Source organism: Cottoperca gobio, chromosome 4, assembly GCF_900634415.1.
Source record: "Cottoperca gobio chromosome 4, fCotGob3.1, whole genome shotgun sequence".
Taxonomy (NCBI): Eukaryota; Metazoa; Chordata; class Actinopteri; order Perciformes; family Bovichtidae; genus Cottoperca; species Cottoperca gobio.
In genome coordinates, this window is record NC_041358.1 from 18,189,985 (window position 1) to 18,262,073 (window position 72,089).

At 39.8% G+C, this 72,089-nt stretch overlaps 4 protein-coding genes across 6 annotated transcripts in view; 1 reads left to right on the forward strand and 3 right to left on the reverse strand.

The window, feature by feature from the left end:
• Positions 1-6,838: 6,838 nt before the first annotated feature.
• Positions 6,839-22,170, reverse strand: LOC115006964 (hydroxylysine kinase-like). Its single transcript, XM_029429595.1, has 5 exons — positions 22,017-22,170; positions 10,759-11,067; positions 8,934-9,076; positions 8,453-8,633; positions 6,839-7,278 (listed from the first exon to the last, which is right to left on the reverse strand). The coding sequence occupies exons 1-5, from the start codon at positions 22,168-22,170 to the stop codon at positions 6,839-6,841; spliced, it is 1,227 nt and encodes a 408-aa protein (XP_029285455.1).
• Positions 22,171-27,787: 5,617 nt separating this feature from the next.
• Positions 27,788-34,443, reverse strand: LOC115006965 (hydroxylysine kinase-like). The gene is made up of 5 exons (XM_029429597.1): positions 34,425-34,443; positions 31,815-32,123; positions 30,003-30,145; positions 29,525-29,702; positions 27,788-28,351 (listed from the first exon to the last, which is right to left on the reverse strand). The coding sequence occupies exons 1-5, from the start codon at positions 34,441-34,443 to the stop codon at positions 27,912-27,914; spliced, it is 1,089 nt and encodes a 362-aa protein (XP_029285457.1). The 3' UTR covers positions 27,788-27,911.
• A 9,160-nt stretch (positions 34,444-43,603) lies between these two features.
• hykk.2 (hydroxylysine kinase, tandem duplicate 2) lies at positions 43,604-48,404 on the reverse strand. Of its 2 annotated transcripts, none has more exons than XM_029429866.1 (5): positions 48,332-48,404; positions 47,237-47,545; positions 46,134-46,276; positions 45,089-45,269; positions 43,604-44,945 (listed from the first exon to the last, which is right to left on the reverse strand). In XM_029429866.1, exons 2-5 carry the CDS (start codon positions 47,538-47,540, stop codon positions 44,503-44,505), a joined length of 1,071 nt encoding a protein of 356 aa, XP_029285726.1. In that variant the 5' UTR covers positions 47,541-47,545; positions 48,332-48,404; the 3' UTR covers positions 43,604-44,502. The 2 variants fall into 2 exon arrangements, with proteins under 2 accessions (XP_029285726.1, XP_029285727.1); XM_029429867.1 differs by lacking the exon at positions 48,332-48,404 and adding an exon at positions 47,833-48,004.
• A 17,900-nt stretch (positions 48,405-66,304) lies between these two features.
• nmur1a (neuromedin U receptor 1a) overlaps positions 66,305-72,089 on the forward strand; it is an 8,083-nt gene continuing 2,298 nt past the window's right edge. The window contains exons 1-2 of one of the 2 annotated variants that reach the window (XM_029429908.1): positions 66,305-66,403; positions 71,317-72,089. The exon at positions 71,317-72,089 is cut by the window's right edge and continues 172 nt beyond it. In XM_029429908.1, the coding sequence (XP_029285768.1) occupies positions 71,343-72,089 (747 nt within the window). In that variant the 5' untranslated portion in view covers positions 66,305-66,403; positions 71,317-71,342. The remainder of the gene's footprint in view (positions 66,404-71,316) is intronic. The other variant, XM_029429909.1, reaches the window with a different exon arrangement.

The window sequence follows — 72,089 nt, forward strand, 5'->3', positions numbered from 1 at the left end:
GTGGTAAAATCCCCAGTCAATAAAGTACTGAATTATTTTAGAGTTCCAGTCATGGATACACACAAATGGAAACTCCATATTGCCTCCCATGTATACATTATCTAATTACCATAATTAGAGACAGTGTCATGTTTCTTACAGTGAGCAGCTTTGCAATTTTCAGTCGGCACAAAATTCCAATATCTTTGTTGTCGAGGCTGTCAATTATTTTCAAAGAGCTGTTGGCTTCTTTCAAGCAAAAATGATAATCAGGAAATTCTAGAAGTTAGTATTACTGCAACATGTTTGCTGGTACCACATGTTCAGCAAATCTTCCAGTAAAAGTTTAATTTTTCATAACATATGGAGTTGACTAGAGAGTTACAGTATGTGTCCACTATATGGCTGTGGGGCATGTGGGGGTGTTTGAAACTATCTTTAAGTGGCAGACTTTTTATACTCTGAGTTCAGCTATACATTTGCTGTGTGGGTGGATTAGGATCACAACACCATCAAGTCAGACAGTGTCAAGAATGTGACTCACAGGACAGGAAAAGTTGAGAAACGTACATACATCTCACTTACTGTATGTATTGGAAAGTATTGGATGTTTTACCTTCCTGTTGTTAGAAGAACTACAGCGACTATTGCTGAAGACAGGTTTTTTTTTTAAAACCTCTGTGGTATTTTTCCGTGTATACTCATGGTCAGTAGTGAGAGCAAGGACAGTGGTAGAAAGTAGAAAATGGGATTTTGTTTTTTACTTGTGAAGTTCTAATTCCAGTAGTTTTTATCCTACCAGCTTTTTGTCGTAGCATGTGGATTCCACTTTGTCTTTAAAATCTTTTTTTAAATGTATTAATAAATTAACACAATCATCTGCAGAATACTTAAACTATTTAATAAGTTTCTGTTCCCATAAAATGTTGGTCATATTTTATCAGTTCATCTCACAAAAACTTCTGTATTTTTTACTTACACAAGCCTGAACTGCACTTCAAAACTATCCTTGTTTTGATAATTCAGGTAATCAGTTTATCGGTGGAATCAGACCACACACGCACATGCACATGCACACGCACACGCACACACACACACAAACCTCCTACTTTGCCTGCGCAGTCACCCTGTGACTCTGTCATCTCAGTAAATCCAGTCTGTCCAATCGATTAGCCACCCCTCTCTAAGCGCCTCCCTAATGTTGGAGCTCTGAGAGGCCACTGTGCTCCCACCTGTTCTGTGCAGATATGCAGCCATGACAATTGTTACAGCGAATGCAACATGTGATAATGTGCAAACGTTTTAATGAATTCATCCTAATGGCATTCTTTTGCTCTCCCATTGGTGAGTTTTTGTAGCTCTAATGGGGAACAGTTCATGTAGAAGACTGAGGCCGGTTGTCCGTCTGTTAAGCCCAGCAACTCTGAAACAAACTGATAAGAGCGTGGTATCCACTGAGCTACCACAACAGCTTACTAAGTGAGGCCTGTGTCTCTTCCTCAGCTTTACTCCCAATTGTGAGGAGCATCTCTTTTGTTTTTTGCACGATTTTAGTGGCTGGATATTGCTGTGATCATGCCTTTGTTAGAAAGTTGTCACACTGTAGAGATGACTTTATCCTTGAAGTATGCTTTCTTTTGAACACAAACACAAATGGCAGTACTATTGAAAGAAAATAGAGCATTTCAATACATAGCAATACTGCGAAGATAAAGAAAATCATTTGTAATATATAATTATTCAGTCTTGCTTGCTTGACAATGGCATCTAAGTAAGCTAAGTTATTCAATAAATGTTAGCTAACTGCATGTACAAAGGGCTACATAATTAAGTAATGGAAACACATTTTTTGTGTAAAACCTGTTAGTTCAGGACCCTGCCAAAACGTCAACTAACATAACAGATGAGAAACATCTTTGTTAACAGAGAGAGAGAAACCCATTAGCTTTGTATCAAACCCTGACATCTTGGCCACTTCAGATTGTCTGGGCATAAAGCTAATATGCATTACACGAGAGTCTGTCAGGGATCCATGAAGTGAATTAGTCCTAACAGGTCGGCTTGGCAGCTGCGAAGGCCTGGCAAGATGGCTGAGAGCTGTGCGTCTGATGCATTTGTAGACAGAGACCAACAGTTCTTTTTAATCAATACATTAAAATTTGAGTTTGCCATATGTTTATAATTGTATTGGCCGCATTGTTTGTGTTATGAAATATACAATAATGCTCGAATGAAGTAAAGAAGACAAACTTTTATCACTTTAGTTAAATGTTTGTAGGATTTATGAGCTGCAATCAAATATTTCATGCTTAATCTGACAACAGAAACAGAAAACGATGTTAATGAGAAAAACTCAATCATAAATTTGGCTGCATAACACAGTATAAGTGATAACAGCTAAAAGATAGAATAACTGATGGTAGCGTACCGTCTCCAGCAGCCGAGACAGAGCTGGAATCGGATGCAGGTGCCACGTGGACATTATATGTAAGGGACAGAGACATGGCCACGCTTCCAAAAAACGAAGAACAGTATGCATAGTATATGCAGTGTAACACACACATAGTATCCCATTAGCAATACACTGCTCTCTTAAAACTGTGGAGTCCAGATGTTTTCACTCCAGTAATGCTTGGAAACAGCCATGGTCGAAAAGTCCAAAAACATCTGACAAATGACCCAGAGGAGTCACAGAAATATATTTAAATGGAAATCAGTAACACCGAACTCGTGGAACCAGCAGGCTTATGATTGGCGACGTGGACGGATCGAACCCCCACCACTGTTGGAGAGAGGGAGGCAAAAATACTCTTTTACTCTGTTACTTCGTTTAGAGACATTGTATGATCTGAAAAATGCTGGGATTTTTTATATTGCACAAATATAATAGGTACTGTATATATAGATATATATATATATATATTATATATATATATGTAATTTAAAAACAATGAATATGATATCCATGATAATGCCATCAAATCGTTTGCAATTAATCATTTACGTTTTATAAACTTGCCTTTCTTTTAAAAAATATATTTATAACTTTTCTGTTTGATTACATTACATGTTAGGCATTCAGATGATATTCTCACATAGTTAAGCTTCAAATAAGAAAGCAGATTATATGTCCAAAATATTTTGGATATATAATCCAATAGTACAGAGATTGTATTTCATAACTTTTATGCATTCCTTTCTTGAAAAGCGCCGCCAGAATATTTACATAAATCATATGGAAAATAAAAATCATTCGAGAGGCCCGATAAAGCGTGCAGCACAGTTTTTTTGGAAACAATAAATTTTGACTTAAAAAGCTTGCAGATCGGTGTTCTTTGGAAGGTAAGGTAGGTAAAATTATCTACTGTATTTTCAAAAGAAAAGGGTGCAGTACAGACCCAGTGCTCTGTTTTGAAATGCCAAGAGGATTAATGGCACTGATAAGTGGGGTTGGTGTATTAAGCTAAATCCTTTGAGTGTTGCCATTTCTATTTCAGCTATAATTTGTAGAACATGGATTTAAAGTATTACAAAGACAAAAAGAGAAAAGGCAGAAGAGAAAGACAGAGAGAGAGAGGAGGGACTGTGGCTTACAGTATAAAGAAAACAGTGCAAAGGTTCAGATAGATGTCTCTCTGGGCTCATTGTGCTTCAATGCCGGTGAACTACAGTGAAACAGACGGAGAACAAACGTGAACACAGGCAGACTTTCACAGACGCACACTGTGACTTTTTCTGCATGACTGGAGGTACATATCGCAAGCTGCAGCGGGGGCAGAGGGCAGATGGTGCCTTTGAGGTGGGAGGATGAAATGTAGAAAGGTAGACGAGGTGTGTGAGTGTGTGTGTGGTGTGTGTGTGTGTGTGTGTGTGTGTGTGTGTGTGCGTGTGTGTGAGTGTGTGTGGTGTGTGTGATGGTGTTGGTGTTGGGAGTGTTCAAGGCTCTGGCTGAGGTGTTCGGAGCACAGCAGAATTTGAAGGTGAAATACAACGAAACTCCTGCTACTTTGACCATTTAATTTGCAGCTGTGCATTGTTCTCTGAGCTACATCATCTTCTTTACTAAAAGTGTGGGAACTGGTATTAGATTCAGAGAGAGATCCTGTCACAGGAGCCATGGGTTTCTTTATTTATTCGGTGTTGATCGTGTAAAATAAACATCTTCCTGCTCTAACTCTTTGCTGTCCTTTTGGGCATATTTTTACACTTTTGAGGAGGTTCACAAGCTTTTCCACAAACATTTTTATAATGTTGCCACAACATACTATATGAGGTCCCTTCATACTTCTTAGGACTGAGATGATTGACTCAAATTAGGATTCAAATGTTTTTAAACCTGAAGTTAACTCTGACAGACTCAATCAGAAAAGGGGACTTTAAAACAGGATGTTGGATAAATGGGATGATGTCTCCATCTAGTGTTCATCGCTCTCTTTTTCTTTAGCATCACAGATTTATGAATGTCCACAGTTGATGTTCTAAAACAGAGAGCCGTTTATTGCTTGTTAACATTAACAAAATCCTGCAGGTGCATACATTTCATTTCAATCTTGGGGGAAACAACTTCTTAAAGTCCACATACTATATATTCTATATCTTTCTTTTTTTTAGAATTAGGAATAAGGTTGATTTTAGGCAATTTATGTTAAAGTCTGTGGTTACTAGAAACAGGAAGTAGTTCACCATCTTCCTGTCAGCAGATAGTATCGTGGAACAGTGCTGTGGAGTCCACATTTTTGTCTCCTTCTGTTATTGTCATACACACTGGAAGCCAGCAAGTGTTCAGTACATAAGATGGAAATATTCAAGTACCTCAAAGCAGTAACATAGGTGTGTGTTTCTACTTTGTGCCAATACAGTTATACAATTTGATGATCCATTAAGAGATACTCTTGGGTTTCTAATTAGCCGAGGCAAGTGTTTGTAAGTCATCTGCAATTATAAAAGTTAGACATTAATAAAAACTTCCTACATAATCCAATTTATCGGCTGTTATAAATGTTAATACATTGTAATAATTCTAGTGTCACGGTGTGATACAAGTGAGAGGACCCAATTGCAGGACACAAGACAAGAGTTTAACAAGAGAGCTTTATTATACCAAAAGTTAGTAAAAATACAAAGTAACAAATAAAACTGAAAACACAAACCAACCAGGGGTAGACACGGGGTAAACACGGGGTAGACACGGCAGGTAACAATGTAACATGAATGATGATCCGACAAGGCGCATTGGGACGGACAGGGATATATACACATACACTAAACGAGGGAACAAGACACAGCTGGGGGAGAAAGGCAAAGACACAAGGGCAGGGTGAATGGATACAGGAGGATCAAATTAACAATCACAGAGGAAGGGAAAAATACACAGACAGGAAGTACAACTAGACATGAACTTTACAAAACAAAACAGGAAACACAAAGCCAGAACCATAACATCTAGTCCACTTATAGAAACCAATTGACAACAAAGTGTCCCGCTAGAGGAGAAAGCTATTTTAGAAAGCTTAAAATCTCGTCTATTTAGATTTTGAAATCAAAATCACAACAGCAGGTACAATCGGCTCCTTAAACTAGCAAGCACACTCAAAATCAAAATCATAACTTTGAGCCCACTCACCTATTAAGCCTCATAATAGTCCTGTAATCAGTAATAATCCAAAAAAAAACACTCCTGTGTCATTGCCAAAGGTCCAAATGGTCGTTTCCGGTAAAAAGATATCCACCGTGAACATCGTCACGTAGATAAAAGCCCATGAACAGCTGTTGCAATCTGTGAAATCGATCTGTAACATTTTGTGATCATACATGGTCAAAACGTAATATTTTGAGCATTCAGTGCTGTTTAGGCGCTTCCCGAATGTAGGGTGGACTCTTAGCGTTGGATGACACTTCATTTGAGCCAATCGGAGCTTCCATGCGTTATCTATAACCATCAAGAGCCAATCAGTGTCAACTTGATAAGGAAGTATCAGCCCTCTTCTTTTGTTTACAGACTGAGCCAATAGCAACCGATTCTCCTGATGACTGGTGTATTGTGTAGCCAATGAATGGTTGAATCGTTTGATACGTCATTTCCTATGTTTTTTTTCATTTATTTTTTACAAATGTTATTTATTTTTAAAATAATATTTATTATATTCAAGTTCAGAAGAAAATACAAATAAAACACAAAAATATTTTTTAAAAATGTGTTTATGCTTCACTTACTCTGTGTCAATTACTACTAACAGGGGATATGGGTATATAATAGTTATTTAGGCAATACAATATACATTAATAAATATTATAATATCTCCAAATTGCAGAGCTTGTGTACGCCATGGTGTTACTCTTAGAAAAACCTGTCTAATATGTTACGTTTTTATCTGAAATTGTAACCTGAACTTGGTAACACTTGGTGCTATGTTTCTATTGTGTTTTCCAGCTCTCGACTACCAGCTATTCCCATCTTCAGGCATCTTTTCCAACAAAAAAATTCAGGCGGAGTGTATTTTCTTCAAATTCAGTATATTCAGACCACTATTACTAAGTGCCAGAAGCACTTGGAGTGATTCTTCACTGTTTTGAACAATAAGAGAGTTATCTTTTGAATGAGACCATAATCATGCAGCTGGTGCAAATGGTTGAAGAGCAGCTTTCAATTTACTTTGGGTATGTCGTTTGTAGGTATTTCCACACTGTAAGAGGTTAATGGTACCAAAAAGCAGTACAAAGTGTGAAATAGTGTTTGAGTCAAATATGGTAAAATTCCACAGTAAGAATGTTTTTCAAAAACTGTAAAGTAGTTAGAATTCCGATATTCTTTGTTATCTTTATTCTCTTTCATGCTCCTCCATTGACAAACAATTATTTATTAATTGACCAAGAATGTGCTGGCATCTCTGAACCATTTCCTTTCTACTTCTTTCTTGCCCAGCTCCCACAGATTAGTAATAAGCCGAGTCCCGTCTTCGGATGTAGTCAGGATATATTTCTTGTTGTCTGGGAATTTTTTGGCATTGCACCGGCCATAAACCACAGACTGGCACAACCGACCGAGTACCAGCAGGAAGAGGCAATCCCTTTCATCATCATTGAGCATCATAATGCTCTCCCAGCCTGCTAACACTGCTCCACCTACATCCAAAGGACTGGTGCTCTTCAGCATCATGTAAGCGATTGTTACTGCCACTTCAAATACATAGCAATCATTCATGAGCAGACCAAAGTCCAGCACGCCTGACACCTCATGACGCCCGTTGCCTACAGGTGTGACAATGATGTTCATGTCATTTGTGTCCCCATGTATTATTCCTGTGAAGACATCAAAGAAACAAAAGTACTGTTGGGAGGAACAGTTCATTTATTTGAGGTAATTGCATCTATTTCATGAAGGCAAGCCAAATTCCTAGCCATTGATTTCTGATATATGTTACCATAGTATAGAGGTATTTAGCTTTGTTATCTGTTAGATTTTTCCTGGTCAGTTCAACTTTAGAAACATTTAATTTATACACTTAATGATATAACTTCATTTATACATTGGAGAAGAAATTGGCTTTCCATAGACAAGAATGTTAATATTGGGAAATTCTGCCAAACCCCAAAATATATTGAATAAATATATATATATTTCTAATTATTATTATTTATTTTTTATATCTGCACATGGCAGCTACGGTATAGTTATGATATGGTAATGATGGTGGTTTTGGCGAATCAACTACGTGTAAAGGTTGGAGCTGGGCAGGTAGTGTAAAGTGAGATTTTAGTTTTATTGCAGAAAGAAAAGAAACTGTTGCCGTTTGACGTTATGAGAGTGGCAAGAGCGCTATTCTAACTAAAACGGTAAAGTTTTTGGTCTGTAAAATAAAAGGGAGCTCCCTAGAACTGAGATGAACTGCAGAGTTAGCTGATGATGTTCTGTGGGTTCATCACTTTGAGGCACCCCTTTCACATACAAGTAGTTTTTTGATCCATTGTTAATTTAACTAAATTAAGAGTCTTCAGCCATGGTAGCAGCTCTTTGAGACTGTACTTTGGAACATCATGCTTTGAGGTACATGCTAACACATTTTAGTTTAGTGTGTTACATGCTAAGTTTTGCTAATTATTACTATACACCAACAACAGCTTAGTACAATCGAAATGTCATTACTTAACCGACGTCATGAAAACATTTACATTTCGACCAAATGGTGGCTCGAGATGAAAGGTGAGTGGATCATCAAATTTAAATTATAAATCATCCAAAGGGGGACATGCACGTGTGAGAGCCACATGTCATAGTAATCCATAGTAAAAACATTTCAAAGTGGCAAACACATTTCAATCATAACCACAAATTTCAACCTGGTGGTGCTAGAGAAAAAAATGTCAAGCGATTACTAAAGTCAGTGGGCTTCATCAAGCAGAATCATAAACACAGTGAAATCGTTAACCAAAGGAATGCAGATCATAATAATTGTAAGCTTGTTATCTGTATTACCTTTTCGGAAAGAGCTGATTTTGGGCTGCACGTGTGATTTACACTGTTTAATGATTGCTTTGATCACTTCCTGCAGGGGATTTCCATCCATCACTGATAGGGAGCACTCTATGAGAGGAATTCTGGATAAACTCCAAAGTACATCATTATTTTGTAAGACATCCAGGTTTGGAGATACCAGCTGAAAAAAAAGAAATAAATGTAATACTACATATTTTTGAAGTCATATCAGACATATTATGGCCCTTTAAGTTGATATGGTTAATGTGTTCGCCAATGTTCACTCTCCCTTTAGCTCTACATCAACTCCTGACAATATAATTGATTATTAGCAGACAGAACCTGAACAATAAGGACAGATAAAATAATCTGCAATTAGTGCAACAGCTGCATGTGGAAGTGAGGGGAGACCTGCTACATAAAGCCATCTACTCCAAAATATCCATTAGTTGAAATATACATGTTTGATGTCTGAACTTACTTGTTGCAATGCCTTGTCCATGGAGGCAACCATTTTGCCGACATGGTAAAGATCTTGCATAGTGACTGGAGATTTTGCGATGGTTTTTCCAGGAAGATAGGTCATCAACCTCACACAGTAGGTCTGAGCACCATGTCCACAGTCTAATAAGGTAACGTGGGTACATAAAACAACTCATGTATGATCTTGTGTAGAAGATTTATGTAATACTGTCTAATAATGGACAAAAGGCCTTGTGTTTTCTGTAAGATAATTCACACTGGGCAGAGCTAGTGATGTTGGTTCCATTGGATCATTGCTATTAAAACGTGTGATTAATCAGGTAATCTCATTGGTAATACAGATATCATACAATTAATATAAGTATGATTATAGAACTATAAATTCCAGGTAGCTAACCTGGTAGACCAGACAGTCTATATTTTGAATCAGACCTGCAGCCCTTTGTTGTATGCAGTCCCCTCTTTCCCCTATTCCAGTCTATTTGTCCTATCTCTCTAACAAAGGTAAAATGCCAAAAATTAAAATTATTCTGAACTTCCCATTATTATAGTCCCTTTACAGTCCAGTCCTTTCTAACAGTCGCCTCCTATGCAAACTTGTTCTTCATGAATGTCTTGTCCTGATGACAATAAACTTACATTTCTGGTCTAACTGAAACTCTTTCTGCCAAAGCCCCACGACAGAATCTCACACATCGTCAAATTACAACGTAGGTGTAAATGTGTCATGTAATCAAAATGAACACCTTTGATAAACAAGGGAAACACCTGCAGGCCTCTTTCATGTCCAGACTGTTTAGATTTTGAATAGCGTTTTATTGATGATTAAAGAGCAGAACTTATGCACACCTGTAGAGCGACAGGTACCAAGGCTGTACAATGCAGAATAAAAGACTCCCGCTTACTGTTCTCTTCACTTGCAGTCAGATTTTTTTTTGCAGTAATTGTTTTACTACATTCCTACACAGATCTATTAAAGTGTCACTGGAGACATAATGAATTGAGAACTATCACCTGTAACATTTAAATATAATCTCATCCATACGATGAATTAGGTTGAACCTAATAAACTAAATGTCACCATTTCAAAACAAGTTCTTAATACTAATTTAAACTAGGATCAGTGGCAACAGTTGAATTGATCATTTGTCAACTTGTCCTTCTCTTTTTCTCTTGAATAGCCTTAAGCCATCAGTGCCCTGATTTCTAAACCAACAGGTTTGCCTCCTCTGTACTAGGACATGAAGCAGCGATACACCTCCCTTGTGCACTTTGAACAAGCCGCACATATATTTCTTAGCTCAATGTGGGCAAAGACGGATTGTTGCACTTTCCCATGGTAGAAACAAAACTAAGGAATATAACACCTACTTGTTTTTATCAATGCAGGGGGATTTTGACTCTAGTCTGTGGACATGATTATTATTGGTTTAATTCCATATATAACAACTTTATTAAGAAGAGGGTTCAGTTTCAGCTTTATTTGTTTGACAAATTGAATAAAGGAATAGGTTTTTTTTCAGGGGAAATAGGCTTATTTGAGAGTTAGATGATACAACTCTTATCTGTTGGATAAATTCAAGACTCCAGCATGCAGATGGTTAGTTTATGTGCAATAGGCATGGCATTGGATGATTCTCAGATATTAGTCTTACTTAGTCAAGTTGTTTTAGGATTGGGTCCGTATTGTGTATTCTCATGGGTAAATAACCCGAGTCATTAGTTTAACCAGCCACCTCTCGCATGAACTTGAGATTCACGCTCGTCTTGGTTTTTTATGACTCAAGCTAAGATACATTTTATGAAATTGGACTGCTTGTTACCTATTTCCTCCATACTCATGAGCTGCCCCGTGGTGTTGGGAATTACTGTCTGAGTAGGAATTCCATGCTGGCGTAGAAAGGACATGGGGAGGGTCTGAACTTCCAGGCGAATGGCATTTTTGCTGTCTTCTGAGTTCATGATCTTCAGGAGGAAATTGGTACCCTCCTTGTCCACCATAAGGAAGTTCTGGTCAATATAACTAGGCAGGGGGGAGATCTCAGTTATGGTCACTCCATACAGTTGCAGTGTCAGATCGGTTGCTTGCTTTGGGGTGAGCATTGGCCTTACTTCAACAGTTGTGGTATTATCTGCACAAAAGAGTAAAATCGCAACACAATTTACATCTGACCTGCAAATCTACCAAAATTCACATCAAAACCAGAAATCACAATTGGTTTAATTGAAATTAATAAGAGGCGTAAAAAACATTTGCAGACACAAATGCAACTCTGACAGGACGCCTACCTGTTTATACCAGGTCATTCTGCTTTGATTTAATTTGATGTAAAAGTCCTGCATTTATTTTTTGCTAAAAGGTTCAATGTGTAGAATATGTCAGAATTTAAACTTAAAACATTACAACAATTAACTAACATTATCAACAGAACGTGAAGAGGTAACAGTGTTGATGTTATATCTCTGTATTGTGTTAGAGAGATATCTACTGAAATTAGCATGCTAACTGACTAGCTGCCCTCCATCCAGTCTGTAATACCACTTGTTCCTCTAGAGGCGATACTGAGTCACTGTAGTCTGCCCTCAGTACAGAGGGAGAGGAAGTATAACGGCCTGACTCGCTTGTAGATATTACAGCCATGTTCCGTGTCTGTTTTATAGTTTGTTTATTGGATTACAGTCAAAGTGACAGAAACGAGAAAACCAACCACCCCACCTCGCTTCGTCCTCACAGCTGCCAGAAGGATGTTTGACCGAGTGTATAGCTGTCGGCAGCCCGGGAAACGCTGTGACTGCCCCCACTGGGGCTTGTTCTGGCTGCGCTCAAGTCTCTTCGGCCACTGACTGCAATTGTGCAAAAATAAAAAATGCTATTTGTGCAACTCACAAGTGCAGTGCCTGCATTTTCTGCGCAGGTTGAAAAGAGCACAGCTCCCCCCTCCCATCCTCACCACGTTCTACAGAGGCACCACAGAGAGCATACTGACCAGTTGCATCTTTACTTGGTTTGGAAGCTGCAACACCTCAGACTGGAAGTCTCTGCAGAGAGTGGTGAGGACAGCGGAGAGGATCATCGGGACGTCTCTTCCTTCCATCAGAGACACTGCTAATAAACGCTGCCTCACCAGAGCCCAGAACATTATAAAAGACCCCACTCACCCCCACCACGGCTTGTTCTCCCTGCTGCCCTCTGGCAAGAGGTTCCGCAGCATAAGGAGCAGAACAACCAGACTCTGCAACAGTTTCTTTCCCCAAACCGTCAGACTGTTGAACCCGAAATAACTTTTTCTCCTGAGCAATGTGAACTCCACTCTAAGGACTCTTAAATGTATATATTTTATAGAGTGTATATATGTTATTTATATAAAGTACATTTATATTTTAAGGACACATTTTATTTTATATTTATGCATCAGCACCACAACACTTTTAAACATTTATGACCAATTTTACAGTCACTTTTACAGTAAGCCAGGACAACGAAATGTAATTTGAATTGTACATTGTATAGCTTGAAATGACAATAAAGTTTGATTGATTTGATTGATTGATTGATTGATTGACTGAGGCTCCTTCTGACGGAGGCTTCAACTAATCAATTCAGCTTTGTATTTATATGTTGATGTGTTTTGTACACAAAAATCTGTAGAGTAAATAAATCTGACTATAAAAAGTACATATTTCCCTCTTAATTGTGGTGGAGTAGAAGTAGAATGTGTAATGAGAAGAAAATATAAAATAAAGTAAAAGTACCTCAAATGTATATAGTACTTGAGTAAATGTACTTTACCTTTGCACTACGCTATGCATTCTAGCATTCCCTGTACTTACTACCTGTTTGGGCCTGCCTGCTTTCTGCCTGCTTTCCTGGACATAAATCACTTGCCGTTGGGCTCGAAGCAATAGAGTATGTGGTTTTCATAAGCTTTTGAACAGGATTATTTTGTATCTTTGAGGAGGAACCAGTCCAAAGAGATCCTCCTCATGTTAAAGAGATAATTTAACATAAACTAGCTTGGGTCTCACCTGATAAAGGCTAAAAAAACACATGGGAAGTAGTCAAACTTTAGGTGTCAATCATATCGGAGTTTAAAGCGTAAACAAAACCAGATTCGTGTCTTCAAGTGCTGTCAGACATGTCATCAGTACATGTGAATAACTATGACTATGACTACTATGTATTATACTAAGATACTGCATTGGAAAATCTTTACAAAAGAGTTATTTGAACTGTGCCATAAATGTATGGTTCCACTGATGTACTTTTTTAATTACTGGCAGAGAGAGCTTTAATATACATTTTAATAAAAACTGTGCCACTTATGCTTTTGGCCAGATATATAATTACAGTATCAAAAAGAGAACTTAAGCTATTTTTCACGAACACAACATGTATGCTTTTAATCATTGATTTGCATTAAAGTGTCAATGTACAACAATGGCTGATTGTCATCTTCCCTCTATTTCTCAATCACTCTTACTTGTGAAAGCCAGCGACATGATAAGACAAGCTTTTCTTTACCCGTAGAACTGAGCTGTCTGTGGAGCACGGATGTTTTTCTCTTGGGAATAAGGGTCATAGTTCCTACACTTAACAGAGCAGAGGTACTGAATGACCTACACGAGGGGCATCTGGGCATTTGCCATATGAAAGCTTTAGCAAGAAGCCATGTATAGTGGCCCCATCTGGTTAGGGGTAATTGAAGCGGTAGTATAGAAGTGCAGTGCATGCTACCATGCAACTACCAGCAGTAGCCCAAGAATGAAATCTTAAAGATTGCCATCTTCTAAGCCCTGTCTGTGACATCAGACCAAAAATATATATTAAAGTCTACATGACTAAATGATTATCTGAGCTTTTAATGCACTTTATTTTTCAGTCATTTAACAGATAATATGTATGTGCACTTACCCATTGTCTTTCAGCAGATAATGTCCGAAGTGAGAGCAAGTAGAGAATTTGGATCTCCTTCTTTTAAACACATTGTACATTTGAGGAGGAGGAGCTAAAACTAGTTTGCCCTGTTGTGTTAACCTCTTAAGAGGTGGGGGAATTTACCCGAAAATACCTACAAACGACATACCCAAAGTAAATTGAAAGCTGCTCTTCAACCTTTTGGTCTCATTCAAAAGATAACTCTCTTTTTGTTCTTGAAAAACATTGAATAATTGAGTAATAGTGGTCTGAATATACTGAATTTGAAGAATATACACTCCGCCTGAAGTTTGTTGTTGAAAAAGATACCTGAAGATGGGTATAGCTGGTAGGTATGAACTGGAAAACACAATAGAAACATAGCACCAAGTGTTACCAAGTTCAGGTTACAATTTCAGATAAAAGGGATAAAAGCTTAACATATTAGACAGGTTTTTCTAAGAGTAACACCAGGCGTTCACAAGCTGTGCATTTGGAGATATTATTGATAAAAAGGCCATAAATAACTATTGGCCTTTACTATAAATAACTATTATATACCCAATATTCCCTGTCAGTAGTAATTGCACAAAGTAAGTGAAGTATATAAACAAAAAGAAATGTAATATTTTTGTATTTATTTTGTAATTAATAAATACAATTATGAAAAGATAATAACATTTGTAAAAATAAAACTAGCTCCAACAGTTCATTGGCTACACAATACGAGAGTCACCGGGAGACTGGGCTGCTGCGGGCTCTGTCTGTCAACAAAAGAAGAGATGGTTTTCAGGCCTCTCCAGACACTGCTGACATTCCTCTGCTGCACCTGCTCCTCCATCTTCTTCCTGTAGGTGTTCTTTCCCTCTCTGATCTTCCACCTTAGCTCCCTCTGAACAATCCTCAGCTCTTCCTTGTCACCTGACCTAAAGGCCCTCTTTTTGTCTTTGAGGAGAGCCTTTATCTCAGGATTCATCCAAGGTTTGTTGTTTGGGAAACATCGTACAGTTCGGGTGGGTACGACGTTATCCACATAAAAGTTTATATAGTCCGTCATACAGTCTGTAAGATTGTTAATGTCCTCTCCATGAGAGTCCATGAACACATCCCACGCAGTGGAGTCAAAACAGTCTTGCAGGGCCTCCTCAGAGTCTGCAGACCATCTCTTCACCATGCGTGTGGACACTGGCTGTCTGCATACAAGGGATTTGTACACAGCTATAGCTACAGGGACGGCTGATTACTGTCTTACATAAATAGTGGTTAAGATGTGAAATATATTGATACTGTGGAAATCATGAATTTATCATCAAACTTAGTATTACTTGCTTATTCGTAGAAACATGAATGTATCACTTGCTCAATCTTAGATGTACACTGCACTTTTATACTTTGATTGATGTACTATACACATTACTATATTGTTGTACTTTTATATCTTGATTCAAGTAACATACACATTACTATGTATGTATATTTTTGTACTTTTATACCTTGGTTAAAGTACCATACGCATTACTATGTATGATGTTATATTCTTATACTTTTGATCAGAATTATATGCATGTCCATGATTAAAAGAGTACTTACACAAAGTGATTTGAACTGTGGCACACAGGGTGCAGGGAGCTAGCTTTGTTTTGACTATAACCAGATAAGGTATGAGTAAGAAAAGATGCTCATTCTGCTATCATAGCAGGTGCTGTGTTGAACGGCAGTAACCCAGGGCATGAGACCTTGAAGATGTTATGGTAAAACTTTAACACCCTGTGTCAGGCTCAGACACGAATCAGAGATTTACTGTTCAGCATGTATACATAATGTAGTGTAAGTTCAAGCATGTATTCTTAATATAATGTACATTCAAATATGTATACTTAATGTAGTGTAAGTTCCCAATAAATGTAAACAGGTACCAAATCAGGACACCAAAAATAAAACTGTGCCAAGAGGCATGATCACGTCTACTGCACCAACAAAGGCCACCATTGGATTGTGGCCTACAACAACCAATAAAAAGAAGGGATACTCATATTTTGCTAGTGTGTATATACTGTATGTGAATGCTCATTTGGGGTCCTTTTTGTAAAACTGCGACACAGTTAACTACTTTGGTGTTCTGTGGAGCAGCGAAGCTGATTGGCCCTCATGAGTATAATTTGATGTTTTGTTGCACTTTTGATGTAAGTAAATAACTTGATATTATAACCCAAAGATTCCTGGTCCATCTCTTCTACATATTAAAACACGTAACAATACTCATATCACAAATGTTTGCATTGTGTGGTGAAGGAAAAAAGTAATCCATCTAAAAATTGTCAAGTTCCTGGCAATGCTGCGATCCAAGAAAGTTAAATTACGTAAAGATTGAATTGAATTGAGCGTAATTAACGGAAAGAGATATTTGTTAATGTGTTGATGTTGTTGGCCAGTTAATCTGGTTCTGGTTTAACCTTTACAAATAATAATTAACCAAAGAATTCAAGGTTAAGCACACAATTTATTTTGTATTTTTAAAATAACCTGCATACATTTGAACAGGCTCAGTGAGAGTTATCTCCACTTTTAAAAACTCTTTTGAAAACAAAACGACAGAACAACACAAAACTAGAAGGCAGGAATCTGTGGCAAGCCGAACTCATCCACCAAAATGCCATTTTGAAAACAAAAAAAAAGAAAAAGAAAACAACTAAATGACTGCATTACATGACAAGTGTTATTACTCTTTTAGTTAAGTTAAAGTTAAGTTAAAGCCTTTTATTGTCATTATACAAAACGAGATTCAGAGTTCAACTCTGTCTCAGTGTGCAAAAAATACAAAGACATACATAACATTAAAAACACGGCAGTAGGACAGACAACATAAGCAATCATACGGGGGAATAAATAGTTAAACATATTTATATAAAAATAGTTTATACTTTTTAAAAGTGCAATCAGAGTGTGTATATGTATGAATATGGTTATGGTTATTGCATTAGGTGTGGTGGTGAAGCAGCCTGACGGCCCAGGGGTAGAAACAGTTTTTTAGTCTGTTTGTCCGTGATTTGAAGCTCCTGTATCTTCTCCCAGAAGGCAGGAGAGAGAACAGTCTGTGACATGGGTGAGAGCTGTCCTTTATTATATTGTTTGCTCTGCTGAGGCAGAGGGAGGTGGAGATGTGTTCCAGAGAGGGCAGGGAGCAGTCAACGGCACGCTCTCGATGGTCGCCCGGTAGAAGGACACCAACAGCTTCTTGTTCAGTCTGTTACTCCGTAGCACCCTCAGGAAGTGTAGTCGCTGCTGGGCCTTCTAGATGCCTCATGTTAAGCAATACGGATTCAGTCAGAGGGTATCAGAGTTGCTTGTAAGCAGTGTACAAGACCAGTGTTTCCCCTACATTCATTCTGCAGCGGCAGAATTATGAGCGCTGCTGCTAAAGTTTCACGCGATCATTAATATCCTCGGATGCAGTGTTTCACCGAGTGCGGGACGCATTCACACCATAGGCTACATAGGCTGTGGCAGTGGGGGCCACAGGGATACTGTATACATTTTTTTTTAAAAACATGACGGCCAGCGGTGAACAGTTGAACCAGAATACACTTTTGGAGAAACACAAACCGGTATCACACTGCGGAGGACAATCACTTAACGGGGGATCAACGGGCCATTTACTTTAAGTGACACAACCGCAAGACAACCCTGCGCAGCTGCGCTCATCACCCCAACGCCTGATGTGATGTGAAGGCAGACTCCTCCACACAGACATGGAGAGGAGCAGAGGAGAGAAAAGGTAAAGTGAAGACACTTTGCCGGTACCAGTTAGAAACAGGTTTAGTATTAAGGAACGACACGCTAACGTGGGGACGGATTTGGTGTTTTGGCTTATTTAAAGCTATTGTTCTGCACTTAAATTAGTATACCTACTTGAAGCTAATGTAGGCCTACTTACAAGATTATTGTTGTTAATTTTCTAGATGTCTGATGTTGAAAAATGTTACCTCATAGGCTTTTGGCCAGAAGGTCAATTACAGCAGGCATTGCATCCTCAATTGGAGGCTGGAGTTTACGAGGACCATTTTCTTATGGTGAAATTAAGTTTTTAAAATTTCCAAAAGACATCTGAAGTAATTTAATATTCTAATTTATAATCCAAACTTCTCTTAAATTCCACAGAGCCTGTGGATCCATATTGTACTTCACACAGTCCCAATTTTCACTTAAAATACTCGATATGTACGCAATACCTACTTTGTAAATCAGGAGGTTACTGACCTACCTACATCTAATTACAGTATATATAGACATAATACACAAAGTGCCTGTCCGATTTGATCTAATTCCAATTTCTGTTAAAATAAATATGCCCCTCAAATCTACAAATTGCATTTTAGACCTTATTCCTAAAGTATTGTTAGTGTCTTGTATGCTTTATACGATCAAAACCTCATTATCATCTTGCGCATTCTTGCCTTTAAAGACACTACTACACGACACATATCCTAAAGTAGCCAAACCTCATCCCAGAAGCCCTTAAAATAGACCTTATTATAGATCTCTCTTTTTCCCAAAAACATTTGTCTCCGTGACAATGATGGGCTGCATTGAAATATTTTAAATAGACCCTTTAGACCAAGGGTCACTAACAGGCGGACCGCAGTCCGAGTCCGGACCCAGACGCCAACCTATCCGGACCCTGACCTATTGATCGTGTTCATGTGACGTCACGCTTACCCGGAACCCGGAATTCAGCCATGTTGGATGTTATATACAACCAAGACGGCGGCCACTCACGTGTGAGTTGCTGCAACGCTTCGTAATTTTCTTTGTATTTAACCGTCTAAGATTGAAAGAAAATGCCAACCTTGTGCGCAGTGTATAATTGTGGTAATAACGCTACTCGTGACCCAGAGAAATGGTTCTTTAGATTTCCTACAATCATCAAAAACAACGATCCACAAAAGAGGGATGAATTACTGTCTACCGAACGCTGAAAACTGTGGTTTAGCAACCTAAATAGTAAGGATTTAACAGAAGAAAAGCACAATTCACCCATGTGTGTGGCGACCACTTTATATCTGGTAAGAGTTCATGCTAAAGCTATGTTTACATTTACGTTAGCGAGGATAATATCGGCGCTCTTCTCACTCACAAACCACGGCTTGAGCGGTGTATCTCGAGCTCTTTGAGAGTGATTTACACGGGCATGGACGAGCACCCTGTCATCTTTCACTGGTTTGGTAAGAAGACTACCAACCCAGCCAGAAACAAAGAAATGATAAGCATCTAAGGCTTAGATGCTTATGATTTCTGAATGAAGGCATACAAGAGCTTAGATTCTAAGCTCTTGTATGCCTTCATTTGTGCGTTGGTTGCCCACAACGTTTGTAGCACAAGATAGTTCACAATATCCGGATATTCAATCGGCGGTAATGACTCTAAATCCTCAATATAATCCGACGGCTTTAGCGTGTACGGGTCAAGGTCGCAAATTTGGACTTTTTCTCTGAATCTTGCCTTTGCAGAGGACTCCAGATAGTCAGAATACTTTGAAGAAGTCGGAGTTGTATTGTTGTAGTTGTTCGCTTTAGACACCATTTTTTATTTGTATATCATCCAACATGGCGTCGCACGCATACGGTGCTTCTACTTTTTCGTTCTTACGGCACTGGTTTAGCGGTTCAGGAAACTCAGAGACCAATTGCATGCGAGTTAAGCCATCCCACGCGATGCTACTCAGCCAATCAAATCTGTGCATTCCAGGCGGCAAACATTGCAACAGATGAGAGGCGAGAGGCAAGTGACAGACGGAAAGCGATTAGACGAGTTAGCGATACAGGGAGAGAAGACGGAGAAAGGGAGAGAAACACAGACGAAGAGACGAGTGAGCGGCAGATAGGGAGAGCAAAATAACTACTCATGGCGCTCTCCAAGAAGAGAGAAGTCAACAGAGCTTTCAACCCAAGATGGACTCATTCATGTTCATCCTTCCCACTGGGAGCACAAAACCAGCGTCTCATATGCTCAGAGACAATGATGCTTATTAAAAGTGATGATATGAAACGCCACTATGAGACAAAGCACAACGTTTTTGACCAAACATACCCACTCAAGTCTGAACTGAGGTCACAGTTCAGACTAAAACAAAGTATAGTTTGTTTCACCATTGTCATATTACAGTTATTAATCGTAAATAGCCACACATGGAAATAGAGGTCATTCTCATTCCATTGCATCCAACAAAAAGCACATGCAAGCCATATGAAGATCTTTACAACACCACTAGATGGTGCTAATGGAAACATGGAAAATTATTTTGTCCACTGGGACCATTAAAACCTAAACATAAAATGAAAATTTTACTTTGTTAAGTTTGGGGAATGATTGTTTTCATGGTTACAGGAAAACCAACACTACTTTTTGATTTTGGACTAAACATAAATGGTATGAACAAACGTCAGTCAGCTTAACATCCACTGCACTCAGCAATAAGAGCATAGATGTTGGAAATAAAATGAAATGCGTACAAACTTCCAATCTCAAAGATCTCTGTTTTGTTCACCTATGGCTATACATGGTAATTGCAAGTGAGCTTTTGTATCTCACTTCCCAAAGATCGCCGCTTGGGATCTGTCTTGGTAAATGTCATAATGCTGCAAACGCAAAGACTTTCATTAGTGTGCTCAATCTGCCTCACTCAGCAAAAGGTAGACATTTAACATTTTAATAAAGGCTCTTTAAAAAGATGCGTTTTGATAAGTGATTTAAAAAATGTCATTGTTTTTTCATATATATACCGTGGAGCCACTTGCCACATTCTGCTTTAGGTAGCCTCATAACTCATGTCGAGGTCAAGATTCACAGGCCATCACTTCTCCACAAACACCAAAAACAGTTTTTTCTTCTGCCTGAACACTTTATTTGCGAAAGGAGCAAGGAGGAGTGAGATTGTATGAAGAAATCTCAGTGTGATCACGTTCAACTCTTTGCCAACAAAAGACAAAAGAGATGGTTTCTCCATTAGATTTCCCAGTTTATGAGCTATGAAGAAATAAAGGAGGCAAAAAGAATCACAAATGGGCTGCTTGAATCAAAAAGACCATGGTGTGATAAATAAGTTAAAAAAGCTGTGTCTTGACATTTGCTGTAAACTACCACCTCGCTGTGACTTAGACGTGTTTTGTACAAAGGACTTGTACAGATTGTAGAGACTGTCGAGATGAATGAATAATCTTGAGACGTTTATGAAACTCTGAGCACTTAGTGAAGATAGACAGTGTACTGGCAGCTCAAACATTTAAAGAGCTTTATGTTCTTGAAGTTTACGTCTGAGCCTCAAACTGCAGTGATATTGCCAGGCAGTCTTGCAATCTTCATATACTGTATATACTAATTTCACATGAAATAATGTCATCTCACTCTGTGTTGAAAATGTGAATAAAACTGCAAGGATAGATTGCTAGTGAATCCAGAGGTCAATTTCATAGCACTCCTTTCAATAAACATCACAGACATTAATGAACATATGCAGTATTAAGGGCTGCGCAAGAGGAGAAAACCCCAAAAGTAAGGACTTCTATAAGAATCAGAATCATTTTAATTGCCATGTAGGTTTCCACCTACAAGGAATTTGCTCTGGTAACGTTGGTGCATAATTATAAAAAATGTACAATTAACAATTAATATTGTAATATATACAACATATAAACAGTAGGAGTAATGTACAACACACAACACAAGGACAGCCGGCTGAGCAGTATGTTAATGTAATGTGTAGAGGGGGGGAGGGAGAGACAGTGTCAGTGGGGGGTCTCTGGCCTTTTTGATGAGGCCAACTGCAAAGGGGAAGAAGCTGTTCATATGACGTGAGGTTTTGGTCTTGATGGATCGCAGCCTCCTGCCTGATGGAAGTAACTGAAAAAAGTATTTGTCAAGGGTGGGAGGGGTCTGCTGCAATCTTACCTGCACCTGGAGACATACAAGTCCTGGAGGGATGGCAGATTGCAGCTGATCACCTTCTCCGCAGAACGAATGACATGCTGCAGTCTGACCTTGTCCCGGTCAGTGGCAGCAGCGTACCAGATGGTGATGGAGGATGTGAGGATGGACTCGATGATGGCAGAGTAGAAGTGCACCATCATCGTCTTTGGCAGGTTGAATTTCCTCAGTTGCCGCAGGAAGTACATCCTCTGCTGTGCTTTTTAACACCAGCTCCCACTTCAGGTCCTGGGCGAATGATGGTGCCCAGGAAGCGTAAGGACTCCACTGTGTCGACAGGGGAGTCACACAGGGTGATTGGGGCAGGTGTGGCTGGGCTCTTCCTGAAGTCCACTATCATCTCCACTGTCTTTAGAGCATTTAGCTCCAAGTGGTTCACACTGCACCAGGTCACCAGTTGGTCAATCTTCCACCTGTAGGCCTACTCATCGCCGCCAGAGATGAGTCCGATGAGGGTGGTGTCATCCGCAAACTTCAGGAGCTTGACGGACCGGTGACTGGAGGTGCAGCTGTTGGTGTACAGGGAGAAGAGCAGAGGAGAAAGAACGCAGCCTTGGAGGGATCCGGTGCTGATGTCCGGAAGTCAGAGACATGTTTCCCCAGCTTCACTTCAGACAGGAAGTCTGTGATCCACGTGCAGGTGGAGTCAGGCACACTCAGCTGGGAGAGCTTGTCTTGTAACAGAGCTGGGATGATGGTGTTGAAGGCAGAGCTGAAGTCCACAAACAGGATCCTGGCGTAGGTTCCTGCGGAGTCCAGGTGCTAGAGAATGAAGTGGAGTGCCATGTTGACAGTATCGTCTACAGACCTGTTGGCTTTGAAGGCAAACTGCAGGGGGTCCAGGAGTGGGTCTGTGATGGTTTTGAGGTGAGATAGGACAAGGCGCTCAAATGACTTCATTACCACAGAGGTCAGGGCGACGGGTCTGTAGTCATTTAGTCCTGTGATCTTTGTTTTTTTGGGGACGGGGATAATGGTGGAGGCCTTGAAGCATGCTGGGATGATGTCTCCATCTAGTGTTTATCGCTCTCTTTTTCTTTAGCATCACAGATTTCTGAATGTCCACAACATACTATATGAGGTCCCTTCATACTTCTTAGGACTGAGATGATTGACTCAAATTAGGATTCAAATGTTTTTAAACCTGAAGTTAACTCTGACAGACTCAATCAGAAAAGGGGACTTTAAAACAGGATGTTGGATAAATGGGATGATGTCTCCATCTAGTGTTCATCGCTCTGAGAGAGAGCCGTTTATTGCTTGTTAACATTAACAAAATCCTGCGGTGCATACATTTCATTTCAATCTTGGGGGAAACAACTTCTTAAAGTCTACATACTATATATTCTATATCTTTCTTTTTTTTAGAATTAGGAATAAGGTTGATTTTAGGCAATTTATGTTAAAGTCTGTGGTTACTAGAAACTAGAGCCAGGCCCAGAGGGAGGGCCCGACAGCGAGCGCCTGGTGGCCGGGTTTGCCACGGAGCCCGGTCGGGCACAGCCCGAAGAAGCTACGTGGTGCCTCCCATCCATCCATCCTGTGGGCCCACCACTCATGGGAAAAACCGCTGGGGTCGGGTGCGCTGTCACATGGGTGGCAGTGATGGTCAGGGACCTCGACGGACCAGACCCGGGCAGCAGAGGCTGGCTCTGGGGACGTGGAACGTCACCTCTCTGTGGGGGAAGGAGCCTGAACTAGTGCGGGAGGTGGATCGCTACCAGTTGGATCTGGTGGGGCTTACCTCCACGCACAGTCTTGGCTCTGGAACCGTACTCCTGGATAGGGGTTGGACTCTATTCTTCTCCAGAGTTGCCCAAGGTGTGAGGCGTCGGGCCGGGGTGGGGATACTCACTAGCCCCCGGCTGAGCGCCGCTACGTTGGAGTTTATCCCGGTGGACGAGAGGGTCGCCTCCCTACGCCTTCGGGTTTAGGGGGGGAAAACTCTGACTGTTGTTTGTGCCTATGCCCCAAACCAGCTGCTCTGAGTATTCGGCCTTCTTGGAGACCCTGAATGGAGCCCTGCAGGGGGCTCCAGTAGGGGACTCCGTAGTCTTGCTGGGAGACTTCAACGCACACGTGGGAAACGATGGAGACACCTGGAGAGGCGTGATTGGGAGGAAGGGCCTCCCTGATCTAAACCCGAACGGTCGTTTGTTGGTTGGACTTCTGTGCTAGCCATGGAATGGCCATAACAAACACCATGTTTGAACATAAGGATGCTCATAAGTGCACGTGGTACCAGAGCACCCTAGGCCAAAGGTCAATGATCGATTTCGTAATCGTATCATCTGACCTGAGGCCGCATGTTTTGGACACTCGGGTGAAGAGAGGGGCGGAGCTGTCGACTGATCACCATCTGGTGGTGAGTTGGATCAAGGGGTGGGGGAAGACTCTGGACAGACCTGGTAAACCCAAACGGGTAGTGCGGGTGAACTGGGAACGTCTGGAGGAAGCCCCTGTCCTGGGGATCTTTAACTCACATCTCCGGCGGAGCTTTTCAGCAATCCCTGTGGAGGTTGGGGGCATTGAACCTGAGTGGGCGATGTTCAAAACCTCTATTGCTGAAGCTGCGGTGATGAGCTGTGGTCTCAAGGTCTTAGGTGCCTCAAGAGGCGGTAACCCTCGAACACCGTGGTGGACCCCGGTGGTCAGGGAAGCCGTCCGACTGAAGAAGGAGTCCTTTCGGGTTATGTTATCCGGGAGGACTCCGGAAACAGTTGCAGGGTATCGAAGGACTAGAAGGGCAGCAGCTTCTGCCGTGTCAGAGGCAAAGCAGCGGGTGTGGGAGAAGTTTGGAGAAGCTATGGAGAAGGACTTTCGGTCGGCACCAAGGTGCTTCTGGAAAACCATCCGGCACCTCAGGAGGGGGAAGCGAGGAACCATCCAAGCTGTGTACAGCAAGGGTGGGACCCTGCTGACTTCAACTGAGAAGGTTATCGGCCGGTGGAAGGAGCACTTTGAGGAACTCCTGAATCCGACTAACACGCCCTCTATGGTTGAGGCAGAGCTGGAAGCTGATGGGGGATCATCGTCAATTTCCCTGATGGAAGTCACTGAGGTAGTCAAACAACTCCACAGTGGCAAAGCCGCAGGGGTTGATGAGATCCGTCCAGAAATGCTGAAGGCTTTGAGTGTTGAGGGGCTGTCTTGGTTGACACGCCTCGTCAACATTGCGTGGAAGTCTGGGATAGTGCCTAGGGGTTGGCAGACCGGGGTGGTGGTTCCCCTATTTAAAAAGGGGGACCAGAGAGTGTGTGCCAACTACAGGGGTATCACACTTCTCAGCCTCCCTGGTAAAGTCTACTCCAAGGTACTGGAAAGGAGGGTTCGGCCAGTAGTCGAACCTCTGATTGAAGAGGAACAATGCGGATTCCGTCCTGGTCGTGGAACAACGGACCAACTCTTCACTCTCGCAAGGATCCTGGAGGGGGCCTGGGAGTACGCCCATCCGGTCTACATGTGTTTTGTGGATCTGGAGAAGGCGTATGACCGGGTCCCCCGGGTGATACTGTGGGAGGTGCTGCGGGAGTATGGGGTGAGGGGGTCACTTTTGAGGGCCATCCAATCCCTGTACGCCCAAAGCGAGAGTTGTGTCCGGATACTCGGCAGTAAGTCGGACTCGTTTCCCGTGAATGTTGGCCTCTGCCAGGGCTGCGCTTTATCACCAATCCTGTTCGTGATTTTCATGGATAGGATATCGAGGCGTAGTCGTGGAGGAGAGGGGTTGCAGTTCGGTGACCTGAGGATCTCATCGCTGCTCTTTGCAGATGATGTGGTCCTTATGGCATCATCGGTCTGTGACCTTCAACAGTCACTGGATCGGTTTGCAGCCGAGTGTGAAGCGGTTGGGATGAGGATCAGCACCTCCAAATCTGAGGCCATGGCTCTCAGCAGGAAACCGGTGGATTGCCTACTCCGGGTAGGGAATGAGCCATTACCCCAAGTGAAGGAGTTCAAGTACCTCGGGGTCTTGTTCACGAGTGAGGGGACAATGGAGCGAGAGATTGGCCGGAGAATCGGAGCAGCGGGGGCGGTATTACAGTCACTTTACCGCACCGTTGTGACAAAAAGAGAGCTGAGCCAGAAGGCAAAGCTCTCAATCTACCGGTCGATCTTCGTTCCTACCCTCACCTATGCTCATGAAGGCTGGGTCATGACCGAAAGAACGAGATCACGGGTACAAGCGGCCGAAATGGGTTTTCTCAGACGGGTGGCTGGCGTCTCCCTTAGAGATAGGGTGAGAAGCTCAGCCATCCGTGAGAGACTCGGAGTAGAGCCGCTGCTCCTTTACGATGAAAGGAGCCAGTTGAGGTGGTTCGGGCATCTAGTAAGGATGCCACCTGGGCGCCTCCCTAGGGAGGTGTTCCAGGCACGTCCAGCTGGGAGGAGACCCCGGGGAAGACCCAGGACTCGGTGGAGAGATTATATCTCCTCACTGGCCTGGGAACGCCTCAGGATCCCCCAGTCGGAGCTGGAGGATGTGGCCCGGAGAAGGGAAGATTGGGGTTCCTTACTGGAGCTGCTGCCCCCGCGACCCGATCCCGGATAAACGGTAGACGATGGATGGATGGATGGACACTGGAAGCCAGCAAGTGTTCAGTACATAAGATGGAAATATTCAAGTACCTCAAAGCAGTAACATAGTTGTGTGTTTTTACTTTGTGCCAATACAGTTATACAATTTGATGATCCATTAAGAGATACTCTTGGGTTTCTAATTAGCCGAGGCAAGTGTTTGTAAGTCATCTGCAATTATAAAAGTTAGACATTAATAAAAACTTCCTACATAATCCAATTTATCGGCTGTTATAAATGTTAATACATTGTTAATATAATTCTAGTGTCACGGTGTGGTACAAGTGAGAGGACCCAATTGCAGGACACAAGACAAGAGTTTAACAAGAGAGCTTTATTATACCGAAAGTTAGTAAAAATACAAAGTAACAAATAAAACTGAAAACAGGTAACAATGTAACATGAATGATGATCCGACAAGGCACATTGGGACGGACAGGGATATATACACAGACACTAAACGAGGGAACAAGACACAGCTGGGGGAGAAAGGCAAAGACACAAGGGCAGGGTGAATGGATACAGGAGGATCAAATTAACAATCACAGAGGGAGGGAAAAATACAATCAGTAATAATCCAAAAAAAACACTCCGGTGTCATTGCCAAAGGTCCAAACGATCGTTTACAGTAAAAAGATATCCACCGTGAATATCGTCACGTAGATAAAAGCCCATGAACAGCTGTTGCAATCTGTGAAATCGATCTGTAACATTTTGTGATCATACATGGTCAAAACGTAATATTTTGAGCATTCAGTGCTGTTTAGGCACTTCCCGAATGTAGGGTGGACTCTTAGCGTTGGATTGACACTTCATTTGAGCCAATCGGAGCTTCCATGCGTTATCTATAACCATCAAGAGCCAATCAGTGTCAACTTGATAAGGAAGTATCAGCCCTCTTCTTTTGTTTACAGACTGAGCCAATAGCAACCGATTCTCTTGATGACTGGTGTATTGTGTAGCCAATGAATGGTTGAATCGTTTGATACGTCATTTCCTATGTTTTTTTTCATTTATTTTTTACAAATGTTATTTATTTTTAAAATAATATTTATTATATTCAAGTTCAGAAGAAGTTCGACTACCAGCTATTCCCATCTTCAGGCATCTTTTCCAACAAAGAAATTCAGGCGGAGTGTATTTTCTTCAAATTCAGTATATTCAGACCACTATTACTAAGTGCCAGAAGCACTTGGAGTGATTCTTCACTGTTTTGAACAATAAGAGAGTTATCTTTTGAATGAGACCATAATCATGCAGCTGGTGCAAATGGTTGAAGAGCAGCTTTCAATTTACTTTGGGTATGTCGTTTGTAGGTATTTCCACACTGTAAGAGGTTAATGGTACTAAAAAGCAGTACAAAGTGTGAAATATTGTTTGAGTCAAATATGGTAAAATTCCACAGTAAGAATGTTTTTCAAAAACTGTAAAGAAGTTAGAATTCCGATATTCTTTGTTATCTTTATTCTCTTTCATGCTCCTCCATTGACAAACAATTATTTATTAATTGACCGAGAATGTGCTGGCATCTGTGAACCATTTCCTTTCTACTTCTTTCTTGCCCAGCTCCCACAGTTTAGTAATAAGCCGAGTCCCATCTTCGGATGAAGTCAGGATATATTTCTTGTTGTCTGGGTATTTTTTGGCATTGCACCGGCCATAAACCACAGACTGGCACAACCAACCGAGTACCAGCAGGAAGAGGCAATCCCTTTCATCATCATTGAGCATCATAATGCTCTCCCAGCCTGCCAACACTGCTCCACCTACATCCAAAGGACTGGTGCTCTTCAGCATCATGTAAGCGATTGTTACTGCCACTTCAAATACATAGCAATCATTCATGAGCAGACCAAAGTCCAGCACGCCTGACACCTCATGACGCCCGTTGCCTACAGGTGTGACAATGATGTTCATGTCATTTGTGTCCCCATGTATTATTCCTGTGAAGACATCAAAGAAACAAAAGTACTGTTGGGGAGGAACAGTTCATTTATTTGAGGTAATTGCATCTATTTCATGAAGGCAAGCCAAATTCCAGCCATTGATTTCTGATATATGTTACCATAGTATAGAGGTATTTAGCTTTGTTATCTGTTAGATTTTTCCTGGTCAGTTCAACTTTAGAAACATTTAATTTATACACTTAATGATATAACTTCATTTATACATCGGAGAAGAAATTGGCTTTCCATAGACAAGAATGTTAATATTGGGAAATTCTGCCAAACCCCAAAATATATTGAATAAATATATATATATTTCTAATTATTATTATTTATTTTTTATATCTGCACATGGCAGCTACGGTATAGTTATGATATGGTAATGATGGTGGTTTTGGCGAATCAACTACGTGTAAAGGTTGGAGCTGGGCAGGTAGTGTAAAGTGAGTTTTTAGTTTTATTGCAGAAAGAAAAGAAACTGTTACCGTTTGACGTTATGAGAGTGGCAAGAGCGCTATTCTAACTAAAACGGTAAAGTTTTTGGTCTGTAAAATAAAAGGGAGCTCCCTAGAACTGAGATGAACTGCAGAGTTAGCTGATGATGTTCTGTGGGTTCATCACTTTGAGGCACCCCTTTCACATACAAGTTTTTGATCCATTGTTAATTTAACTAAATTAAGAGTCTTCAGCCATGGTAGCAGCTCTTTGAGACTGTACTTTGGAACATCATGCTTTGAGGTACATGCTAACACATTTTAGTTTAGTGTGTTACATGCTAACTTTTGCTAATTATTACTATACACCAACACCAACAGCTTAGTACAATCGAAATGTCATTACTTAACCGACGTCATGAAAACATTTACATTTCGACCAGATGGTGGCTCGAGATGAAAGGTGAGTGGATCATCAAATTTAAATTATAAATCATCCAAAGGGGGACATGCACGTGTGAGAGCCACATGTCATAGTAATCCATAGTAAAAACATTTCAAAGTGGCAAACACATTTCAATCATAACCACAAATTTCAACCTGGTGGTGCTAGAGAAAAAAATGTCAAGCGATTACCAAAGTCAGTGGGCTTCATCAAGCAGAATCATAAACACAGTGAAATCGTTAACCAAAGGAATGCAGATCATAATAATTGTAAGCTTGTTATCTGTATTACCTTTTCGGAAAGAGCTGATTTTGGGCTGCACGTGTGATTTACACTGTTTAATGATTGCTTTGATCACTTTCTGCAGGGGATTTCCATCCATCACTGATAGGGAGCACTCTATGAGAGGAATTCTGGATAAACTCCAAAGTGCATCATTTTGTAAGACATCCAGGTTTGGAGATACCAGCTGAAAAAAAAGAAATAAATGTAATACTACATATTTTTGAAGTCATATCAGACATATTATGGCCCTTTAAGTTGATATGGTTAATGTGTTCGCCAATGTTCACTCTCCCTTTAGCTCTACATCAACTCCTGACAATATAATTGGTTATTAGCAGACAGAACCTGAACAATAAGGACAGATAAAATAATCTGCAATTAGTGCAACAGCTGCATGTGGAAGTGAGGGGAGACCTGCTACATAAAGCCATCTACTCCAAAATATCCATTAGTTGAAATATACATGTTTGATGTTTGAACTTACTTGTTGCAATGCCTTGTCCATGGAGGCAACCATTTTGCCGACATGGTAAAGATCTTGTATAGTGACTGGAGATTTTGCGATGGTTTTTCCAGGAAGATAGGTCATCAACCTCACACAGTAGGTCTGAGCACCATGTCCACAGTCTAATAAGGTAACGTGGGTACACAAAACAACTCATGTATGATCTTGTGTAGAAGATTCATGTAATACTGTCTAATAATGGACAAAAGGCCTTGTGTTTTCTGTAAGATAATTCACATTGGGCAGAGCTAGTGATGTTGGTTCCATTAGATCATTGCTATTAAAACGTGTGATTAATCAGGTAATCTCATTGGTAATACAGATATCATACAATTAATATAAGTATGATTATAGAACTATAAATTCCAGGTAGCTAACCTGGTAGACCAGACAGTCTATATTTTGAATCAGACCTGCAGCCCTTTGTTGTATGCAGTCCCCTCTTTCCCCTATTCCAGTCTATTTGTCCTATCTCTCTAACAAAGGTAAAATGCCAAAAATAAAAATTATTCTGAACTTCCCATTATTATAGTCCCTTTATAGTCCAGTCCTTTCTAACAGTCGCCTCCTATGCAAACTTGTTCTTCATGAATGTCTTGTCCTGATGACAATAAACTTACATTTCTGGTCTAACTGAAACTCTTTCTGCCAAAGCCCCACGACAGAATCTCACACATCGTCAAATTACAACGTAGGTGTAAATGTGTCATGTAATCAAAATGAACACCTTTGATAAACAAGGAAAACACCTGCAGGCCTCTTTCATGTCCAGACTGTTTAGATTTTGAATAGCGTTTTATTGATGATTAAAGAGCAGAACTTATGCACACCTGTAGTGCGACAGGTACCAAGGGTGTACAATGCAGAATAAAAGACTCCCGCTCACTGTTCTCTTCACTTGCAGTCAGATTTTTTTTTGCAGTAATTTTTTTACTACATTCCTACACAGACCTATTAAAGTGTCACTGGAGACATAATGAATTGAGAATTATCACCTGTAACATTTAAATATAATCTCATCCATACGATGAATTAGGTTGAACCTAATAAACTAAATGTCACCATTTCAAAACAAGTTCTTAATACTAATTTAAACTAGGATCAGTGGCAACAGTTGAATTGATCATTTGTCAACTTGTCCTTCTCTTTTTCCCTTGAATAGCCTTAAGCCATCAGTGCCCTGATTTCTAAACCAACAGGTTTGCCTCCTCTGTACTAGGACATGAAGCAGCGATACACCTCCCTTGTGCACTTTGAACAAGCCGCACATATATTTCTTAGCTCAATGTGGGCAAAGACGGATTGTTGCACTTTCCCATGGTAGAAACAAAACTAAGGAATCTAACACCTACTTGTTTTTATCAATGCAGGGGGATTTTGACTCTAGTCTGTGGACATGATTATTATTGGTTTAATTCCATATATAACAACTTTATTAAGAAGAGGGTTCAGTTTCAGCTTTATTTGTTTGACAAATTGAATAAAGGAATAGGTTTTTTTTCAGGGGAAATAGGCTTATTTGAGAGTTAGATGATACAACTCTTATCTGTTGGATAAATTCAAGACTCCAGCATGCAGATGGTTAGTTTATGTGCAATAGGCATGGCATTGGATGATTCTCAGATATTAGTCTTACTTAGTCAAGTTGTTTTAGGATTGGGTCCGTATTGTGTATTCTCATACAGTCATTAGTTTAACCAGCCACCTCCCGCATTAACTTGAGATTCACGCTCGTCTTGGTTTTTTATGACTCAAGCTAAGATACATTTTATGAAATTGGACTGCTGTTACCTATTTCCTCCATACTCATGAGCTGCCCCGTGGTGTTGGGAATTACTGTCTGAGTAGGAATTCCATGCTGGCGTAGAAAGGACATGGAGAGGGTCTGAACTTCCAGGCGGATGGCATTTTTGCTGTCTTCTGAGTTCATGATCTTCAGGAGGAAATTGGTACCCTCCTTGTCCACCATAAGGAAGTTCTGGTCAATATAACTAGGCAGGGGGGAGATCTCAGTTATGGTCACTCCATACAGTTGCAGTGTCAGATCGGTTGCTTGCTTTGGGGTGAGCATTGGCCTTGCTTCAACAGTTGTGGCATTATCTGCACAAAAGAGTAAAATCGCAACACAATTTTACATCTGACCTGCAAATCTACCAAAATTCACATCAAAACCAGAAATCACAATTGGTTTAATTGAAATTAAAAAGAGGCGTAAAAAACATTTGCAGACACAAATGCAACTCTGACAGGACGCCTACCTGTTTATACCAGGTCATTCTGCTTTGATTTAATTTGATGTAAAAGTCCTGCATTTATTTTTTGCTTAAAGGTTCAATGTGTAGAATATCTCAGAATTTAAACTTAAAACATTACAACAATTAACTAACATGATCAACAGAACGTGAAGAGGTAACAGTGTTGACGTTATATCTCTGTATTGTGTTAGAGAGATATCTACTGAAATTAGCATGCTAACTGACTAGCTGCGCTCCATCCAGTCTGTAATACCACTTGTTCCTCTAGAGGCGATACTGAGTCACTGTAGTCTGCCCTCAGTACAGAGGGAGAGGAAGTATAACGGCCTGACTCGCTTGTAGATATTACAGCCATGTTCCGTGTCTTTTTTAAAGTTTGTTTATTGGATTATAGTCAAAGTGGCAGAAACGAGAAAACCAACCACCCCACCTCGCTTCGTTCTCACAGCTGCCAGAAGGATGTTTGACCGAGTGTATAGTTTTCGGCAGCCCGATGCTATTTGTGCAACTCTCAAACAGTCTGACCTGGTCCCTTCACACCTCCTCACTGGTGAAAAAGGCACAGCAGTGCCTGCACTTTCTGCGCAGGTTGAAAAGAGCACAGCTCCCCCCTCCCATCCTCACCACGTTCTACAGAGGCACCATAGAGAGCATACTGACCAGTTGCATCTCTACCTGGTCTGGAAGCTGCAACACCTCAGACTGAAAGTCTCTGCAGAGAGTGGTGAGGACAGCGGAGAGGATCATCGGGACGTCTCTTCCTTCCATCAGAGACACTGCTAATAAACGCTGCCTCACCAGAGCCCAGAACATTATAAAAGACCCCACTCACCCCCACCACGGCCTGTTCTCCCTGCTGCCCTCTGGCAAGAGGTTCCGCAGCACAAGGAGCAGAACAACCAGATTCTGCAACAGTTTCTTTCCCCAAACCGTCAGACTGTTGAACCCGAAATAACTTTTTCTCCTGAGCAATGTGAAGGACTCTTAAATGTATATATTTTATAGAGTGTATATATGTTATTTATATAAACTACATTTAGATTTTAAGTACACATTTAATTTTATATTTATGCATCAGCACCACGACACTTTTAAATATTTATGACCAATTTTACAGTCACTTTTACAGTAAGCCAGGACGACGAAATTTAATTTGAATTGTACATTGTATAGCTTGAAATGACAATAAAGTTTGATTGATTTGATTGATTAATTGATTGATTGATTGACTGAGGCTCCTTCTGACGGAGGCTTCAACTAATCAATTCAGAGTTGCATTTATATGTTGATGTGTTTTGTACACAAAAATCTGTAGAGTAAATAAATCTGACTATAAAAAGCACATATTTCCCTCTTAATTGTGGTGGAGTAGAAATAGAATGTGTAATGAGAAGAAAATATAAAATAAAGTAAAAGTACCTCAAATGTATATAGTACTTGAGTAAATGTACTTTACCTTTGCACTACGCTATGCATTCTAGCATTCCCTGTACTTACTACCTGTTTGGGCCTGCCTGCTTTCTGCCTGCTTTCCTGGACATAAATCACTTGCCGTTGGGCTCGAAGCAATAGAGAATGTGGATTTCATAAGCTTTTGAACAGGATCATTTTGTATCTTTGAGGAGGAACCAGTCCAAAGAGATCCTCCTCATGTTAAAGGGATAATTTAACATAAACTAGCTTGGGTCTCACCTGATAAAGGCTAAAAAACACATGGGAAGTAGTCAAACTTTAGGTGTTAATCATATCGGAGCTTAAAGCGTAAACAAAACCAGATTCGTTTCTTCAAGTGCCGTCAGACATGTCATCAGTACAGGTGAATAACTATGACTATGACTACTATGTATTATACTAAGATACTGTATTGGAAAATCTTTACAAAAGAGTTATTTGAACTGTGCCATAAATGTATGGTTCCACTGATGTACTTTTTTAATTACTGGCAGAGAGAGCTTTAATATACATTTTAATAAAAACTGTGCCACATATGCTTTTGGCCAGAGATATAATTACAGTATCAAAAAGAGAACTTAAGCTATTTTTCACGAACACAACAGGTATGCTTTTAATCATTGATTTGCATTAAAGTGTCAATGTACAACAATGGCTGATTGTCATCTTCCCTCTATTTTTCAATCACTCTTACTTGTGAAAGCCAGCGACATGATAAGACAAGCTTTTCTTTACCCGTAGAACTGAGCTGTCTGTGGAGCACGGATGTTTTTCTCTTGGGAATAAGGGTCATAGTTCCTACACTTAACAGAGCAGAGGTACTGAATGACCTACACGAGGGGCATCTGGGCATTTGCCATATGAAAGCTTTAGCAAGAAGCCATGTATAGTGGCCCCATCTGGTTAGGGGTATTGAAGCGGTAGTATAGAAGTGCAGTGCATGCTACCATGCAACTACCAGCAGTAGCCCAAAAATGAAATCTTAAGGATTGCCATCTTCTAAGCCCTGTCTGTGACATCAGACCAAAAATATATATTAAATGTTAAAGTCTACATGACTAAATGATTATCTGAGCTTTTAATGCACTTTATTTTTCAGTTATTTAACAGATAATACGTATGTGCACTTACCCATTGTCTTTCAGCAGATAATGTCCGAAGTGAGAGCAAGTAGAGAATGTGGATCTCCTTCTTTTAAACACTTTGTACATTTGAGGAGGGGGAGCTAAAACTAGTTTGCCCTGTTGTGTTAACCTCTTAAGAGGTGGGGGAATTTACCTGAAAATACCTACAAACGACATACCTAAAAGTAAATTGAAAGCTGCTCTTCAACCTTTTGGTCTCATTCAAAAGATAACTCTCTTTTTGTTCTTGCAAAATATTGAATAATTGAGTAATAGTGGTCTGAATATACTGAATTTGAAGAATATACACTCATGGGTATAGCTGGTAGGTATGAACTGGAAAACACAATAGAAACATAGCACCAAGTGTTACCAAGTTCAGGTTACAATTTCAGATAAAAGGGATAAAAACTTAACATATTAGACACGTTTTTCTAAGAGTAACACCAGGCGTTCACAAGCTGTGCATTTGGCGATATTATTGATAAAAAGGCCATAAATAACTATTGGCCTTTACTATAAATAACTATTATATACCAATATTCCCTGTCAGTGGTAATTTCACAAAGTAAGTGAAGTATAAACAAAAAGAAATGTAATATTTTTGTATTTATTTTGTAATTAATAAATACAATTATGAAAAGACAATAACATTTGTAAAAAGAAAACTAGCTCCAGCAGTTCATTGGCTACAAAATACGAGAGTCACCGGGAGACTGGGCTGCTGCGGGCTCTGTCTGTCAACAAAAGAAGAGGGCTGGCACTTCCTTATCAAGTTGACACTCATTGGCTATTGATGGCTGTAGATAACGCATGAAAGCTCCGATTGGCTCAAATTAAGTGTCAATCGAAAGGTCAGAGTTCGGCATCCAGTTAGCAAATATCAAAATAGCGCTAATAGCTTGCTACATGCCATTTTTAGTATCATTGCGAAAATAAACACATCGATCAGCTGATTTCAAAGATTGCAACGGCTGTTCATGGGCTTTTATCAATGTGACAATGTTCAAGATGGATATATTTTTACTGGAAACGATCGTTTGGACATCTGCAATGACACAAGTGGTTTTTTTGGATTATTACTGATTACAGGATTATGATGAGACTTCATAGGTGAGTTGGCTCAAAGTTATGGGTTTGATTGTGAGTGTGCTTGCTTGTGTGAGATGCCTACTGTACTTGCTGTTGTGATTTTGATCTCAAAACAGTTTTTCTCACTAAATAGACGCGACTCTAAGCTTTCGAACGACATGTGGCTGTTACGGCCACGGCCTTAGTTATCTGCAGGGATTACTTTGTGGATGCATGCACCTTGTTTTCCCTATTTAAGTATGCAGATTTGGATGTGTGACCACCGCCCCTTGATTGGCTGCGGCGACACCTCCTCCTCTCACCTTGATGACGACCGAGCTGTGATTGGTGTGCACCTGTTCCGGTGGATACAAATGCCAGGCCAGCTCGACAGTCGGGGCTGCTGGTGTTGTCAGCCAGATGCCTCGTACTTGTGTGGATACTAGATTCCGTGTATCGTATATTGTTGGCTGAAATTCTGTGTACTGTATCCTAGGTGTTGGAACTAGGTTTATCTTTGGCGTCACTTGATTAGAAGTGCAGCGTTTTCTGTTAGACGTTAGGGTGCCCCGGCGCTGTTTTGTTGTGTTCTTTTGTTATTAAGTTTTCACCCCGAGCTTTGTTTTAGAAATGTTTAGGTTGGGGGTTATTTGTATTAGTTGGCTTTGACGCCTCATGCTCTTATGTTAAGAAACCTCCTTTTGTTCTATTTGTGGTGTCGTTAAAAGCAATTGGTTGCCAATTATCCATATTCTATTAATAAATATACTTTATTTACCATCAACATCTGGTTATATGTTACTCCCTTTTCCCTTGCCGAGCCGGGTCGTAACAGTGGCGTTAACAGCTCCATCATGGCTGACTGTAGGGAACAAAGGGCAAGATACAGCCTCTCTGAAAATGGATGAAAACTGTTGTTAAGTGGTTAAAAGCATAATTTGACAGCAGTGTTCAATAAACAAACTTTATTGGTCCCACCTGATAAAGGTGAGACCAATAATGAAACACCTTTAAGTTTAAAGGTGGGATCTCCCTAGAAGAAACCTCACAATTAAAGGGGGAATAATGGCAGAAACCTCAGGGAGAGCAACTGAGAAGGGATCCCTCTCCCAGGACGGACAGATGTGCAATAGATGTATTGTGTTGAGAATAAACAACGTAGTCAAATTAAAACATGATGTGATCCAGGAGGATGTCAAAAAAGCTTCCCGGTGCCTCTAAAAATAATATTAACGTAGGTGCATAACTAGGGGCTGGTCCAAGGCAAGCCTGAGCCAGCCCTAACTAGAAACTTTGTCAAAGAGCAAAGCCTTTGGCCTGCTCTCAAATGTGAAGAGGGTGTCTGCCTGCCAAACACAAACTGTGCAGCTCCTTCAGTGACAGGCTGCCTCACCCACGGTGTCTCACGGAAAGAAACCATAGGTCCTTTCTCCCTTCAGCGGTCAGACTGTACAATCACCACGGCCCCTGGTAGACCGCCACACGAAGAACAGACTATTCCACCACTGTTGTGGAATTATCACTACAATGAGCAATATTCACTTTTTATAACTTCTGCAATTATCACTGCCATGTGCAATATTCACTTTTACAACTTTTTATCAACAACTCTTTTACTCTATTTTATTCTATTTAAATGTGTACTCGCCACTTTACTTCCTTGTTCTTTTGCTGTAACAAGGTAAATTTCCCCATTGTCGGACAAATAAAGGATTTCTGATTCTGATTCTGATGACCTGATTCTGTCCAACTTTCTGATCAGATTCAGAAATCCTTTATTAGTCCCACGGCGGGGAAATTTACCTTGTTACAGCAAAAGAACAAGAAAGTAAAGTGGCTATTACACAATTAAATATAATAAAATACAGTAACAATAGTATAAGTACGGAGTCATTGATAAAAAGTTTTAAGAGTGAATATTGCACATGGCATTGATAATTGCACACAGTGGTGGAATATACTTTTCTTGGTGTGGCGGTCTACCAGGGGCCGTGGTGATTGTACAGTCTGACCACTGCAGGAAGAAAGGACCTACGGTTTCTCTCCGTGAGACACCGCGGGTGAAGCAGCCTGTCACTGAAGGAGCGGCACAATGCGAACAAAGTGTCCTAGAGGGGGGGGGACATGTTGTCCAATAGAGAGGACAGCTTGGCCGTCATTCTCCTGTCTCCCACCACCTCCACAGTGTCCAGAGAACTCCACAGGACAGAGCTGGCCTTCTTAACCAGTCTGTTCAGTCTCTTCCTGTCAGCAGTCGAGATGCTGCTGCCCCAGCAGACCACTCCATAGAAAATAGCCGATGCCACCAGAGTCAAAGAAGGTCTTAAGGAATATCGCCTGCACTCCAAAAGACCTCAGTCTCCTCAGCAGATAAAGTCTGCTATGTCCCTTCTTAAACAGAGCAGCTCCCTGGTCTTCCCTGCATTGAGCAGGAGGTGGTTCCTCTGGCACCAGAGGGCAAAGTCCTCTGTCAGGTCTTCATCAGCTGCGATGTCAGCGCCACCGGTCTGTACCTGTTGAAGTCCTTGGGGTGGGGTTTTTGGCACGGGTACCACACAAGATGTTTTTCACAGTTGTGGTACCCTCCCTTGCTTCAGGCTCAGGTTGAACAGTAGCTCCACAATCCTGCAGCCTTTCTTGCCTTACACCTTCTGAGCTCACTCCTCACCTGGTTGGCTGTGAGGGACAAAGTGTAGGTAGTGGGTGGAGAAGCAGGAGACAGAGTGGCCGTGTGAAGTAACTGACAGTTGGGGGTTGAGGGAGGGGGCAGGATGGAGATGACAGGGTCGTACACCGGTGATAAGAACAATGGAGGTTGCAGCACGGGTGAATGAGAAAATATTCCCACTTTAGGTCCCCCTTGGGCTGAGAGTCTGGCTCCTTGTACCCAGAGATGGTTTTCAGGCCTCTCCAGATACTGCTGACATTCCTCTGCTGCACCTGCTCCTCCATCTTCTTCCTGTAGGTGTTCTTTCCCTCTCTGATCTTCCACCTTAGCTCCCTCTGAACAATCCTCAGCTCTTCCTTGTCACCTGACCTAAAGGCCCCCTTTTTGTCTTTTAGGAGAGCCTTTATCTCAGGATTCATCCAAGGTTTGTTGTTTGGGAAACATCGTACAGTTCGGGTGGGTACGACGTTATCCACACAAAAGTTTATATAGTCTGTGATACAGTCTGTAAGACTGTTAATGTCCTCTCCATGAGAGTCCATGAACACATCCCACGCAGTGGAGTCAAAACAGTCTTGCAGGGCCTCCTCAGAGTCTGCAGACCATCTCTTCACCATGCGTGTGGACACTGGCTGTCTGCATACAAGGGATTTGTACACAGCTATAGCTACAGGGACGGCTGATTACTGTCTTACATAAATAGTGGCTAAGATGTGAAATATATTGATACTGTGGAAATCATGAATGTATCGCTCAATCTTAGATGTACACTGCACTTTTATACTTTGATTGATGTACTATACACATTACTATATTGTTGTACTTTTATATCTTGATTCAAGTAACATACACATTACTATGTATGTATATTTTTGTACTTTTATACCTTGGTTAAAGTATCATACGCATTACTATGTATGATGTTATATTCTTATACTTTTGATCAGAATTATATGCATGTCCATGATTAAAAAGAGTACTTACACAAAGTGATTTGAACTGTGGCACACAGGGTGCAGGGAGCTAGCTTTGTTTTGACTATAACCAGATAAGGTATGAGTAAGAAAAGATGCCCATTCTGCTATCATAGCAGGTGTTGTGTTGAACAGCAGTAACCCAAGGCATGAGACCTTGAAGATGTTATGGTAAAACTTTAACACCCTGTGTCAGGCTCAGACACGAATTAGAGATTTACTGTTCAGCATGTATACATAATGTAGTGTAAGTTCAAGCATGTATTCTTAATGTAGTGTACATTCAAATATGTATACTTAATGTAGTGTAAGTTCCCAATAAATGTGAACAGGTACCAAATCAGGACACCAAAAATAAAACTGTGCCAAGAGGCATGATCACGCCTACTGCACCAACAAAGGCCACCATTGGATGGTGGCCTACAACAACCAATAAAAAGAAGGGATACTCATATTTTGCTAGTGTGTATATACTGTATGTGAATGCTCATTTGGGGCCTTTTTGTAAAACTGCGACACAGTTAACTACTTTGGTGTTCTGTGGAGCAGCGAAGCTGATTGGCCCTCATGAGTATAATTTGATGTTTTGTTGCACTTTTGATGTAAATAAATAACTTGATATTATAACCCAAAGATTCCTGGTCCATCTCTTCTACATATTAAAACACGTAACAATACTCATATCACAAATGTTTGCATTGTGTGGTGAAGGAAAAAAGTAATCCATCTAAAAGTTGTCAAGTTCCTGGCAATGCTGCGATCCAAGAAATTTAAATTACGTAAAGATTGAATTGAATTGAGCGTAATTAACGGAAAGAGGTATTTGTTAATGTGTTGATGTTGTTGGCCAGTTAATCTGGTTCTGGTTTAATCTTTACAAATAATAATTAACCAAAGAATTCAAGGTTAAGCACACAATTTATTTTGTATTTTTAAAATAACCTGCAGACATTTGAACAGGCTCAGTGAGAGTTATCGCCACTTTTAAAAACTCTTTTGAAAACAAAACGACAGAACAACACAAAACTAGAAGGCAGGAATCTGTGGAAAGCCGAACTCATCCACCAAAATGCCATTTTGAAAACAAAAAAAAAGAATGATAAGAAAACACCTAAATGACTGCATTACATGTCAAGTGTTATTACTCTTTTAGTTAAGTTAAAGTTAAGTTAAAGCCTTTTATTGTCATTATACAAAACGAGATTCAGAGTTCAACTCTGTCTCAGTGTGCAAAAAATACAAAGACATACATAACATTAAAAACACGGCAGTAGGTCAGACAATATAAGCAATCATACGGGGGAATAAATAGTTAAAAATATTTATATAAAAATAGTTTATACTTTTTTAAAAGTGCAATCAGAGTGTGTATATGTATGAATATGGTTATGTGTAGTCGCTGCTGGGCCTTCTAGATGCCTCATGTTAAGCAATACGGATTCAGTCAGAGGGTATCAGAGTTGCTTGTAAGCAGTGTACAAGACCAGTGTTTCCCCTACATTCATTCTGCAGCGGCAGAATTATGAGAGCTGCTGCTAAAGTTTCACGCGATCATTACACGCGACGCATTCACACCATAGGCTACATAGGCTGTGGCAGTGGGGGCCACAGGGATACTGTAAAAATTAAAAAAAAAAAACATGACGGCCAGCGGTGAACAGTTGAACCAGAATACACTTTTGGAGAAACACAAACCGGCATCACACTGCGGAGGACAATCACTTAACGGGGGATCAACGGGCCATTTACTTTAAGTGACACAACCGCAAGACAACCCTGCGCAGCTGCGCTCATCACCCCAACGCCTGATGTGATGTGAAGGCAGACTCCTCCACACAGACATGGAGAGGAGCAGAGGAGAGAAAAGGTAAAGTGAAGACACTTTGCCGGTACCAGTTAGAAACAGGTTTAGTATTAAAGAACGACACGCTAACGTGGGGACGGATTTGGTGTTTTGGCTTATTTGAAGCTATTGTTCTGCACTTAAATTATTATACCTACTTGAAGCTAATGTAGGCCTACTTACAAGATTATTGTTGTTCATTTTCTAGATGTCTGAAACCCAGAAATAACACTAATGATTATTGCAGAATTTGAATTTGAAGGTACAAGCAGCTCTGAGGGAACATTCATTAGCAGGTTGTTGGGCAGTGAATGAATGAGTCAGGATCCTGGTGGATTGATCATATTGGGCTATTTTCCGGTGGTTAAAGTTAAGTCGTTACCGACGTACACCCTGATCACAATAACACAGTTGTACATATTCATGCCTGGAAGCTTCCCAGTACAACCACAGAGTGATCTGATGGCCACTGAGCAGTTGGGATTAAGGGTCTTGCTCAAGGGCACCTCAATGGTGAAAATGAGGGAGGAGCAAATGCTGCTTTTCACCTTCCCCCCCAGATTTATCCTGCCCGTCTGGGAGATTAAACCAACGACCCTCTGTTCACAAACTTGCATCAAAAACATTTAGGCCACTGGCCCAAAATATAATAAAAATGAATATACATTTTATTAAAAATGTTACCTCATATGCTTTTGGCCAGAAGGTCAATTACAGCAGGCATTGCATCCTCAATTGGAGGCTGGAGTTTATGAGGACCAGATGAGGGCAGTATTACACCAGATGTTATCCACAGCTGTAAAACTCTGTGATTTATAATATACTTGTAAGAAATATGCTGTGGGGCTGTGTATCTAATCAAATCTATTTGAATGTAGTGTATGAGGGTAGTTGGGAAGAGGCCCATTTTCCAGGCAGGCAGTGACACAGAGCTGCCCAGACTTACACATAATTTACTTGGAATGTGAGCTACAACTGGAACGTAGTAGAGACTTAGTTTGATAAACCTCATAAGACACCAGCAAACAATGAATTGACAAAGGTTCAATGTGTTATGGTTTCCAACTGCATCTGCAGCTTTAAGAGATTTCTGTATTTGTTTAGAGTTTTACTCTGTTTTCTTTGAATTATTCTACTATAATGCTCTTTATTAAATCTGCACTTGTCTTAAAACCGACACAAGTTAAGCAATACACTGACTCAAGAGTAATAACTCCAAAAGACACATTTCACAATGCAGGTCAAGGACTATACAAATGAATGATCTATTGAACAACTGCAGAGGGGCCTGTTAGCCAGTAGAAGAACAGATAAAGATAACAATGTTATAGTGAGTTTGCCTCCTCAGGACAGGACTTGAGTTATTCATGAATTAGATTGTTGTACAACGGAACATTTAAAATGGGTGACACAGTAGTGATCTACAGCAGTTATACACCCGACATGCCCTCATACTGGCTTCTGATTTCCTCTATATATTTATGGCACACTGCTTGTTAAAGGCTTGTGAACGTGGCGGACGGACGCTACACCGTCATCTACCGACGAAACGCGATAGAGGGTGCACCAAACACAACGCCAACCACGCCGAAGAAACCCACGGGTGCATTTCCCCGTGGTGGACTGGTGAGCGTTTGGGTATGGGTTTTAAAAACACCCCCCTTTCCGGAGGCTATGCCACCTGCCCTTTTAAATGTATGTGTTGTCTTAAAATTTCAACATACAACACATTAAAGCAAAAGCAAATATAGAGATATTGGGATGACACCAGCCATGATGCAAAACTGGGCACCCTTTCTTGGACCACACTCGAACTCGGCATTCATTGCGATCTTAACTACACACCTGTAAAGTTACGTGACTGCATCTTGCATTGTGGTGACACTTTTGCAGTGACAAAATCTGGCCACAAACAAAACAGACATAAATACCTGGCAAAGTACTCCAAACCACTTCTGTGGTAGACACCACTACAGAAGGTCTGCAGCACCACATTTTGCCATGATGACACACAAGGTGAAAACAATACCAGCGGCTGGTAATAACTGCTAATGTTCCGATTAGCAATTTTCGAAAAAGAAAAGAAAATACCAACAGGAACAGAAATATATACATATACATCCCTTTCAATGGTTTCTCATACACTCATACACACTATTAGTACACATATTGAAAGAAATATGACACTTGAAGGAGTTTTTATTTTTATTGAGACAATTGGAGCAGTATAAACTTATTAAATGGTTAACATTAATCAGAATGTTGAGGTATTTCCCACTGCAAATTAATTTTCTAGTGGCTACAAAAGGATGTTGTGTTTTTGTTTTGGTTGACGGAATATTTATTTCTAAATTCCTTAATATTTGAGAACTCTATAATGTATGGAGCATAAGTTTACACACTCAGAATGTGGATACTGAAATAAAATGGCAGACAGTAAGTAGCACAGTCTATAGTAAATGGGGAGGGATTTTGGACACAAACATCATCAGCACCAAAATGTGTTTGTGTACGTGTAATGCATGAGTGCAGACAATTAGGTTGATGTGCTTTTAACAAACCATTTGTGGCTTTGTCAAACAGCCGATGTCCATCCAAGTGGCTTGTTAATGTACAGAAGAGCACCGAGGTACACAAGTCCAGTGGACTGTATGAACCATCATGATATCAGGCACTTATTAAACATGAGTTTCTTTAATGTAATGACAGGTCACTTATGGTTCCAATAATGACTCTTTGTGATGAGGATCAGTTACTCACAGCCCTTTTCCCAAAATGATTTCTTACCCTTTCACTGATAGTTATTGTGTTGACGATTATGGCTTTTACAGTACCATAGCGTCACCATAGTGTATCAATACTTTGACTTGCATACCGTTTTTTGCTTTTTGCTTACCCATCTCTGATTCAGACACACTGCACTATTCATACTACACTATGTCTGAATCTCAAGAGTAAAATGTTTTTACTGTGAAAACACAATTTATTGTTTTTAACTGGTAATCTTAAAAGCATACTTGCTTTGTACCAAAGGCTCAGTTAAATCAACCTATTGTGGTTGAAATGTGTGAATGGCTTTCCTTATATATTTCTCACTTTCTGTCACTGAGTTGAACAGCACTCTGAAACCACACCTTCTCCACCTGCTCCTTTCCGAGCTCCCAGAGTTGTTGGAGAATGGTGACGCCCCTCTTGGATGAAATCATCAGATATTCTGCATTTTCCGGATGCAAGATCACAGAGTGACGAGCAAAAACCAACGACTGGCAGAAGCGGCACAGCACCAGCACGTAGAAACAATCTTTCTCCGTCTCGTTGAGGGGAAGGACACTTTCCCAGCCGGCGAGGACAGGTCCACCCACCTCTACGGGTTTAGGATGCTCCGTCATCAAATACATGACAGCAATGGCTAGCTCATGGATGTAGTAGCCATTGTTCATGTCCCCAAAGTCAAGGATGCCAGAAATCCTGTGGCCTTCATTCTCATCAGGTTGTACGAGCACATTGAGGTCATTGAAGTCGCCATGGTTAATGCCTTTACAAAGGAAGTAAACCAGAAACATAACTACTCATGTTTTCAGTGACACATACAGTCTCGGATGACAGTATGCACGGTGCCAACGAGCTGTGTCGAGGGAGGTGAGCAAAAGAGTGTTTAAAAAGTTAAGTCATACTCACACTTCCGGAAATTGGAGCGTTTAGGGACCACAGAGGTCTTGTACTGATGAATGACAGACTTCACAAGCTTCTCAAGAGGATCTCCATCCAATACTTTGATGTATGCTTCCAGGTGGGACACATTTGACAGACTCCATAGGAAATTCTCTCTCTGCAGCATGGCGAGATGAGGGTGTTCCATCTGGAAAAGAACATGATAATACTGAGAAGCAGAAGGCAGGAAGAAAAAAGTAAAAGAAATAAGTAAAAGTAAAATAAGTATACTCAGCAAAGCTAACTGAGCAGTGAAGGGTTAGTACGTTATCATCATCAGGGTTCCTACAGCTAAAGGAAAGTTAGATTTAGGACTAATTAAGACTTTTTAAATGCCACTTGTAATGAATTTCTAGACCAACTTTACAATAGCCAAAACAGTTCCTGCACTCATATAAATTGCCTGGTACCGGTATTAGCCATGACGCAAAATCTTGGTCGAATAGCCAATTTTCATTGTACGTATACTTCCTTCCTTATATAGTGCTTATGCTCCGAGCGTCCCGGCCCCAATCAAAATATTGGTGGTGTTGGTTCCGCTATCCTGATCTAACGTTAATGCGAGACACATTCTGTAAATTATTTAAAGAAAATAGAAGTTACCAATTATTTTAAGATTGTAAATTGCAATGGCAAAACAAAGAGATAGTAACAAGGCCTTATTTTTAATAAGTTTAATTAATTTAATGTCTTCTAAGACCTTTTAAGGAGCCGCATATTTCAATACATTATCTGAATTAGATTCTAAAATAATGCAAACGTGGGTCACAACGAAGAAGCATAACAGTGTGGTTAGTAAATTCATGATTTAAGAACTCAAATTCAAAACAACATCTGGAGTGGTAAATATTGTAATTTAAGAACATTTCCTAAAACAATCTTCAAGTTGTGTCTTGAGACAAAGACTTTCACAGTGCAACACTTTGTTGTCATAACAATTCAGGAATTCAGATTTGATGGTATTACAACATAATGCAAATTACTTAACAGTTTCACAGTTTTACCATTATACCTCTTGTAGGATTATGTCCATTCTGGCCGCCATCTTGCCGGTTTCATACAGTAACTGTGGCGTTAAAGGAACCTTGGAAATAGTGGTTCCAGGCAAATAAGTAAGCAGTCGCACCAGGTACTTCTGAAAGCCATAGCCACAATCTGCCAAAGGTAAAGACAGGAATAGTGTTACAGCCATTGCCCTCACTCTTAGCCCTCATAAAGCATGACCTGTACCTTCTGACATTGCTAGAGTGTGTAGTATTACAAGTTTTTTTTCTGATTGTTTATCTTAAAATGTATAGAATGTTTTTGCAAAACTCTACATATTAAACACAAAACCTTACACCAAAAAAATAAACTATTATCACTAAGGACATGAATCTGCCACGACCTCCTATATTGCATAAGACGACGCAATAAATGTGATATTTTGCTTTGAGGCGGGCCGTGTTGGTGTACTTATCTAACTGGTCGAGTTTCTACAGTGTAGCTCAACTATTCTCTCTCTCTCTGAAACAGCATCTACACAAGGACCAATTTTAAATACTCAGCATCTACACATGTGCTCACAATCATATATACTGATGATGTATAATATGGAGAATCCGGAACATCTCTAACTAAATTAAGATCTTCTACAAACAAGAATTTACCCTTCAAGGATCAGTGAATATTGTCAGAGTAATGTATAGGAGTGTGGAAGAAATGCATCAAATGAATGTGGGAAAGAAGTCCTACAAAAATGCCAAAGGTTACAGAAGTGTCATAAAATGTGTCTGCACTAATGTCTACTGAGCTGCTTCTACTACAAACCTTCTCGACCCAAGCCTACAGCTGCTTCAACTGAATATACACATTCACATACGTCCTGGATTGTTCTTATTTATAAGGTAACTCCAACACATCTAAAAAGGCTTTTGCAATGCAACCTGCGTGTTATTTTCTAAGTGATTCATGAATGTCGACTGAATAAGACTGAATACATTTACTGTATACCTGATTGAAAGAAACTGACTGCAAAGCTGTTGTGAAAAACACAGTACCAGATGCTGTTTAACTAGCCTATATGGATGCAATGACATTATTCCTCAGGTCTGATCTGTGTGACTGATCTCATACCTATTTCTTCCAGGCTCATGAGCTGTCCTGAGATGGTAGGCAGGGCTGTTTGGGAAGGAAGTCCATTCTGGTGCAGAAAGGACATTGCATGCGTCTGCACCTCAATCAGGGAGAGGTTCTTACTGTCTTCTGAGTTCATTATCTTCAGGACGTACTCGCCACCCTCGATGGCCGCCACATAGAAGTTCTGGTCATCGTAGCTTGGCAGAGAGCGAATTTCTGATGCCGTCAGCCTAAAGAGTCTCTTCACCATCTCAACCACCTGAGACTGGCTAAAGTTGGGTTTGGCGTGTTTCACTGACATTATTGCTGAATGAAAACAACACGCAATCACAAAAATTATGCAGACATTTACAAAACCAAAGCATAACAGTAACCTTGTAAATTTATAAAAATGTTCAATACAAATTTTAGTCTGAAACTTCCAAAAGGTGTACTACAGCAAGCTGCAGGCGTCTTTAGAAATTAAATTAAATATTTTTGTAATTAGTTCTTAGTTGTTCCCCTTTGTAATAGTGCTATTTATTTTTGATAAACAGTTGATTAAATAACACTTTGAATGTTCCATGACTTTGTATCGAATAAAAATGACATACATTTGTAAAGTCCGTCTTTTCCAATGTGATCATTTGCAGGGTTTTTTTGGCTCTAATTATGTTTTTGGCAACAGACACAAAAAACTAGATAATGACATCTTAGTCTCTGGAAACATGTGATCTATCTGTGATATATCTAATATACACTAAACTAAACTTGGTTTCAGCAGCACAACTTCCAAAAAGTTCGAGTTTCATTCAAAAATAACTACCGCACCACTCCGCATGCACTACTGACAATTGTTCTAGCATTAATTACAGCGTTTTCTATGTGTTTAGACTTGCCAGTATTAATGGCAGTCACGTAGATTAAAAAAGAAAAAAAGGTTGCCTTAAACTGCAGAGCACACACATATCACTGCGGCCAGGTGTCTTTAATAAATCAAGTAACAGTGTGCGTATTCAACACACTGCATGAGATAACGATATGCTAGCTACATGAAATATCTGTCATACCAAGTAATAATAACAGACATTATTCACATTTTAGTAAACTTACCATATGGTGTGTAAAAACACCAATGGGTGATAGTAGCACGTTACGTGGGGTGTGTCTCCTTCTCTTATTATCGTAATACAGAACTAAAGAACTGTAAAAAGATCTACATCCGGTGGGATTTTTCAAAATATAATAACCCCAGGTATGTATAAAACTGAAGACTGTCGGTTTTGGCAGTGACACATAATACAATTATGGTAGGCGGGATGAATCTGACTCATAATTATTAGTTCGTTTGTTTGGTGGCGTACAAAATGTATAACTGTTTTTCCAGTACCAGTATCAAGTCAGGAAAATAGACTTCCGGTGTCTTATTTTGATGGTATGGCAGCTGGAAGCAGAAGAAGAGCACCGGTCGAAGTAGCTCATGGTAAAAATATTGTCATAGAAGAATCCAAATAAAAAGTAACTTCCGTTTGAAATTTCAACATAAAACATAACATAAACATAAAACTGGCAAATTTGTTATTTTGGTATAATGTTTGAATTCAATAAATCAACATTATTTATCATAGTAACCAACATTTTTTTCTATACCTTTTTTTCTTATGGTGAAATTAAGTTTTTAAAATTTCCAAAAGACATCTGAAGTAATTTAATATTCTAATTTCTAATCCAAACTTCTCTTAAATTCCACAGAGCCTGTGGATCCATATTGTACTTCACACAGTCCCAATTTTCACTTAAAATACTCGATATGTAAGCAATACCTACTTTGTAAATCAGGAGGTTACTGACCTACCTACATCTAACTACAGTATATATAGACATAATACACAAAGTGCCTGTCCGATTTGATCTAATTCCAATTTCTGTTAAAATAAATATGCCCCTCAAATCTACAAATTGCATTTTAGACCTTATTCCTAAAGTATTGTTAGTGTCTTGTATGCTTCATACGATCAAAACCTCATTATCATCTTGCGCAGTCTTGCCTTTAAAGACACTACTACACGACACATATCCTAAAGTAGCCAAACCTCATCCCAGAAGCCCTTAAAATAGACCTTATTATAGATCTCTCTTTTTCCCAAAAACATTTGTCTCCGTGACAATGATGGGCTGCATTGAAATATTTTAAATAGACCCTTTAGACCAGGGGTCACTAACAGACCTATCCGGACCCTGACCTATTGATCGTGTGCATGTGACGTCACGCTTATTTCCCAACCCGGAATTCAGCCATGTTGGATGTTATATACAACCAAGACGGCGGCCGCTCACGTGTGAGTTGCTGCAACGCTTCATCATTTTCTTTGTATTTAACCGTCTAAGATTGAAAGAAAATGCCAACCTTGTGCGCAGTGTATAATTGTGGTAATAACGCTACTCGTGACCCAGAGAAATGGTTCTTTAGATTTCCTACAATCATCAAAAACAACGATCCACAAAAGAGGGATGAATTACTGTCTACCGAACGCCGTAAACTGTGGTTTAGCAACCTAAATAGTAAGGATTTAACAGAAGAAAAGCACAATTCACCCGTGTGTGTGGCGACCACTTTATATCTGGTAAGAGTTCATGCTAAAGCTATGTTTACATTTACGTTAGCGAGGATAATATCGCCGCTCTTCTCACTCACAAACCACGGCTTGAGCGGTGTATCTCGAGCTCTTTGAGAGTGATTTACACGGGCATGGACGAGCACCCTGTCATCTTTCACTGGTTTGGTAAGAAGACTACCAACCCAGCCAGAAACAAAGAAATTATAAGCATCTAAGCTCTTGTATGCCTTCATTTGTGCGTTGGTTGCCCACGACGTTTGTAGCACAAGATAGTTCACAATATCCGAATATTCAATCGGCGGTAATGACTCTAAATCCTCAATATAATCCGACGGCTTTAGCGTGTACGGGTCAAGGTCGCAAATTTGGACTTTTTCTCTGAATCTTGCCTTTGCAGAGGACTCCAGAGAGTCAAAATACTTTGAAGAAGTCGGAGTTGTATTGTTGTAGTTGTTCGCTTTTTTTTATTTGTATATCATTCAACATGGCGTCGCACGCATACGTTACACAGTTTTGTCACGTGATTGCACACGAAGAATAGTCAATACATTATTAAGGGATTTTCAATTCCACAGGTTTACTCCCTTTGCTACCCATTCCTGGTAATCTTTGTATTTACGTACAGTGGATGTGCTAGTCTGGGTTAAACTGTTCAATTGTTAAGATGAGTTGAGACTGATTTATTCTAACATTGGTTGAGACTGTTAAATCAAGATGTGAAACAGTTCAAGAAAAAGGGAAATTCAAGCTGCTGCTACACTTTATAACATTTTTCTAAAATTAAGCACTTTATTTTAAGATGCACAATTTTTCAAAAGCTATTTTATTTATTTTCTCAATTTTATTTTTAAATGCAACCCGATCTACAGTATTATTATATTATATATATATATATTAATATTATATTGTATAGTTCAACGTTAAGTGTCGAAATGTTTTTAAATTGTATTTTCTTTATTAGATTTGACAGTCAGTTGTTGATGACGTGCAGACGTTGATACAGCTACTAGGCTACTTCAGTATATATCACACTAATTCATAACGCAAGTTAGAGATTAGATGCTCCGGACCTTTGCTCGTGGAAATTTTCCCTAACTGGACCTTTTAGTTGAATACCCCTGCCTTAGACCCATACGATGTAGCCCGCCTGCTATTTGTGCCTGCCTGGTCAATATCATTATCTAACAAACACATTAAAGAATTTGTGAAAAACCTCTATAATGGAAAAGCTGTGATATAGAAATTATGTAACTTTAATTCACAATAATATTGGTGAGAGATGCTGTCTTTCCTTATTTTTTTAACTCATACTTCGAAAATATTGCATTGATAATTACATTTGAAAAGAATCATATACATTAGGTTATCTATAAGAGCTCTATATGGATTTCAGAGCATATCTATGGACCTGTTCAGATGCATCTCGCGTCATCCGATCATAAGTGGAGTGAAGTACAGATAAATGGTAAATGGACTGCATTTATATAGCGCTTTTTCTATTCTTATAGCAACCACTCAAAATGCTTGGTTTATACATCAAAATCTAAATTTATGTTGGAGGCTAAAACAAAGTATAGTTTGTTTCACCATCGTCATATCACAGTTATTAATCGTAAATAGCCACACATAGATATAGAGGTCATTCTCATTCCATTGCATCCAACAAAAACCACATGCAAAGCCATATGAAGATCTTTACAACACCACTAGATGGTGCTAATGGAAACATGGAAAATTATTTTGTCCACTGGGACCATTAAAACCTAAACATAAAATGAAAGTTTTACTTTGTTAAGTTTGGGGAATGATTGTTTTCATGGTTACAGGAAAACCAACACTACTTTTTGATTTGGGACTAAACATAAATGGTATGAACAAACGTCAGTCAGCTTAACATCCACTGCACTCAGCAATAACAGCATAGACGTTGGAAATAAAATTAAATGCGTACAAACTTCCAATCTCAAAGATCTCTGTTTTGTTCACCTATGGCTATACATGGTAATTGCAAGTGAGCTTTTGTATCTCACTTCCCAAAGATCGCTGCTTGTGATCTGTCTTGGTAAATGTCATAATGCTGCAAACGCAAAGACTTTCATTACTGTGCTCAATCTGCCTCACTCAGCAAAAGGTAGACATTTAACATTTTAATAAAGGCTCTTTAAAAAGATGCGTTTTATAAGTGATTTAAAAAATGTCATTGGTTTTTCATATATATACCGTGGAGCCACTTGCCACATTCTGCTTTAGGTAGCCTCATAATTCATGTCCAGGTCAAGATTCACAGGCCATCACTTCTCCACAAACACCAAAAACAGTTTTTTCTTCTGCCTGAACACTTTATTTGCGAAAGGAGCAAGGAGGAGTGAGATTGTATGAAGAAATCTCAGTGTGATCACGTTCAACTCTTTGCCAACAAAAGACTCAGAAGAGATGGTTTCTCCATTAGATTTCCCAGTTTATGAGCTATGAAGAAATAAAGAAGGCAAAAAGAATCACAAATGGGCTGCTTGAATCAAAAAGACCATTGTGTGATAAATAAGTTAAAGGTTCTGTGGGATCCCTTCCGAGACCCGGCAGTTGTGATGCTGTGGAAATTGGTCCAAGCTGTGTCTTGACATTTGCTGTAAACTACCACCTCGCTGTGACTTAGACGTGTTTTGTACAAAGGACTTGTACAGATTGTAGAGACTGTCAAGATAAATGAATAATCTTGAGACGTTTATGAAACTCTGAGCACTTAGCGAAGATAGACAGTGTACTGGCAGCTCAAACATTTAAAGAGCTTTATGTTCTTGAAGTTCACGTCTGAGCCTCAAACTGCAGTGATATTGCCAGGAAGTCTTGCAATCTTCATATACTGTATATACTAATTTCACATGAAATAATGTCATCTCACTCTGTGTTGAAAATGTGAATAAAACTGCAAGGATAGATTGCTAGTGAATCCAGAGGTCAATTTCATAACACTCCTTTCAATAAACATCACAGACATTAATGAACATATGCAGTATTAAGGGCTGCGCAAGAGGAGAAAACCCCAAAAGTAAGGACTTCTATAAGAATCAGAATCAGAATCATTTTAATTGCCATGTAGGTTTCCACCTACAAGGAATTTGCTCTGGTAACGTTGGTGCATAATTATAAAAAATGTACAATTAACAATTAATATTGTAATATATACAACATATAAACAGTAGGAGTAATGTACAACACACAACACAAGGACAGCCGGCTGAGCAGTATGTTAATGTAACGTGTAGAGGGGGGGAGGGAGTAACGTTACGTAACGTCTAACGTAACGTAACGTCTGCATATCTTATGAAGCACACGGTCAGGTACGTCCGGTAATTTTGAACATGCTCAAAACATCAGCGTTCAACAACCTAACACAGTGAGCTCTTAAAGAATACTACTTATACCTTACTTACCTTATATCAATGTACACCAGCGTGTTGCCGATATTTTGTATACGCCATATTTTTGTATATCTTATGCATTCGTTGGGCATTCGTCTGATACATTTTGTATTAGGAAGTGATGCGCTATCAATAGGTTAGACATGCGCATCCGTATATGTTAATTTTTCCGATCCGATGAAAAGTTCGACGTATTTGGACTCTGACAAATTTTCGTATGCGCCGGCATACGTTTCTCTCATACGAATATGTGTGACAGAGCCTTTACAGACATTTCTTTTGGGGGTAAATGTTTTTTGGGCAGCAGGGGGGAGCCCAAGCCAAGGACTATACCAAGAGCCCCTGTGTGTGTTTATTGGTACAATCAGCCAGTATATAGTATATTTCCCTAAGGTGCAAGAGGACATGGCTGTAGGGGAACCTGTGTGTCAGATGCTTGCAAGCAATGCATCTTGGTACATGTAGGCACTGCCAGCACGGCTACGCGTGCAGGAAAACTCTTGGTCAAGGGAACACGCACTGAGGAACAGTTTACAGTCTACATTTACCATCCACACTAATTGGACATCCACATAAAAGGTGGCACATTTTCCCTTTAAGTGTTATGGCACACAACATGATCTTCATCATCCCCAATGTCACTAGTGTGACAATACCAAAAACCATATTAGTCCAGTGTATTTGTGTCTTAAGCCGTTTTATGGTCTGGCCACATTGCGTGTAATAACCCTGAGCTCAGGGTTAAGTATAATGACACGAAGAAGAGGTGTGGACACATTGGTAGCCGCTTGTTATATTTATGAATAAATTGCAATCTTTCTTTGAATCTATTATTGCAGCTTTACATCTAAATGTGATTATTTTTATAGAAAGGAAAACATTACAAGCATTTCACCTTCCTCGTACACAACAGGACCTCTCAGGGGAAAAGAGGTAAACATTTAAATGCATTGGGTTTGTTGCCTCCATCTGCCATCCTGTTCATATTTATGATATGGCCTTTAGCTTGTCCAGTCATCACACAATCTGCCCTTGCTTTTTTTATGACTTGTTTTTATGAAATGTCCCATGAGCAACACGTGAAACAGACACTGTTGACTGTCAGCATTAATACTGCATATGAATATCCTTCAATAATCAAGGATAGTAAACAACATGGTTCACGGTACATAACTGCCAGAATAGGCGTTGAAACATACCATGCCTATTTCATATAATAGCAGCCAACTATTTGTCAAAAAAAAGGTGTTTATTTGACTTTTCCCTTACTTTTCCCTCACATATTTGCAAAAGGTTTGGCATTTGACCCTCTGCATTTCTTATAAACATAATTAAATTCCTAACACAGGGGTAAGTTAATGGCACTGGCAAAAAACCTTTGAAACTTTTACGTGAAGTCACATTAAAGTTGTGTTATTCTAGCCCATGCAGAACACAGGAACAATTGTGTCCATCTGTTGATTTTGAGATGATTTTGGATATTGAATATACCCTGTGAGGCTTTAGATGTACTATGGATCTTTTTCTATGAGTGCGTCACCGTTTTTGTTTAGCTCATGCACGCTGGTGACACGATACACTGTGCTGCCAATGGTTTCGCACTATTCCACTGATCAACAGATAGTGGTAACATGCTGCAATGCACCAAAAACATCAGTTAAGAAGAAGACTGCAATGTAATAAACATGAATGTTAACAATGCTAGATTTAAAATATTGAGAGAATCAGTTTGGCAAACGTTTTATGAGGAAGGAAATGCATTCAACAAGTTTGTTAGACCTTATGGATACACCTTTAAGATCCTTTAACAAAGTCATAATCCTCATAATTTGTGCTATAGTGTGTATGAGTGTGTGGTTGTATTTTGTTATTTGTTGGATCTTGGATCAGCTGATTGGCTCTGAATGGAAATGGCTGTAGCTAAATACATTGGTAGACAATCAGCTCCTCCTGAGTGACATTAGTCAGTCTATATAAGCCAAGGTGCCCTGCTGATCCTCCAACTGAGCCCTTTTTTAGCCTACTTTGTGAATAGACCATGCTGATAGCGGCAAGGCTAATCTTGTCCAGATTAACATTCAATGTTCATATGTATCATCTACAGAGAATAAAGCCTACTCACTCATCCTCAGACTTTTCCTCTGCTGCCACCAGCATGTTGACATTTTAGTTTATTTTGTGAAACGTCACAGCTATTTGATGGATTGCTATAAAATGTGGTACAAATTTCCATGATACACAGAGGATGAAACCTAATGACTTTCCCCTGATTTTTTTATTTTAGCAATCATCAGCACAACATTTCATTGTCCAATGCTTTGGATTATGACCAAACATCTGCAAAACTAATAACATTTCCATCAGCTGTACTTTGTGTTTAGTGCTCATTGGTGAATATTGGCACGCTAACAATGCTAAACTAAGATGGTGAACGTGATAAACCTTAAACCTCAGCATGCTGATGTTAGCATTTAGCTTAAAGCATGTGCTGTAGATGCTTAGTCTTGTTAGTTATCCAAGGGAGTGTGTGTAACTTGTTTTTGGGGGGTAATTTGTGTTACACTAGTTGGAGTTTTGTTTGTTTGTTGATATGTCCATCTTATTGCTCCATTATTTGAAGAACTGTAATAAAAAAAAAGAATCATTGTCTATCAATAATCACTTTCTGTGGCTTTACATTCAGATTTAGGAAACAAACATTTTAGGTTGTGCCCTAGTTATAAACAGTGCATCCCGCTTGGTGGTAATTTGAGAAATATGCAAATGTTGCTATTTGCCACCCAACTCATGTTATTTGTGTAAACTCTGTAACTCTGTAAATATGCTCTCATGCATTGACAGAAGCTGAAGACCTTTGAATACCCATGTTCAACTTACAAATAGTGGCACAGAGCAAAAATGACCAGGTGCATGTAATATTCTCTGGGTCACATCCTCGTGTTTTTTCCATCAGTTATGAAAATACAACTACTAATAAAGTAATTTGTTACAATTTGATAATACTGTCACTTCTCATCATTACTTATAGGAAAATAACTGCTTATTAGGTCTCAGCCTGTTCGTTAGATGTTTAATGTTTTTCAGCCAATTGCTTCGGAAATGGGTTCATTACTCGAAGCTTCAGTTACAGTGACCTCTACTAAGTGCAAGGCTACAGCGGATTTGCCTTAAAAATTATTTGATGCACACACACACACACACACACACACACACACACACACACACACACACACACACACACACACACACACACACACTAAGACTGAATATCATGTTCTATTTACAAATAAAGATTAATGAAATTGTGTATTGCGTTATTGAGGAGAGTGCTGGGAAAATATGGCATAGGTTGGGTGTGCTTGTGTAACTCTGGCAGGGGGTGATTATGTGGGATGGGGAACACTCAAAGATTTTTATTGAGGAACATTATTCATTCAACAGTTTTTAGATTGAGCCGGTTTCTTTTTTTGCTTACAACTTCTCCACATTTGGAAAATACTCGCTCACAAGGAACAGATGATGCTGGGGTGCATAAAAATTGTTTCGCTAGTTGAAACAGATGAGGGTACACATGGTTGATGGTTCAGCCAGTAAGCCAGTGGATCTTCTGATCTTGCCAGCGGTGGATCAGTCATGTACCGCTACACCTCCACTGTAGCATCCGCTGTGGCATTCCTTGCCCTCCTTGCTTCAGAATTATCTCTGTCCAGAGTTTCCCAAAGGTTAATACCTGAAAGACAAACATGACTGTAATCATCAGTACTACACGGTTTTAATTTGTAACATTACCTGTGGATGATGGATTTTCACCATTTGCTGGTGCTGGTGGAGCTGATGTGGAGGCTGTTCTTCTGTAGGTGTGTATCTTATCAATTGTGAGTATTGTTTCTGTCAGTCGTTTTAATGATGCCACCATGTTCTTCAGAGCCCGTCTGGATAGAAGAGTGTATGTGGGATCAAGCAATGCCACAAACTCCTTGAAGCCACAGTCATCCACGATGGAAAATGGCTGTGAGTCTTTCATCACCATATTCACAAGCGCCTCATCCAGCTCTCGCTTCCGGTCCACTACGACGAATAAATAAAGACAAAGAAAGAAAACGAATAAAAGAAAATAAGCTTTTATGTGAAATTGCATTTAAATGAAGCAGGCTATGAGTCATGGAATACAGTTATATCATATTATATTAGTGTGTCTAGTTAATAATAATAATAATAATAATAATAATAATAATAATAATAATAATAATAATAATAATAATATAATATATATATATATATATTATTATTATTATTATTATTATTATTATTATTATTATTATTGTTGCTCTCCCTGAGGTTATTTCCATTTTTCCCCTTTTAATTATGGTGTTTCTTTTAGGAAGTGTTTCCTTGTGGGGTTCCGAGGGTCTAAGGACACAGGGTGTCGTAACCTGTACAGTCTGTAAAGCACACTGAGACAAATGTATAATTTGTGATATTGGGCTATACAAATAAATTTGATTTGATTTGATTTGATTATTAATAATAATAATAATAATAATAATAATAATAATAATAATAATAATAATAATAATAATAATAATAATAATAATAATAATAATAATAATAATAATAATAATAATATAAATATACCCACTTCTTTTTCCCTGGTTAACAGCAGCAGCTCCATGCTTGGCAGTGAAGTGTCTAATCATGGAGGAAGTATTCCCATGACTTCATTAGATATACTTCAGTTCAGTTGAACACGTCAAGCACCGGACCTGTAGAGAACGCCATTTGTAAATAAAAATGCAATTTCAATCTATAAAGCTATAGCCTAATGGCTACACTAATCATATACATCATTTTACTACGTCACATATTAAATAGCCAGCATACATACCTTATCTGGAGCGATCAGATTAGGGCCTATTCATTCTTCATCTGGACTGATGACATTGACATTATGTGTCAAGTCAAATGTTCCCGATCTGCACTTATTCCGAGAAATTAAATCAGCCCTTTCATAAGAAATGATTTGGAACTAAGATATTTGTGTCCATACTGAGTGAATAACCAATGTTTTACTTGAGTAGCACTTTCCTATCCACACTGACGCCTATAAAGTTTCCTCATATTCTTATTTTATAGGCTTTTCCTGCTTTTGTGCAGCATTAAAATACCACCCGCTGATACGGTAATGTTGTGTCATACCAACAGTTATTTACCGAGCTGTGATATTGTATATTGTGACAATACATTAGCAACCACTGCCAATCCTTTCTAAAAGACAGCTGCAGATAATGGGCACCAATTATCGTGTTTTATAAATTGTTTCCAATATGCACATTGTAGGTATCGCAGCAATTCTGAAAGGCATATTCTCATATTATCTAGCTGGTTTCATTAAATCATATAGAAAATTATGTATTTTAACACTGGTGTGATGTATGTTTTAGTAAAGACGGATAGTATTATACCTCAGAAAACATTATCCTTCGCTTCCTCTCATCCACACAAGTATTTCACAGCAACACCAGTCATTTCAGTAATAATTTTTTATAAATATTTCTCATTAGCAGACAACAATTCCCTGATATTTACGTCACACACCCTTCTCTCATATAGTCTACAGCTCTAACACTGCATCCCTCTGATAAAAATATGACTTCCTCATGCCACTGCATGTCCACATATAGTTGTCTTGTACTATATTGTTATCCTCAAAAAAAAAATGTAATTAATTAATAATCCATTTTCACAGCAGACATTTAGAAAAATAAATTGGGAAATCCTGTTACTTAATCACAAGTATATTATCTATCCAAATAAAAAATACATCGCTCTTGATAACAGGTTACTTCTATTATTCTCCCAACCAAATTTTCAACCAGAAACAAGATCATTTACTTGTTAGTTACTTGTGAATGAGGAAATCATAGAGCACCACATAGCTGATGACATCTCTTTTAGTCTGTGGGTCTGTTGTTTAGTTTTATTATTTTAGCCATTTATAAGTATTTTCTTATCGGTGGACATGTAGATTTAGGACATTTTAATTAAAATATTTACTGAAAGTCTAATTTCTATGTATAAAAGTGAAAAAAAATTATATTTCCTGTTGGTTTTGTCTTCATGAAAGTTTTGAAATATTGTAGTAAGAAACCCTCCAGTTATAAAAGTGCAAGCGAGATTAATCTCCATTTAATCATCGCCGTTTGATGAAACAATTTTCAGAAATAATGGATTTCACTGAGCGCACAAGCTATCAAACTGTCACAATGATAACTTAACCCACACAGACACCACGCAACCAAAAATAACAGTGTGTTACCCTCTTAGTGCTGCACTATGAGTGACTCTAGTATATAAATTGAAAACTTGAATGTCAGGATTAAAATGCATTTGTTGCTGCCAGTTAGTGATTAGCAGTCAGCAGCAGCATTGCTGGTTCTGACGATGGCATATCAACTTCATGTTCCTGCGTGATCAGGAAACACTTTACTTTACAGCTCCATTCTAGCGTTCTGCCATTATTCTATTATCTAGTGTGGCAGGAGACGCTACTGTAAGTCCGTGGGGACATGGCATGGGAACCGGAGGATCGCTGGTCTAAATCGTTATATTTTTACTATGTTGCTTATTCTGTACACACATCATCTATTGCACGTCTGTCCGGTCCTGGGAGAGGCATCCCTCCCCCTTCAATTGTGGGATTTATTTTAGGGATTTTGTTCTAGTGAGGTGTGAGGGGCTAAGGACAGAGGGTGTTGTATGCTGTACAGTGTCTGTAAAGCCCACTGAGACAAATGTGATATTGGGCTATATAAATAAATTGGATTTGATTTGAAGTCCCCATATTGGTCAAGTATGGAGCGTGAAATTGTATCTGGAGAGGTGTCAGTTTGCCTCCGGGGTACAGCCGAGGTGGCCTTGAGCAAGGCACAGAATATCTGAAATGTGTTTGGTGTTTCTAGGAGGGTTATGCAAAGAGATGCATTTCAACTATGTGTGTAAAATTGTAAAAAAGTATAAAGAATAAAGCATCTTATTTCTTTCACTTTATTAACACTTTACCATGTAATTTCTGTATCTCTATTTTGTGTTATACTCTTATTTTAGTAGAATACACCTCTGATAATACTTTCTATTTTTATCTGTATTGCTTTCTTTGTGTTGCTGCAACAACCAAATTTGCCCGCTGTTGATCAATAAAGGTTTATATCATTGTATCTTATCTCATCTTAGATCTAGCTAAAATGTAACATCATAAAAACAGTGTTAAGAAAATGAAACAAAATTTCACAAGATATCTTGCTTTGCAGACTTCACATGAAGAGAGTAAGTGATATATAAAGTAGGCCTACACAATACTGTTTCCCGGTATGAAGCCTTGTGAAACTCTATAATAAGGTCAGTGTGATCACTTATTAACATTCATTAGCCAGGTCTGAAAACATCTGTTCGGCAGAGATGTATCATTAATGAAAAACAGAAATGCTATCTGCCTACTATTAAATTATTCACTCTTGGTTCATGAAAAATTCCAGGTAATAAAATGACTTACCAATGTCAAACTGATCACTGAATAGGCAATCATGAATAGATGTAAAGAAGTCTGTCTCATACACAGTTCAGTGAACTGGGAGCTCTCTCATGAAATCATCTTGCCTCAGGCTTCTTTGTTTTGATTATTGAGACTGGAGGCAATTGTTCTGTCTTAATTAACAATATGGATTGTAAAATGAAAGAAATCCCTGTCCCAAAGAAGTGCAGTAATATTTTCAAAAAACATCCTTGACAAATCATAAAATATTGATTCAACAATAAGGAGCTGTCTTCAGGGGCTCTGAATATAGTTAATTATCAATCACAAGAGTGTTTTAATAACCTGAACTATCAAAAAGGCAATAAACTGATTTAACTGTTTGTTTTTGTTTTTGGGTGTTGAGGAGCTGTCTTGGTTGACATGCCTCGTCAACATTGCGTGGCAGTCTGGGACAGTGCCTAGGGGGTGGCAGACCGGGGTGGTGGTTCCCCTATTCAAAAAGGGGGACCAGAGAGTGTGTGCCAACTACAGGGGTATCACACTTCTCAGCCTCCCTGGTAAAGTCTACTCCAAGGTACTGGAAAGGAGGGTTCGGCCGGTAATCGAACTTCTGATTGAAGAGGAACAATGTGGATTCTGTCCTGGTCGTAGAACAACGGACCAACTCTTCATTCTCACAAAGGATCCTGGAGGGGGCCTGGGAGTACGCACATCCGGTCTACATGTGTTTTGTGGATCTGGAGAAGGCGTATGACCGGGTTCCCCGGGTGATACTGTGGGAGGTGCTGCGAGAGTATGGGGTGAGGGGTCACTTCTGAGGGCCATCCAATCCCTGTACGCCCAAAGCGAGAGTTGTGTTCGGATACTTGGCAGTAAATCGGACTCGTTCCCAGTGAATGTTGGCCTCCGCCAGGGCTGCGCTTTATCACCAATCCTGTTTGTGATATTCATGGACAGGATATCGAGGCGTAGTCGTGGAGGAGAGGGGTTGTAGTTCGGTGGCCTGAGAATCTCATCGCTGCTCTTTACAATCAATTTTCAATCTGTCAATCCTTTCCGTGTCCGGGCCGGGTGAGGTTTCCTGTGTTCAGTCAAATTAAGCTGCAGGCTCCATTCCTGGTTGTGCCCTTCCGTCAATTCCTTTAAGTTTCAGCTTTATATAATATATTTTCTAAAGATGTATCACATTTTGAGAAAAAATAATAACCTTGTTTGCCATTCTAAATACAGGCAGATGGAAGAAAAAAACTATTTATTTCATCTCTGTGCATTCAGAGATAAGGTGGGTCCAGCGAACTGCTACAATCATTTGTTTGACTGGAAAAGTTTAATTTTAATGTATGTATAGACTTCGATGCATACACACATCCAAGTAATGTAATTCAGCATCCTAAAGCCCCATCCTTGGTTGTAATTATTATTTTGTTTATGTGTTGTATCAGGAAGATACATCTTTACTGGAGGCCGAGAGATTAAATTGATATAGATTGCTCGTCTGACTCAGTTCACAGAGGTTGTGCACATCAGAGGGAGATCAATTATCTTACTCGTCAATGATGCAAAGTTAGGGCCTTGGGCAAACCCCAATGTCTTATCTCCAGGAAGAGCACCTGCTCTTGACCACCGATGGATGCTGCTGCCTGCTACCAACAACACTAGCGACACTGAGCCAATCCACAAGGCACTGAGACCTGGCCTGGGCCATGTGTAAGTCCAATGACAGTCGACTTTATGGGATTGCCACTTCTGTGGTTTTGCTCTTAGCAAACATACCAGCAAATCAATCACTGGTGGAGAAACTCCACATGTTTGCTCTCTGGCTCAGTGAGAGATGGTTCAATGCTGGAATTTAAAGCCTCTGGCCCAAACTCATCCATCATTACTCATCATTACGGAGACACTGGTCCAATCCATCTTTTCAGAAGGATGGTATGGTACTGAGTTAATCTACCGCTCTGCGTTTCGTTAAATCTTTCTACAAGGCCATCTGTCTGGGAATGATAAACACCAGTTTTGTTTACTGGATCTTCCATAGTGGAGAGTAAGGAACATAAGGGCACTCTGCCAACACCCCAACCAATTTCCTCTCCCTCACAGGAAAATAGCACCAGCCAGCTGTGTGTCACCAGTGAGCACAGCACATATACAGTTGCCCACCTGTTGCAACTGTGACTTCCTCTTTATGGCCCATTACCCTCTAAAAGCCTAAAATAAGAGAGTATGTGAGGCTAACTCTGCTCTTGATTATATGCTTGCTGCTTATAGCCCATGCATAGTTAATATGGAAGGTTACCAGAGGATATGTGTGCACATAACCTCCAACAATGTCCCTGGTTGAAAAGGACATTAATGAATCATTGACTGAATATAGACAGAATCTGTCAAAGCCAAAGTCCATTTCTGATTGAGGGAGAGTGGGTTCACCTGCCCCACCTCTATAACTGGAATATCTTCTTTTTGTGCCCATTTCCTGTGGCTATCGATTCTTTGGGTGATGTGGATGAATTGGTGAAGAAGAGGCCGGTTTCGTCCAGCAGCTGCTGACCAATGCTGCCCAGTAGTGGGCTTTCTGCAGCAAGATTTTATTTGGGTCGCCAAATAAATTAGCAGAATTTCTTTCAATCTTTTATTTAAGACTTCTTTAAGATATCTGCAGTACACCTTTGAGCCAAAAGTGGGAGATTGTTGGTATTTCTACCACACTCCGCCATAATAATTAACAGATTCTGCAGCCTCCTACTGTCCGTCAGGGAAGCCAGCATGATAATAAACGTGAAAGGCCATCCCTGCTACTGGCCACCCGCTGATGACTTCACAGATGTAAAGGGTCGAGGGATCAGGTGAACAGCCTCCTACTAAGAAGACAAAATAAGGGGTAGGGCCATACAAAGACCATTTTTTTAAATATTGTTGTGTCCATTCAACTCAACTCAACTTCACTTTATTGTCAATTCTGCCATATGTACAGGACATATAGAGGATCACAATTCAATTTATCTCAGTGTATTCAAGTTAAAAAAAAAATAAAAATACAATTAACCACGAGTTAACAAATAAACCATTACATTTATTTAAAGAAAGGCTTCTTCATAGAAGGGTGAAATTAGATGACAAAGCCCAGCCAGCCTCCTAAGTGGTATTTTACCTAGTAGCCATTGAGAAACAGCCCCACATTTTTTGCAGAAAAAGTAATCTTGTTTGCTGCATGGTTAGCACAGTCATTGACGAAATGTCAACGGAAGGATTAAAAGGCATTCCTCCGAATATTTACACTGTTTCCCGAAGAATTAATAATATTTCAGACAACATTGAGGAGCAGCCTTTCAAGACTCAAGGCAGCAGGGGATTTTTCAATCCAGCTTGAAGAGAGCACAGATGGGCAACGTTGTTTTACATAAGGTATGTGTGGGAAAAGGAATTTGTGGAAACCTTGTTATGTTGCTTGACTATTTTTACTGGTACAACAGGTGAAATGTTTATGTATTGAATAACAATTGTAAAGGCAAGTGACAGGGCAGCAAATATGACATCCAGAAACAGCTGAGTTGTAAGGTCGGGAGGTAACTTACAACTTATCGTTATCTGCATTGTGAACTTTATTTAAGGCAATACTAAAACGCAAGCATCCCCACCTATTACCACCTATATATGCACAGTTAGATATTTGCGGTAATATTCGAAATGCGTAAATAGCACATAATGGACAGGAATAATAAAAGTTATCTGACCACTCTCACCCTGCCCACTTCCAGGTGATGCACTCCAGGAGGTGCTATAGGTCCCTTACACGACAAATCATCTAATTTGAATTTATTTTCCCCCACTGCAATAAGAAACACTTTTCACTAACCATGACTGATGTACAGTACTTCACATAAAACCCATGTATCAATCTTGTAAATACTGTCAATGGATTTTGCCTTGTGGTAATATGTTAACAATGTCTGTGTGTTAGTCATGTGTCTGACGTGATGTTGATATCTGTGAGCTTACCCAAGCTGTACCAAAAGCAAATTCCATCAACCTTTTGCGTGTGGTCATAAATAAATAGATAAATAAATAAATAAATAATAATAAATAAATGGTCAGGGACATTAATTAATTTATAAATTTATTTATAAATTTGCTTTTCTCACGATTTATGGATAAGGCCTATTGTGAATTGGCTCGCGCAGTTTGTCATATAAAAAAAATGGGTCCCCAGAAAATAAGTTTGGGAAACACAGCTCAAGAGCCACATAATGGTGACGGCTGCCATCTCCTGCGGCTGCCTGCACTGATAAGACTCCCTGTCTTGCTAGGGTAACAGAAGCCCACTGGACACAAAGAAAGAGATGCATATGCTAGGAGATAGTTAACGGCGACAAATTTGGATGCAGCGGCTAGAAGCCCCCAAGAACTTTGCTACATTTTCGACTTAATTGTTGTCTTTTCATCTTTATTGCTGGAGTCCGTATGGCACATCACAGAGATACAATCATCAACATCGGAGAAGGAAGCGTGGTGATTGTATTAAGTGCAGCAGACTTTGAGGCGATTGCCGCCCACGGCATCTTTCGATCACCCAGCCAGTGAGCCTGACTTGTCGAACCAAACACTACCGAGGGCAGAGTGACCGCCCAGTAGGATGGGGAAGAGATCCTAGAGCAAGACTTTGGTGAGACGAGAAGAGAGGGACTGTGATTGCATCAATGATGCTTGATGCTCAAACATCAAAGTTAATGGACAATGTTTCCCATGATTTTTATGTTAACGATGCTGAGCATATTATCTGCACATAAAATTCACCATTGGTTTTTTTTTGGTTTATATTCCTCCTGTAGCAAATTCAAAGAAATGCACTTCAGGAATGTACAACTACTACTGTTTGTGTTATGTTCTGTTTTGTCATGTTTTTTTGTGTGTAGCATAAATGGACAACAACTGCATTTGGTTGTGCAACCCTGTGTTGCAAGCCTGTGTTGTACCCCTGTGTTGCACAAACATGAATCCTTAGGTAAGCCAGCCTCGTGTGGAGGAGACTCACAGACATGAGCACAAATTGCCAATTGACTGCAGAACTGTGGTGCAGTTTCTTTCTTTCCCTCCACAGAAAGAAAACCAAAACAACCCCCAGCTGTCACACAATGGTTAAAAGAAAACTCCTACCACTGTATGGTGCAAGTAGATCGTGTTAAATAATAACAATAGACTACACGTAGTTCAGACAGGATTATTTGAAGCTCAATACTATTGAATGAGGTTTATTTTTTTCTGTTTATAGCTGTAAAAGAGTGTTGTCCCAGTGTGAAAGGCACACTGAGCTCTAAAAGCTCTTGTCATTACCATATTGAAATTATAATAATTGTACTAGTTGGTGTGGACAGAATTATAAATGTAGGGTTGAATGTGTTGTATAGAGAGGGTGGAGGTGAGGGGGATTGACAGAGAGAGAGAGAGAGAGCGTGTGTGTGTGTGTGTGTGTGTTTATTGTACCGTGTATGTGTGATATCGGGACTGAGGCTTGAGAGAGCGACAGACCAGGAGGAGAGGAGACTGAGAGAGCAGCACATTGTTCACAATCAAGACACTTATCTGTGTTTACATAAGGGAACAACAACAACGGAACACATTAGAGGTAAGACGATTTACGCTCTTTGGGAAGCTATTTATCATGAGGGATAAGTCACTGTGGTGTAAATCCACATTCTCTGATAAAAATCACTTCTTTATTCAGTGCCTCATAGAAATATAGAGGATCCTGGTGGATATCATCAACCAATATATTATTTTGTAATTCACCTTTTTTTTCACTTTCATTTTCAATGCTGGCTATTTTAACAATGTATTTTTTTTAAATAAATGTCACATATAAAATAACAGATAACATTCTTGTATTATTATAAGCTAATATAACAAAATGAAAATGCACTGGCTCTCCGAACAGCTATGATCTACTGTATGTGAATACTGAGATTCATTTACCAAAGTGGTGTCTGTGTGATAAAGCCACTGCCATGTTTAGCATAACAGGATTGTGGGGAAAAGGTTGTTGAAGTAAAACACCTGAAATGTCATTAGATGGCAGAATCTACATTGCAAAAAAATATCTCTGTTAAAAATCAAAAAAATATTTTATACTGCCTTTTTTAAATGCAAATTTGACCAATGTCCTTATGGGTCATTCAGTCAAAAATCATACAATGCAAATGAGATATCCAGAGTTTAAACACAAATAGGACCTTTGTAGTACGTCATCACTCTCCTCAGCTCTAATTCCTCCTTCTGCTTTTCACTTTGTAATAAAACCAAATATGAATAAATTAGTTATAACTGTACTTATAAAATAAAATGACAGTGACCAAAAAACACATAATTTGAGTCATAATTGTGATGAGGGAGCATAAAAATCATAAAGTCATAAAAAGTGCAGCGTGCTCATACAGAATAGAGTCACAGAGATGGCCTGTCTCGTTAGTGCATCAAGATGAGGGATCAAAATGGCTCTGGTGTTTTTAAAGGGATAGTTTAATAATCCCAATGCTGCAATCTGAGCGTCTGATAAATTCCACATTCAGTTTTTGAACAATTCATAGAGACTACACTTGACTACACAAGTGGGCAACAGTAGGCACAGTCATGCATTAATTTACTTAAACATATTTAGTCCCACAAAGCAATTCTTGACTCTTACAGGAAGCAGTGTCACGTTGACTTCAATGCAGAAGATTGTTATTTTTCTCTTTTCACTTTTCTCATGGCACATGATTTAGATATGTGATGTGGATTAGCCATGGCATCATTCTGAAGAAAATGGAAATGTAGGAGCCAAAATGTGTATGTTGGGCAAGTCTACCTGTTGAGATGTACGACTGGCAAAGACGTGAACCAACATACCATTGAACCTTTTGCCAGATGACATCCTTGGCTCCCAGGGAAAATATGTCTTGCTTTCTAGGCAAGGTGATGGATATTTTTCTTATAATCTGATGTGAAAGGGTTTAACAGTTCAATTGGTATTGGATTAATACCAATTCTTTTACGGATGGTGCTAGGTTCTGTAGTTTCAACGAGCTGAATACTCCAGGCAGGACTCACAAAGACAGAGAGTTCTGCATTTTACTGCATCCACTGCAAGTAATAGTCAACAACTGTTTACCTGTAAAAAGATGTTTAGTAAATGTATTTGTATTGTATGTTTACAGCAGTAAAAGGACAGTGCATGTAATTATTTGATACACAGAGGATTTGGCTTTACCAGTGACTGCTGTACAGTCTGGCCTTACATTCAACAGAAGATACATTTCCCACTGGAGATTAATAAGGTATAATACATCACAACCTTGGATATTTCCATCTGTGACCAACAGGTGATCAAATGCATCAGTTTGAAATCCTTTGGTTGACAGCCACTTTCTTTAATCAGTTTTGGTACAGTGTGTGGTGACTTTGTTTCACTCTATTTGGGTGAAAACAAGTCATGACTAATGTTGGCACGGAAATTATTTAACTTTAATCTTTTTTTCGTAAATTATGCTTTAGATGATTCTTCGAAAATAAACAACTGAGGGCATATCTAATAATGTTATAATGTAGCACTTTGCTGTACAGACATTTAAAACAAAATTGTAAGATGTGTTTAGCATAAAAAATACTGCAAAAAAAAATGTAGATTAGACATACATGACTTGCAGAATGCTCATGAGGAAGATAGTGTTTATGTGTCATCCATAAATAAATGCCATTGCTGATTCTGTATCCTTCTGGACTGACATTCATTACAGTAGTAGATCTTTTTTTACATGCATTTTGCACCCTACACCCCAAGCTTGTCTCTGAGCTTTCCATCTGCAGAAGATGCAAATTTAGATGTATACATATTTTTAATTCAGTCTCCTTGGGCTGTAGTAGGAAGTGGCTGCACTCTAAAACCACAGGGAGATGGTGTATTGTATGCAATTAGTTTCAATGCAGTGCATGTGCTGCCACTGACAACATGATTTACCACTGTTTAAAACTCTTTTTGACATGACACAAAATGCATTCTGGTGAATACGGTAACTCTGGCAGAAATAGAAAAGACTTGACTCAAATATAAATGTATGGAAAAATCATCGTTGCGTTTTCCTGCTCAACAGTCAGTCATTAAACTGGAAGGAAAGTGTTTTCCTGTCTCAATACCCAGCTCTCACTTGGAAAAATGTAAATATCGTCAGAAATTTACCAGTTCCTTTTTCTCTCCTACATCAGCTCAAGTCTGACAGAAGCCAAATAAGTTCCTATGTAAGCATAATTAAATGTCCTGAATTTTTAATCCAATAATCTATTGAAAATGGAAACAGTAGAGTAATGATTGAATTATCCACATGACAGATGTCACACACACACACACACGATGTCTCCCTCAGTGCGTTCCAGTCGCTGTAGGGCAGACATCTCAGTCTCTACCTGCATGCTGGTCTGGGTGTGCGCTGGGTCCATGATGGTCAGATCGTTCTGTCAGGACAGACAGACGAGGACCCAGGAGCGCAATTTCAAGATCAAGGATTTATTGAAACAAACACACACACACAAAAGGGCCGAATGAGGCACGGCAGTAGTACAGTTCAGGGATATTCAAAACTCGTAGTCGTAAGGCAAGTCGGGTTTACTGGGGCTGGAGATCAGAGTAGTAGTAACAGATCAGGAGTCAGAGTGGCAGGCAGGCAGGCAGGCAGGCAGGCAGGCAGGCAGGCAGGCAGGCAGGCAGGCAGGCAGGCAGGCAGGCAGGCAGGCAGGCAGGCAGGCAGGCAGGCAGGCAGGCAGGCAGGCAGGATTCCAATGCAGGCTTGCAGATGATCTGACAAGTGTGGACTGAAAAACAGGGCTTTCTATACAGGGCATGATTAGTGGTAAATGCAGTGCAGCTGGTAGGTTAACGAGGGTGGAGCAGAGCAGAGACAGGTGGAGGTAATCAGACAGAGTAGAGAGAGCAGGGAGCAGAGTGGCACATAATTGAAAACAATTAGTGGTGTTACCAGGCAGGGAGAGGGCTCATGACAGTATTACAAAATGACTTTCCTTCAATTGGAAATTCAAAAGATTGAATATAGAATGAGTCATGGCTTTCTGATGTTTGTTCCTTTGAACAGGAAGTACAGTACATCTCAAGGACATATACTGTGTATGAGAATCTGCAGATTTGTCCTTGCTATATATATACTGTATCATATGGTATATACAGTACGTACATGAAAAAAGTGTATATACGACAAGTGGACAATTTGTTTTGTTATGTACCTAATCAATATCTTCCCCCGCTCCCCTCCAAGAAAAATCTAATTGTCCTTGTCCTTTTCAAAACTGTTGAATTATCCTTTTAAGCAAAATCCCAGTACAGCTACCAAAAGGTCAGACTTTGTACTGGACAACTTCCAGGTGTAAATGTGTGTAACTGCGTTGATCAGTGAATCTGAAATTATGAAGTGGATAAAGTGTCACATCCTCCTCGCAGGATGTAACACAAGGTACAAAATGTTATTACACCTACCATCGTGGGCGACATTAATCCAGTGACTCAGTCCTTTGAGTAAACACTGTACAGTTAATAGAGTGGATCTTCCCCCCGCCACTCTCCACCCACTGATATTTAAAGGGTCATGGTAATGGAATAAAGAGTATTACGTACATCTTTTTGTTAGAGCTCCTGCTCCTAAACCTCCCCTCTGTGTATTGACACCATTTTTCTGTGCTCTTGCCAGTGAACTGATTAGACCACCTTTTGACTGATGTGTTTCTTGTGTTTCAAATACATGGGCCAAACGTTGCCCTCGAACAAGCCGTCGGGTGTCTGGCACCGTGTAGTTCCTAGAGCACCTCCTCTTTTTGCATTCTTCATATGGGTTCAGTATGTCGCTCAAAGGTCCGTAAGTGTAAGACAGAAAGCCCTCAACAGTAAGGATTTTTACTTTTAGTATGGGCTTCTTTATAGAAAACAGCTCCATACTGCAGCTGGAAATGGCTTTGATTAAAGAAAATGACCCCTTTTATCTTAAACGCAGTAATTTCACACACTGGTGATATAAAACACATTTACAGTAATTTACAGAGTAGTGGCTGTCATTAACAAAATAACCTCTCTAATAGTTACTTTGAACTCTACCCTACTCCATATTTTTGTAAATTGAAGCACCAATGCTTTTGATTTTGAGCTCTACTGGGCTAGGAAACAGATGGCAATTCAAGCTTATTCAACCACCCTGTCTACTGTTCACTGTCAAAGTCAATTCAAAACTCAATGGCGGAGAAAGCAGTTAAAGGCAATCTTATTAAGAGTTTTGGAAATTGTTTGGGAAACATGATGAAGAAAGATGAAGAAACAATTTATTTTGTCATTTGCGCTGACACATGTACACTTTCGCAGTTATCGGCAAAACTTTGATTCCTGTTCAACTATGATTTGATTAAATGTGTTTGTATTATATCATTACTTTTACCTTTATTCTCATGTGTATTCAAAACTTTCCTAAAATTGCATTTAATACTGATGTGTTTCATCTTTTTTTCTCTCAGATACCGAGACTGATTATTGCAGAACAATGTCAGTTTACAATTGCTCTTTTGATCTAATTGCTGAAAAAGGCGGCTGGTTTTGTTCTCCGGGGGGAATGTGCGTCAATCTGACCTCTGGTGTGAATGGAAGCCACATTGATCTGGATGATGCATGTCTAACAGAGGAAGGGTACCTGGAGAAATATTTGGGGCCTCGTCGATCATCTGTGTTTCTTCCCGTCTGCCTCATGTACCTGGTCATTTTTCTGTTTGGTGTGGTGGGGAATGTGCTGACGTGCACTGTCATTGCACGCAACAAAGTCATGTGGACTCCAACCAACTACTACTTGTTCAGCCTGGCAGTGTCAGACCTGCTGGTGCTGCTGCTCGGTATGCCGTTAGAGCTGTATGAGCTGTGGCAGAACTACCCCTTCCTCCTGGGGAAGGGTGGCTGCTACTTTAAGACGTTCCTATTCGAGACTGTTTGCCTGGCGTCTATCCTCAACGTGACAGCGCTGAGCGTGGAGCGTTACATCGCTGTGGTGCACCCGCTACGCGCAAAGTACGTTGTAACACGTACCCATGCCAAGCGAGTCATCCTTACGGTGTGGGGTGTATCTGTGTTGTGTGCTTTGCCAAACACAAGTCTACATGGCATCAACTTCCTTCACGGTCGATTCACCGGCCCTGCTGGGAACATAACAATGCAGATCCCAGACTCAGCAATCTGTACTCTGGTGAAACCGCACTGGATGTACAACCTGACCATCCAGGTGACCACCTTCCTATTTTTC

Excerpts from the sequence above, each read along its gene's own strand:
- LOC115006964 (XM_029429595.1), bottom strand. The coding sequence starts at position 22,170 with ATGATAGTGGACTTCAGGAAGAGCCCAGCCACACCTGCCCCAATCACC. Across the intron at positions 9,077-10,758 it reads CATGAGTATGGAGGAAATAG|ACTGTGGACATGGTGCTCAG; the intron begins GTAACAAGCAGT and ends TTACCTTATTAG. Across the intron at positions 8,634-8,933 it reads TGGACAAGGCATTGCAACAA|CTGGTATCTCCAAACCTGGA; the intron begins GTAAGTTCAGAC and ends CTTTTTTTTCAG.
- LOC115006965 (XM_029429597.1), bottom strand. Across the intron at positions 30,146-31,814 it reads CATGAGTATGGAGGAAATAG|ACTGTGGACATGGTGCTCAG; the intron begins GTAACAGCAGTC and ends TTACCTTATTAG. Across the intron at positions 29,703-30,002 it reads TGGACAAGGCATTGCAACAA|CTGGTATCTCCAAACCTGGA; the intron begins GTAAGTTCAAAC and ends CTTTTTTTTCAG.
- hykk.2 (XM_029429866.1), bottom strand. The coding sequence starts at position 47,540 with ATGTCAGTGAAACACGCCAAACCCAACTTTAGCCAGTCTCAGGTGGTT. Across the intron at positions 46,277-47,236 it reads CATGAGCCTGGAAGAAATAG|ATTGTGGCTATGGCTTTCAG; the intron begins GTATGAGATCAG and ends TACCTTTGGCAG. Across the intron at positions 44,946-45,088 it reads ACGCTCCAATTTCCGGAAGT|GCATTAACCATGGCGACTTC; the intron begins GTGAGTATGACT and ends TCCTTTGTAAAG.